This window comes from Emydura macquarii, unplaced genomic scaffold, assembly GCF_026122565.2.
Source record: "Emydura macquarii macquarii isolate MOO-44397 ecotype Brisbane River unplaced genomic scaffold, CSIRO-AGI_Emac_v2 contig_3485, whole genome shotgun sequence".
NCBI classification, from domain to species: domain Eukaryota; kingdom Metazoa; phylum Chordata; order Testudines; family Chelidae; genus Emydura; species Emydura macquarii.
This window is the reverse complement of record NW_027133622.1, coordinates 1-68467: the sequence shown is the minus strand read 5'-3', so window position 1 is coordinate 68467 and position 68467 is coordinate 1. Positions and strand designations below refer to the sequence as shown.

The 68467-nt window shown below is 49.2% G+C and overlaps 6 protein-coding genes and 2 long non-coding RNA genes across 12 annotated transcripts in view; 4 read left to right on the top strand and 4 right to left on the bottom strand.

The window, feature by feature from the left end:
* Positions 1 to 12949, bottom strand: part of LOC137144767 (zinc finger and SCAN domain-containing protein 23-like) — a 20529-nt gene extending 7580 nt beyond the window's left edge. Inside the window, exons 1-3 of the mRNA XM_067535247.1 lie at positions 12792 to 12949; positions 10563 to 11495; positions 9233 to 9455 (exon numbers count right to left, since the gene is read on the bottom strand). Coding sequence (XP_067391348.1) covers positions 9233 to 9455; positions 10563 to 11387 — 1048 coding nt within the window. The 5' untranslated portion in view covers positions 11388 to 11495; positions 12792 to 12949. The remainder of the gene's footprint in view (positions 1 to 9232; positions 9456 to 10562; positions 11496 to 12791) is intronic.
* A 6646-nt stretch (positions 12950 to 19595) lies between these two features.
* LOC137144773 (zinc finger and SCAN domain-containing protein 2-like) lies at positions 19596 to 21038 on the top strand. Its single transcript, XM_067535257.1, has 2 exons — positions 19596 to 20317; positions 20405 to 21038. The coding sequence occupies exons 1-2, from the start codon at positions 19596 to 19598 to the stop codon at positions 20958 to 20960; spliced, it is 1278 nt and encodes a 425-aa protein (XP_067391358.1). The 3' UTR covers positions 20961 to 21038.
* Positions 21039 to 23633: 2595 nt separating this feature from the next.
* Positions 23634 to 27014, top strand: TBRG1 (transforming growth factor beta regulator 1). 2 transcript variants are annotated; one of them, XM_067535265.1, is made up of 2 exons: positions 23634 to 23755; positions 25333 to 27014. In XM_067535265.1, exon 2 carries the CDS (start codon positions 25373 to 25375, stop codon positions 26456 to 26458), a length of 1086 nt encoding a protein of 361 aa, XP_067391366.1. In that variant the 5' UTR covers positions 23634 to 23755; positions 25333 to 25372; the 3' UTR covers positions 26459 to 27014. The 2 variants fall into 2 exon arrangements, with proteins under 2 accessions (XP_067391366.1, XP_067391365.1); XM_067535264.1 differs by having other exon boundaries at positions 23641 to 23755; positions 25330 to 27014.
* A 789-nt stretch (positions 27015 to 27803) lies between these two features.
* On the top strand, positions 27804 to 49803 carry LOC137144764 (zinc finger protein 11-like). 2 transcript variants are annotated; one of them, XM_067535241.1, is made up of 4 exons: positions 27804 to 28159; positions 29345 to 29464; positions 30054 to 31177; positions 46027 to 49803. In XM_067535241.1, the coding sequence occupies exons 2-4, from the start codon at positions 29377 to 29379 to the stop codon at positions 47059 to 47061; spliced, it is 2247 nt and encodes a 748-aa protein (XP_067391342.1). In that variant the 5' UTR covers positions 27804 to 28159; positions 29345 to 29376; the 3' UTR covers positions 47062 to 49803. The 2 variants fall into 2 exon arrangements, with proteins under 2 accessions (XP_067391342.1, XP_067391343.1); XM_067535242.1 differs by lacking the exons at positions 27804 to 28159; positions 29345 to 29464; positions 30054 to 31177 and adding an exon at positions 44934 to 45171 and having other exon boundaries at positions 45797 to 49803.
* On the bottom strand, positions 33727 to 36119 carry LOC137144784 (uncharacterized). Its single transcript, XR_010917483.1, has 2 exons — positions 34428 to 36119; positions 33727 to 34377 (listed from the first exon to the last, which is right to left on the bottom strand). It is a non-coding gene; the product is annotated as an uncharacterized lncRNA (long non-coding RNA).
* On the bottom strand, positions 37312 to 41242 carry LOC137144771 (zinc finger protein 135-like). 2 transcript variants are annotated; one of them, XM_067535252.1, is made up of 3 exons: positions 40930 to 41242; positions 40000 to 40117; positions 37312 to 39043 (listed from the first exon to the last, which is right to left on the bottom strand). In XM_067535252.1, the coding sequence occupies exons 2-3, from the start codon at positions 40076 to 40078 to the stop codon at positions 37707 to 37709; spliced, it is 1416 nt and encodes a 471-aa protein (XP_067391353.1). In that variant the 5' UTR covers positions 40079 to 40117; positions 40930 to 41242; the 3' UTR covers positions 37312 to 37706. The 2 variants fall into 2 exon arrangements, with proteins under 2 accessions (XP_067391353.1, XP_067391351.1); XM_067535250.1 differs by having other exon boundaries at positions 41046 to 41242.
* Positions 49804 to 50149: 346 nt separating the features above from the next.
* Positions 50150 to 52949, top strand: LOC137144785 (uncharacterized). The gene is made up of 3 exons (XR_010917484.1): positions 50150 to 50677; positions 51158 to 51393; positions 52431 to 52949. It is a non-coding gene; the product is annotated as an uncharacterized lncRNA (long non-coding RNA).
* A 2718-nt stretch (positions 52950 to 55667) lies between these two features.
* TACO1 (translational activator of cytochrome c oxidase I) lies at positions 55668 to 65954 on the bottom strand. 2 transcript variants are annotated; one of them, XR_010917480.1, is made up of 7 exons: positions 65819 to 65954; positions 65068 to 65348; positions 64320 to 64426; positions 61943 to 62076; positions 58627 to 58804; positions 57507 to 57760; positions 55668 to 56956 (listed from the first exon to the last, which is right to left on the bottom strand). XR_010917480.1 is itself a non-coding variant. In XM_067535228.1 (6 exons), the coding sequence occupies exons 2-6, from the start codon at positions 65327 to 65329 to the stop codon at positions 57560 to 57562; spliced, it is 882 nt and encodes a 293-aa protein (XP_067391329.1). In that variant the 5' UTR covers positions 65330 to 65348; positions 65819 to 65954; the 3' UTR covers positions 55668 to 57559. The 2 variants fall into 2 exon arrangements, 1 of the variants encoding a protein (XP_067391329.1); XM_067535228.1 differs by having other exon boundaries at positions 55668 to 57760.
* Between the last annotated feature and the right edge of the window lie 2513 nt (positions 65955 to 68467).

Below are 68467 nucleotides of genomic sequence, written 5' to 3'. Positions count from 1 at the left end.
TCTAGTGGCACATCCACATAAAACATAGTATCCTTCTACTACTACCAGTTACTCCATTAGCTCAAGTGCTAAAGGACAGCGCTGACGACTGGGGTGGGGATGTGGTAAATATAGTTCCCCATGATGGAATTTCAATTTTTAAGTTTCTAAAAAACATAAGAAATTATATCCCCAAAACTATATTTAAAGAATATTAAGATTGCAAAATCAAGCACTCAAATATTAGGAAATGCCAGAATGAAGGCTGGTCATGCAAGTTTAAACCACCCCTTTTGTGCCTATGAATTATGATTAGGCTTGGAAGGATTAGATTTTTATTGGTAAATGTCAGTAAATGTCGATTTCACCATATATACACATGCCAACTAAAAAATATGTTCATTGATAATAATCAAAATTTACAGATAGGTAAAGAAAAATGATGCTTCAGAACTTACTAGTGTTTGACTTAAGAACATTTACTTTATATATTTTGACGTGTTGACAATTTGTGTTTTAACGGTTATAAAGCTTTAACTTTTTTAATCTTAGTGTCTATTGTCATTTAATAATTATTGCTTGCTGCCCCAGTTGTCTGACTCCCCCATAGTTTCCTGCAACTGTGAAACTTTATATTAATAAAAATAAAAAATGCTTAAAAATAAACATTGATATTATCTGTCGACATTTATTTAAAAAATGAAAATAAAATTCTGCCAAGCCTAATTATGATACAGTCTTTAATTAAATGATCACATGCACTTTTTCCTACATGACCCCTGCCTTCTTTAGTGCACAGAATGGTCTATGCTGTGGTGATGAGTCAGAGCTGTGTAATGAAAGAGCTGTAGGACACGTGGCTCATTTGTTGCAGAAGTCAGAAAGTGTACAGTGAATGAGGCAAGTGATTGAAGGAAGAGAAAGGATGGCCTCCTGACTGAGGCAGTTAAATGCTGCCCTAGAGAAATGGATTCTGTTCTTGCCTCTGCCACAGAGTTTCTATGTGATGCCAGGCACGTCATTTAAACCTTTCACAGGTGTGTTCCTCATTTTCTGGGTGCCCAACCTGAGTCACCAGGGGTCTGAGTTGCAGTTGTGCTAAGCGCTCAGCTGTAACCGAGTTCAATAGCTGTGCTTTGATCATATCAAATGCTATAAAAGTGCTAAGGCTTGGATATCTCAAATTGGGAACCCAAAATTGGTGGAAACATTTTGACAACTTTGGCCTTCATTCCTTAGGTGTAAAGTGGGGATAATACCATTTCCCCTCACAGGGGTGTAGTGAAGAGAAATTAATTAATGTTTGTAAAGAACTAAGTTATATGATGAAAGCAGTACAGAAAAGCCCATGAGGAAATTATTAATTCTGTATTCTGTGATTCTGTATTCAGTGCAAGGTTTGGATGGTGTGCAGTGAGTGAATAATGCCTGGATCCACATGATGAAGGAGGAGGATAAAAAGAAATATTAAATTGCCTACCCATCCTATGATCACCATCCATCACATGCTCTGAATGAGGTATAGGGCCTGTGGAAAAAAACAGTATGTAATAATGTAATTAAAGACTGTATCATAATGCATATGCACGAGGACAAATTAGAGGTTAATCGATTTTAAGCCTTGGAGGGACTGTTATGATTATCTAGTCTGTCCTCCTGCATAACCCAGGCCACAGAATTTCACCCAGTGATTTCTGCATTGAATCTCTGCATGTGAATCTCTGGTCAGCATATTAGGGGCTTAACTTCCTATGTCAGATGCTGCTGCTGCCTCCATTGTAATCTGGGAGCTTGGCTTGAGACAACTGCTGATCACTTGGGTTTTATCCTTTTCCTCTCTAATTTTTTAACATTGATATAAATCCCCCACACTTTGATGTTTTTTCCACATAAAGAAATATTGATCCTAACATTCCCTCAAATTTCCCTCATTGTCTCTCTAATTATTAAATATTGATAGAAAATCTCAAAATTCACTTTTCCCTCTCTAATTAGTGAAGGTCCATTCTTGAGGGTAACTGTTGCCCTGATTTAATTATCCCAAATTGAGGGCAGGGGGGCTTAAAATCCCCAAGGATCAACTTTTTCACAGGAGGAGAAAGAGAAAGCAAGTGTCCCTGAGGATGGATTGGCTACACAAGGAGTTATTCCAGAATACTTTCATATGTGGACACTCTTATTCCCGAACAAGAGTGCCTTGTATAGCTTAATCCACCTTTGAACAAGGAACAGGAACAAGGCAGTCTTCTCTGGCATAACCGTGTCCACACAAAGAGTTAATGCAGAATAGATGTGGTGCTTTCAAGTCACACCCTGCCTTAATACGAATGAGCTTTACAGTGTAGAGAAGTCCTGATGAGTCTGCCCAGCCACAGTTTACCCCATTCTGGCTGATGCCCCCACTTCAACAACCCAACCCAGCTCCCCACCCCAACTGCCATTGACTTGCCCATCCCCCTGTGATGCCTCCTCCCAACTGCCCCAGAACCCTCCAGAACTTTTTAGGTCCCTTCCAGCCCTATGTTTCTAGGATTCTATGATCCATTTACCACCACCCCCTAAAAATAAACCTTTCTCAAAGCACAGGGCTCCTTGTTGCCCATATCAATGGCAGGGCTAAGGTATGGTGGCAGGAGGTGGGGTAGGAGCCGTCTAGCTATTGACTGAAATCTCCACAGGGAGATGGGGGAGCAAGAGGAGACTGATTTCATCCATTTTTCCTCTAATTATCAATTATTGATGGAAAATATTAATTTTCCCCTCAGATTTTGCCATTTCTCTCTATTTTTTAATATTGATAGAAAAAATCCCTCAGACTTTAAGGTCAGAAGGGACCATTGTGATCATCTAGTCCTCCTGCACATTGCGGACACAGAACCTCACCCGCCCACTCCTTAATAGACCCCTAACCTCTGGTTGAGTTACTGAAGTCCTCAAATCATGGTTTAAAGACTTCAAGTTACAGAGAATCCACCATTTACACTAGTTTAAATCTGCAAATGACCTGTGCCCCACGCTGCAGATAAAGCTGAAAAAAACCCAGAGTGTCTGCCAATCTGATCCAGGGAAAAATTCCTTCCCAACCCCAAATATGGCGATCAGTTAGACCCTGAGCATATGGGTAAGACACACCAGGCAGACACCTGGGAAAGAATTCTTTGTAGTAACTGAGAGCCCTGCCCATCTAGTGTCCCATCACTGGGCATTGGGGATATTTGCTGCTAGCAGTCACAGATCAGCCATATGCCATTGTAGGAAGTCTCATCATACCATCCTCTCCATAAACTTATCAAGCTCAGTATTGAAATCAATAACCAGTTAGGTTTTTTTGTCCCCACTACTCCTCTTGGAAGGCTGTTCCAGAACTTCACTTCTCTGATGGTTAGAAACCTACATCTAATTTCAAGCCTAAACTTGTTGATGGCCAGCTTATATGCATTTGTTTTTGTGTCCACATTAGGGCTTAACTTAAATAACTTCTCTCCTTCCTTTGTATTTATCCCTCTGATGTATTTATACATAGCAATCATATCTCCCTTCAGCCTCCTTTTGGTTAGACTAAACAAGCCAAGCTCTTTGAGTCACTCTCATAAGGTAGGTTTTCATTCCTCAGATCATCCTAGTAGCCCTTCTCTGCACCTGCTCCAGTTTGAATTGATCTTTCTTAAACATGAGAGATCAAAATTTCACACAGTATTCCAGATGAGGTCTCACCAATACCTTGTATAATGGTACTAACTCCACCTATCTCTACTGGAAATACCTTGCCTGGTGCACCCTAGCACTGAATAAGCCTGTTTCATGGCCACATAACATTGGTGGTTCATAATCATCCTGTGATCAACCTACACACTCAGGTCTTTCTCCTCCTCTGTCACTTCCAACTGATATGTTTCCGCTTATAGTAAAAATTCTTGTTGTTAGTACCTAAATGCATGACCTTGCACTTTGTGCTATTAAATTTCATCCCATTTCTATTACTCCCATTTTCAACATCATCCAAATCTTCTTGTATGTCCTCCTCCATATTGGTAATACCGCCCAATTTTGTGTCATCCGCAAATTTTATTAGTGCACACCCAATTTTTGTGCTAAGATCAGTAATAAAAAAGTTAAATAAAATTGGTCCCAAGACCGATCCCTGAGGAACTCCACACCAGCCTGACAATTCACCTTTCAGTATGACCCGTTGTAGTTTCCCCTTTAACCAGTTTCTTATCCACCTTTCAGTTCTCATTAATCCCCATCTTCTCCAATTTAACTAATAATTTCCCGTGTGGAACTGTATCAGATGCCTTATTGAAATCCAGGTAGATGAGATCTACTGCATTTCCTTTGTCTAAAAAATCAGTTATCTTCTCAAAGAAAGAGAACAGGTTGGTCTGGCATGATCTACCCTTTGTAAACCATGTGGTATTTTATCCTAATTACCATTAACCTCTATGTGCTTAACTACTTTATCTTTCAAAATTTGTTCCAAGACCTTTCAATTGAGGTCAAACTAACAGGCCTGCAGTTTCCCAGATCACCTTTTTCCTCTTCCTTAAAAATAGGAATTATATTAGCAATTCTCCAGTCATCCGGTACAACCCCCTAGTTTACAGATTAATTAAAAATCCTTGCTATTGGGCTTGTAATTTAATGTGCCAGTTCCTTTAATATTCTTGGACGGTTTTTATCTGGGTCCCCTGATTTAGTCCCATTAAACTACCCTCTTCCAACTGTCACAGGACCTTCCAACCTCATCACCCAACTGCCAAACAACGGCCCTTCCCCCACTGCTGCCCTCTCCCAACTGCCAAACAATGGACCTTTCCCTGCTGCTGTCCCCTCTCAACTGCCTTCCAGATCCACTCTCCCCACCCTTCTCCTATTGAAGCTGCATTGCCCAGGGCTCCCTGCTGCTCGTGCAAATGGTTGGTGGGGAGTAAATCATCACTTTCTCTAATGATCAAACTGATGTAAAGTCTCCTCATGCCCCTTTTCTATCTCCGGTTTAACTTCCGGTTTTAGAGGGAAACAGTTGCCTTAGTTGCCATATCTTTTAGCCTACCAAGGTCCAAATACAAGATGCACTACGTGACAAAAGGCCCAAAAGTATTAATAGAAATATATTAATTTAAATGAATAAATTAATATAAATCCCCTTGGATTTTACCCCTTCCCCCCCCCAATTCTCAAATATTGATGGGAAAATTTTAATTTTCCCCTCAGATTTTGCTATTTCTAATTCTCAAATATTGGTAGAAAATCTCAATGTGATTTTCTTTTAGTAATTTCCAAACATTGATCAAATCCCTCAGATCCCCCCAATGACTGAATATTGATATAAAGTCCCCTCAGATTGCGTCCCTTCACTCTACATATCAGTCATGTCACATCTCCTCAGGCTTTGCCATTTTCTGTTTAATTATCCAAGATTTGAATAGCAAAATCCCCTCAGATTTGAGGGTTTCCCACCCTTTTTAAGAGCCAAAAATTCTCCTTGTTTTGGAGAGAAAATGTTGGTTGAGTCATTACCTCAGCTCCTCCCTAACTACCCACTTCCCTAGATTGGTGGAGTCACCTGACACCCTTGAACAGGCAACCTTAATTTCAGCAATTCCTAACTTTGGCTGCCTAGTTTTTTATGTTGTTGACTAATATATGCTGGCTAGCATATAAATATATAGCATAGTAACGATATGTATTATCTGTACCATATATTAGTATGCATTAAGCACCAGTAACATTAAGCACAAATATTGTAACAGTGATATAGCCTAAACCAGTGGTTCTTAACCTTTCCAAACTACTGTACCCCTGAAGCCTGAGTCCCACCCCCACGGGGCTGAGGCATGTAACTTAGTTTCATGGCGCCCCTGTGGCTCCAGGCAATTGCCTTTCTTGCCACCCCCAATACCAGCTCTGCACTTGCGACCCCTTTAAACCCCCAGGTTGAGAAACACTGGCCTAAACTGACCTATACCACAATCCTGTCCACTTATGCTAAGTATCTGATAACACCTTACATTAGCTGAAGTAAGCCTTGGCTTGACTAGATAAAAAACTGTCAGTATCTGGACAGATGATTATGTCTTCATGGCAACAGGAAAGAAGTTGCCCACATAAATCTAGGAGATGCCTTCATGCCTCTTAGTACTTGGATTCCATGTGCTCAGAACAAAGATAACAGTGCATCACGGCCTGAAAGGCATGGATGCAGAACAAAAGATAAAGGGATAAGTCATGGTACCAAAAACAAAAAAGGTAAAATGCTGATTAATGAAATCCAGTTTCAGATGACATATATGGTTACTGGTAAAAAAGTAGAGTGTAAAATAATGGCTTTAGGGATGTAACTTTAGGGAGCACACCTGCGTAGGATGAATGTAACATCACTGCATGGGACTGCTCTTCAGAAAGTGGTGTCATATAGAACCTTTTTCCTGCACCATATTGATAAACCTCACTGACTTTGATTATTGGTCTCTTGAGTACATTTCATAACAAAATAATGAACCAAAAAGTGTGATCAAGCAATTAACTATATAATTTATCAATACTAATAAAAAAAGATTGAGCTTCTTGAACCTCTCACTTTAAGACATTTTCCAAACCCCAAATAATTCTTACAATATTGTATTCCTTTTTCTTACACTCATTCTTGTAGTTCTTTACTGAACCCTTTCCAGTTTGTCAAAGTCCTGTATGAAGCATGGACACCAGAACTGACACACTGTATCCAATAAAGGTCTCACTAAGGCCATACACAGAAGTAACATCCCTTTCCTGGCTCCTACTGCATATTCCCCTGATTATACATATGAAGGTCATATTCACTCTCTTAGCTACATTATCACATTGGGAGCTCATGTTCAGTTATTTACCTGCCATGACCCCTAAGTCCTTTTCAATGTCATGGCATTCCAGGGTACTGCCCCCCATTCACTCAATTTAACCTATATTTTTCATTCCTAGATGTGTGATCATGCATTTGGCTGTATAAACCAAATCTAGATTGCTTTGTATAATTGACTTGTCCCCATTGTTATTTACCACTCCACCCAATTTGTGTGTCATCTGCAAATTTTACTATAAATGATTTTGTATTTCTTTCCAGATCACAGATAAAAATATTGAATAGCCCTGGGTGAAGAACAGACCTCTGCAGGACCCCACAAAAAACACACACACACATGTAAATGAGGAATCCTAATTTACAATTACTTTTTGAGATCTAACAACTAGCTAGTTTTCACTCCCTTTAATACGGATGCCCTGATTTTGTGTGGCGCTAAGTGTTTAATCAGAATGCTGTGCAGTGCTTAGTCAAATGCCTTATAGAAGTCTCAGTACATCATGTCAAGAGAGTTACCTTCATCAACTAAACTTGTGATCTCATCAAAAAGTGACACGGGGGTTGTTTGACAAGATCTATTTTCCATAAAACCATACTGACTGGCATCAATTATGCTACCATCCTTTAATTCTTTATTGACTGCATCCCATATCAGCCATATGATCTTCCCCAGTATCAATGTCAGGCTAACTGACCTAGAGATACTCATGTTTACACTTTTGACATTGGGAACTTCCAGAAGACTGGAAAAAAGCTCAGTGTGCCAGAATTTCTTAAAAATCAATAATTATTATAAATCTAGAGGACTGAAGAACAGGGGGGTAGGGGGCAGAGATGAATGGCAGGGAATATAAGCCTGGGGCTTGGGGAAAGTAGATGATGAAGCAGGAGCCAGGAGAGAGGAAGAGAGAAAGAAGCAGAGGAGATGCAGAGGATAAGAGCATTGATCTTGGTTAATGTGTATGTGGCTTTCCAGGGACTTCCATATTACATCCCAAAACCCTATGTAAACAGAATGTTAAGGTTGCAAAGGCAAATATTCAAAGGTTAGGAATGCCAGAATTAATCTTGCCTATGCAACCTTATTTCAGCTTTCTTGTGTATATGCATTATTAGATTGTGATCATGTAATTAAAGACTAACTGTTTTTTCCACAGAACCCCTGCTTCATTCAGAGCACAGGATGGACTGTGTTCATTGAATGGGTAGCTATTCAATAATTCTTTTTATCCTCCTCATTCAGCGTGTGGTGCCAGGCATTATTCATTGCACACCATTCAAACCGTGCAGTGAATACAGAATTATTGATTCCTCATGGGCTTTTCAATGCTGCTGTCATTATAGTATCTTAGTACTTTACCAACATTAATGAATTTATCTTCACAACAACCCTGTGGGATTTGGAGTTACCCCATTTATGCACGGGGAACTTAAACACAGATGAAAACCAACATTGTCAGAAATGTCTGCTAATTTTGCATGCCCAATCAGAGGTGCCTAAGACCTGATTTTTCAGACTACTTAGTATGTTCATATATGCGCCATACATGTTCAAAGCACAGTTCCCACTGACCTCAGTTGCATTTGTGAGTGCTCAGCACTGCTGCAAATCAGATTTCAGGATTTCAATAGGGCATCCAAAAATGAGGAACACACAGGGTATGTCTACATTGCAATGTAAATCAAGGGTTAGTGGGACTTGAGTCAGTTGACCCGTGTTAGGGAACCCTGTGAAAAGTTTGATTTAAGTGGCTTGCCCAGCATCATATAGAAACTGCATGGCAGAGGCAGAGATAGAATCAAATTCCCACACAGTTGTCAGAGAAAACTCCCCATACAGAATCATAGAAATATAGGACTGGAAGGGACCTCAAGAGATCATCTAGTCCATCCCCATGCACTGAGGCAGGATTAAGCATCCTAAATGATCCCTGATGGGTCTTTAATTAACTTGTTCTTAAAAACCTCCATATATCTTTGCCACAACTGTCATCTAATAATGTATGAATGCAGCTGGTCAAAAATTTGGGAAGGGGATATGTGAAAAAATGTTGAAAGAAAATTAATAGTTTCAGTTTCATTCAAAACTTTTCACTTTCCTCTTCATTTTTTATGAAAAAAACCACAAGTGAAATTTTTCAATTAGAAATACTTTGTTTATATTTTTTTCATTAAAAAATGGGAGAGAAAAAGGCAAGTCATTCTGTTTTGAAAATTTTATTTCTATAAATTTCAGTTTGTATTCTGCGTACCCCATGTATTTCTCTCCAGCACTGGACATGGCAGGGGAATTTCATATATTCCATCGCTCCCCATCTCCAAGGAAGTCAGTACTCCCCAATCCTCCCAAATGTTCAGCCCTGGGTGCTCCCCTCTCTGTTTCCCCCCTCAGCTCCCAACCCTGCACCATACCTGGCTTATTACCCATTTCCTGGAGGGTCTGGGGCTCCTGTTTGGGGACACAGAGTGGCTCATACTGGGGTCCTGGGGTCTCAGCTTGTCCCGCCTCCTCATGGGATACACATTCGGGATGGGGTTGTGGCTGCTCTAGCTGGGAGCCGGGCGCATCCCATAATGCCCCAGGGGAAGCCATCTTCTCCGAGGTCACTTCCTCAACCTTCACACGCACCGTGACCTGAGAATGAGCCAAACACATCACAGTGGAGCTGGTCCCTGGAACCCACTGGGAAGAGTGGGGTCTGAGAGGGGAGACTGTAGGGAACATCCTCAAGAGATACAGAGATGGGGGAAGGGAGCACAGATCCACGCTAGATTTCCAGGGCCAGGAGGTGGCAACTGTGAAGGGCAAGTAACAAAATAGAAACCCTTATAATAACACAGGAACATAAGGAAGATGATGCCCATTGCACACACTCTGTGCAGAGCCCGAGGCACCACGTCAAATAGCCAATAAATAATAGTAATAATAAGCTAAACAAAGTGATGCCCACACAATCAGGTTCTGCCAGGACTGAAAAACATATTTTAAGAGGCTTGTTCAATTAGGAACCCAGGAACTGCCAGACTGGATCAGACCAATGGTCCATCTAGCCCAGTATCTCATCTCTGACAGTGGCCAGCACCAGATGCTTGAAAAACGGTGCAAGAACCCCATCATTATGGGGAAACTTTCGCCCCAGGAAAGATCTCTCCTGATCCCCAGTATCTAGAGGTCAGGTGAGGTAGGTGAAGTTGGATATATACTAGTATAATCCTGGAAAGTCTTTTTATCCATAAATATATCCAATCCATTTGTTGTACCCTGCTACATTCTAGGCCTCAAATGACATGTTGTGTTGGGTGGAAATGGACTTGAATTGACTTACTGTTCAAGTTTTACATTTGCTTTTATGCCTAGTGGCTTGCTATCTCCTTATTCATGTAATAGAAGACAGGGTGAATAAAAGATCCCAGTTCAATTCCTCTATGATATCCTTTCTTATTCTTTTCCTTTCAAAGGTCTGACTGATCCCTTTCTTCCTCTAGCTCTGATTATGAACCAAAGAGAATCTTGCAGCCCTGATTCCATTCAGTACCAGCTGCTACATCCAGCCATCCAAACAGGAACAGCCTTTGCTCTCTGCTGGCTCTAGGGAAGAGGATTGGATGCCATGGACTGAGTTTACAGCAAAGCATCTGGTCTGTGACCATCCAGTCCCATCTGGAGCCTGTCTATATATTTGGCCTCTTCTTTCCCTCCCCACCTGTCTCCACTGGGATTATCAAGTTAAAATGTTCTTACTTGCTGTTCCCATAATCCAGCCTCTGGCTGCCCCAGCTGGAACCCCTCTGCCAGGGCCACCGCTTGAGCACAGGTCTCCGGGCCACGTTCCCAGACCCAGTTCTGCATTTCCTCCGGCAGGATGGTCAGGAACTGCTCTAGGATCAGCAGTTCCATGATCTGTTCCTTAGTGCGGCTCTGTGGTTCCAGCCAGCGATGGCAGAGCTCCTGTAGATGACTGTAAACCTCCCGCGGCCCCTTAGCCTCCTGGTAGCGGAATTGCCTGAAATGCCGGCGCCGGGTCTCCAGGCGGGTGTCCTCCCCTTGCAGGATGGCAGCCTTCACCTTCCCATAGTCTCTGCTGTCTCTGGCCTCCAGGCTGCTATAGGCCTGTTGGGCTTTTCCACTGAGTGCAGGCACGAGTCGCGTTACCCACTCTCCTCTAGGCCACTGGCAGGCATTAGCCACGTGCTCGAAGTTGGCCAGATAGGCCTCGATATTGTCCCCCGGTGCCAGCTCAGGCAGCTGTAGTGTCACTGGGGCTGGCACAACTTCAGGAGGGGTCCATAGGGCCTGCAGCACCTCCTGCCACTGGACTTCCCAGCGCTGGGGCAGCTCGTCCTGCCTCTCAGGCCTGGACTGTTGTGGAGCCGCCCATCTCAGTAACTCCCCGATGGTCCCAGAACAGACAACAAAGGGAAGGTTCTCTCCTTGCTCCACTCCCTGCGCTGGCTCGAGGTCCGGTGGGTCATGTTCCTCCCTTTTCACTGGAGGCTGCACTCCCTGCTCTAGAGGCACCTGGAACTGGAGACCCAAATCCGCACTTGCACCCAGTTCAGTGGCCATTGTCCGTCCCAAGAATGCCTGTAATTCTGGCTGGGGCCTGCACTCTCAGTCTCCAGCCTCAGTACTTTACAAATGGGACCTGTAGGGAGCGTCCAGCCTCTGTGCAGCCTGCAGCAAAAGATCCATATGAAACACTACATTAAAAGTACGTTATTTAGTTTGTAAAGCCATGTTAGGAAATTGAATGTTAGGAAATTCCACGATTTATGGCTTCTCATTCAACATTAACTCTGCCCACTTGTGCATCCACCTGGTGCCCTGAGTGTGTCCTGTGGAAAAAAATAGTATGTGACGATATAATTTAAGACTCTTTCATTATGCATATGCACAAAGCAGGCACCTGTGAATCTGGCTTTTCCTAACTTGTGAGTGCTTGACTTTACTACCTAAATAATGTTCTTTTAACAGTTTTTTTTTAAATGCAAATGTAACAAGCAGAGTTCAAACCTGAACCTCTAGCACCACAACACAGATTATCACTGCATGAATTACAGGCCATATTGTGTTAACTAGCAGCTGGAGAAAGCTGCTATCCCAGAATGGGGACTGAACCATGAGGTTCTGAAAGGGAATGGGAGCCATGCAAGGCCTGATGTTCTTCCCCCCACCAAGAGATGAGAAGCTCATACCCCTTGTGATACACCCAGAGATTGATATGGGCCATGTGCCACCCAGATCCAGGGAATAGGGGAGGGGCAGCAGAGCTGAGCCCAGTCCAGTCCAGCCCAGCCCTATGCCTCCTCTGCTACTCCAGCAGCTCCAATAATCCCAGTACAGTACCTGCTGCTATTGGGTCATCGCGAGCCCAGCCTTATAATGTCTGAGTTCAGTTATTATTTTTGCAAGCTGCCGACATTTTCCTGTGGAACAAACTCAAGAGAAGGGGAATGGCAATTTTTAGCAGTTTATAACTCAGCTAAACCTGAACAGAATTTCAGGGGACAAAGAAGAGGCACTTCTCCAGCCTGTTGCAGAGAACAGAGAAATGGGAGTTTCTCAAAGAAAAAGTTGCAAGAATTTTTTGTAACAGAAAGTGGTTGGTGATCTAAAAAGAAGTGACTACTATAGCCTCCTGTAATAACTGTACTGAGAGCAAGAACCACCAACTGTACCTCCAGCTCACTGCCCACACAGCCCAGAAATGTCCCTCCCTACCCATTCCCCCATCCATGCGCCCAGTTCCCTGCCCCCACTCAGCACAGACATGCCCCTTCTTGATCATTACCCTCCCCCTGCCTATCTCTTGTCGTGGGAGCTGTTCCTCCTCAGATCTCAGAGAGAGCTGCAAAGAGAACCCTCCTTCCCCCCCACACACATTTGGGAGACATGTCTTGAAAAGGGGTGTCCGCCCGAGCATCAGAGATGATGGAGGAATCCCTATACAGCAGGGCAGTGGGGATTTACCTGGGGCTGGGGGCTCCTGCTCTTCTGATCCAGCGTCTCCGTCTGCCCTGTTCTCTCAATGTGTTCAGCAAATGCTGAATCCCCCTCCCCTGTGTCTGAGGTTCCTCTGGAGCTCAGAGCTGCCGGGGAGCGGGTACATTGGGGGTCCCTGAGTGGGGGTGCCCTAGATGATGCTGAGGGGCTGGTCCTACCTAGGAAGTGACAAGGATCTTGGAGAAGGGTTAATCCCACCTCTGCAAAACCAAGACTGGCTGGGTTTGCTGTCAATCCAGGCCAATCCCGCCCATGCCTTGACGGCCAGCCCCTAAATGGGATTGGATCATGTGGGACTATTGAATTTCCAGCGCTCTCTGCTCTCCGCTGGGTTTTTCAAATCCCCCATGGCAACAGCTGCAGCCTCTTGTGAAGAAGCCTGACAGACCATCCCCTCACACAGACGCTTCAGTGGTGAGCGCAGTCTAAGAACCTATATGGAACAGAAAAGAATCGAATTGCCTGTTACTGTAATGCTGCAGCACCAGTCAGTCTGGCATGGAGAGATTTAACTTCAAATCGTTATCTGCACATTCTGTGCAGTAACTGAGATTGCAATGCTGCACAGACACATACTGAGAGACAGTCCCAGTGTTGAAGTGTTTTATATTCTAAATCAGAGGTTCCCAACCTTTTTCACTCAAGGGCCAAGGATATCATTTGTACAACCGTGAAGGGCCACCAGTCTCTGCCAGCAGTGCCCACCCCCCTGCCCACCAACTGCAGCCAGACAGAAGGAGTTCAGCAAGGAGGCTGCCTCCCTCCTCATTGATCTCCCGTCCCCCTGGCTGCAGCAGGGACCCCAGCACCTAGGGACCCAGGGACCCCAGCACCTGTGAACCCAGGCAGAGTGCTTTTCCACGCTCCCTGCTACAGCCAGGGGGAGGGGAGCGCTGATCTCGCATTCCCTTGGCTGTAGCAAGGAGCCTGCACCGGTCTTGTAGCCCCACGGCAACACATTCCACCTAGGTCCTTAGGCAGCGGCTCTCTTCTGCAGCCAGCGGGAGAGGAGAAGTGGACCACTTTGAAAGACCCTGTGGTCCACTTTTGGCCCAAGGGTCACAGGTTGGGAACCACTGTTCTAAATAGACAACAGAGGCAAAGGATGGGAGAAAGTACATATTGCCCCTGTTTTACAGATTTATGGATTCTAAAGATAGGAGTGATCACTGGATTATCTAAGCGAGCCTGCATAATCTAAAACACATAATGGAGAACTGAGGCACAGAGAGATTGAGTGATTTGTCTGAAATGAAGAGAAGCAGAAGAGGAAATTGGGCAGAGGCAGAGTGGCTTGGTGGGAAATGGTGCTAGATTAAGATCCAAGAAAACTGGCTTCTGTTCGCAGCTCTGTAACCAAGTTCCTCACTTCCTCTCTCTGTGCCTCTGTTTCCCCTCGCATCATTTATCTATGATCTATTTAATGTGTAAGATCTTCAGGGAAGGGATATTCTCTCACAGGATGTCTGTACAGGATGTCACTGTATGTCTGTGCAGCACCTGGCACAATGAGACACTGATTTTTGTCACTGTGTGCCTATGCAGTGCCTGGCACAATGGGGCACTGATCTTGGTTGCTCTGTATGTGGATTTCCAGGCATTTCTATATTACATCCAAAAAACCTATGTTAAAAGAATGTTAAAGTTGCAAAATTAAACACTCAAAAGATAGGAAATACTAGAACTAAAGTTGTCCAGGCAATTTTATTTCAATTCTCTAGTGTGTATGCATTATGCTACATTCTGTAACTACATAATCACATAATATTTTTCCACAGGGCTCCTGTCTCATTTAGAGCACTGCTCACTGAATGGTTAGCTATTCAATAATATCCTCATCATTCAGTGTGTGACCCTAGGACTTATTTACTGCACACCATTCAATCACTGCTCTGCATACACAATTATTGATTCCGCATGGACTTTTCTATGATGTTGTCCTGTTACTTCTTTACAGACATTATGAGTTTATCTTCACAAACCCTCTGTGAATGTAAGGAATAATTGTTTCCCCTATTTTATACATGGGGAACTGAGGTAACACAATTAAAGCTAAAATTCTTAAAAGTGTCCAGAAATTTTGGCTGCCCAATTTGAGATGCCCAGGGCTGGATTTTTCATAGCACTGAGCATTTTTATAGCGCTTCATATATTCAAGCACAGCTCCCATTGACCTTAGTTGCAGTTGTGACTGCTCAGCACTTCTGCAAATCAGATCCAGCTGTCTAAAGTTGAGCACTTAGAAAATGAAGAACATACAAGGAATAACTTTAAATGTTTAGAACTTCATAAGGGAAAACATCAAAATTGTACCAGGAGCATCAATACTATAGAACATTACCAAAGACTTACTACTTCTAATAATAAACTATAGGTTACCAAATCATTAACCTTTGTGAGCTTGTACGTGCTGTGCAGTTAGTTCCAAATGCATTGTTATTAACAAAAATAAGAGTTTACAATATATTGTGTCACTTGGGAGAAGAATCAACTTTTCCTCTCCTTGGCTGCAAGTCCAGCTCCCCTCTTGCTGTCCTTGTTCTTTGCTTCTCTTCAGCTTGAAGTGCTCCTTAGATTCGATGTTCCTGTGGCTGTACCTCTTTTCACTAAGTTTATCCACTAGTGAGGTTTCTTCACCTATTGGGCCCTCACTTGTCCTTGAGGCACCTTTGAACTGTATTCCATCAATAGATGTTCACACCACCATTCTCTCTGCTCATGTACTTTAGGTCCTTTGTGAATGAGCTTCTCCTTTACTGTTTTCAGGATCGATTTGCACCTGACATAGCTTTTTGATCAATTCCCTTTTTCACTAGCTGTATTTCCTTCCAGTTTTTTCCCTTGATTCTCTCTCTCTGGTAAGTCTGTAAATTTTATTTCCCTCCACTTCCCTTCTCTCATAGTGTCTGCTACTTACCCAGCTCTATTTTTTTCTGCTTCTCCTGACCCCACACCTTTCCTATTTTCCATCTTTCCTCCTTGTAACTTACAAGTCCCCTACTTTTATTCTCCTGTTTTTTGTTTTTTTTTAATCACCTCCCCTTCTACCCAGGGTCCATCCAGTTCATAATCTAGCTCAGTATCTTGATTCTTCTCATTCTCTAACAGCTTTTCCCAGCTGCTCCTTTGAGTGGATTCCAAGCCTCCTTCCCCAGCTTGATCTGCCCCCTCACTGGCCGTGTCTCTCCCCAGGACAGCATTCTGTGCTGCCACATTGCAGCTGCAGTAGTGCTGGTGCCCGGGTGCGGGTTACTACACTGTAAGCATGGGCACGTACCTGGTGCAGTTCACAAACTCTCCTGACACTTGTCCTTTCTGCAGTGAGAAGGAGACCCAGGCGCACATCTATGTAGGGTGCGTCAGGTTGTAGCCATTCTTCCAGTTCTTCCAGAACTTTTTATTGTACTTCTGGCTGCACTTTTCCCCACCCCTCCTCATTTATGTACACCCTGTCCATGGCCCCACAAAGTTGCGAAACCTTCTTGTCAAGCTTCCCCAGATGCTGGCCAAGATGGCCATCCTTCATACCAGGAAGAGGAAGCTGGATAGGGGAGTGTCCTGCAACTGTGGGGCCTATTTCTGGTCCCTTATCTGATCACACTTCTGGGTAGAGTTCCTCTGGGCAGTGCTCACTGACTCCTTTGAAGAGCAGTGGGCACTGCCAGGGGTTCTTTGCTCAGTGTCCCCCTCTGAATCCCTGATTTTCAGGCTTTCACTTCACTCTGTCCCTGTTTTTTCATTGGTTGTCCCTGCATATTCAGTTGTGGCCTGGGTCCAATGGTTCCTGCCCCTCAGTTTAGGGGTGGGCCTCTGGCTTTGAGCAAGCCTAGACCCACCTGTCCTAGCACCCATAAAAAGTACATACCTTCTCTGACTCTGCAACAAATGAAGCAAGAGTCTTATAGACAACTTTCACTATACAACCCTGATTCATCCCAGAACAGATCCATCTTGTGCACTGAATGAGGCAGGGCTTCTCTGGAAAAAAAAGTATGTGAACATGTAATGAAAGACCTTATTATAATGCATATGCAAAGGGGGGGGAGTGAATTATGGTTGTACAGGCAAACTTCATTCTGGAATTTCCTAACGCTTGAATGCTTAGTTTTATAACAGTGCAACCTTAATAATGTTATTTTAATGTAGGTTTTCATGTGTATGAGTTCCAGAGGGGTAGCCATGTTAGTTTGTTTTTAGCAAAACAGTGAGAGTTCTGTGGCACCTTAAAGACTAACAAATTTATTTGGGCATAAGCTTTTGTGGGCAGAAACCCACTTCATCGGATGCACGAAGTGGAATTTCAGTTTGGTAGGTATATATACACATGCAAGGATGGGTGAGTTACATCACAGTGAGGAGGGCAAGTGTTAATGAGGTAAATTCAATCAGGGTGGATGAGGCCATTCACAACACTCCAGAGAGTAGGAGTGGCTAGCCCACTACAAAAAATAATGTTCCCTCTTTTGACATTCACACCTTCTCATCAACTGTTTTGAATGGCCTCATCCACCCTGATTGAATTTACCTCTCCGTAGACCGAAGAATAACATTGTCCAATATTTGTTCCCCATGGAAGTACTTATAGACCCCTTAAATTTACACCCCTTAAATTTCTCTTTGTTAAACTAAATAGATTGAGCTCCTTGAGTCTATCACTATAAAGCTTGTATTCTAGTCCTTAAATCTCTGGAGCTCTGTTTCTGGTGTTACAAAGAAGGGAAGGATTCTGGCTAGATCTGTCCTGTACCATGTATGTGTCTGTCCTAGGGGTGCTGCTGGACCTGGTGGGGGGAAAGGTTCAGTAGCTACTGCCACTAGAGGGCTCTGGTTATGGCTAAGGGACAGGACTCTGCTGCTCTCTCTGCTCATCATCTTACCAGGGCTGAGTGAGCTTCCGGAATAGAGACGCTGCTGCATCCGGACTGGAGCTGGGCTGATGTGATGACTGACTGGCTGCCAGCTGCTCCCAAACGGGGTCTGATCCCAGCTGCCCAGCTACGGTGGGGACCATCTCTGGCTGGAACTAGCCCCCCAGGGCTGTGCTGGGCTCTGACGACATTAGCTCCTGAGATTCCAGGTGATAGAAAGAGCAGGGGATGGGGCTCTCTCCTCTTTGTGCAAAGTGCACAACTCTGCACCCAGCGCATCTGGGAGACTCAGAGCAGCTGCCCTTAGCAGGACCTGGTTGAGGCAGAGCTAATGGCCCTGGGGACAGGAGGATCCCTGCTGAAGGGGCAGGGCAGGGAGAGAGAGACTGAAAGGAGAGAAACAAGTGGAGAGAGGGAATCTGCTACCACCATTTCCCCCAGCATCCCCCACCACTGGCACACATGCACACACCGACACTCGACACGTGTACACTGACATGCTCACAAGTGATGCACACAGTTCAGCACATGCTGACACACACACACTCACACACACATACTGAAATGCAGACACTGGCACACTCACCCTAACACCAACACATGCCGAGCTGCTGATGTGCCTTAGCACACTCACATGCTGACACTTGTGCATCATGATGCACACATGCTCATGCACACATATGTAGGCTGACACATTCACACAGATGCACACTTATACATATGCACTGTCTGACACACACACACAAATTCGTACAATCACTCTCAGGCACTCACATTCACACACACACACACACAGAAAAAGATCAGTTTCCCGTCCATTCCCAGGGCTCCCTCCATTAGCTCTGTCTGTTGGACAGATGGTTGGAGTTTGCAGAACAGCACATATTTCCTAGATGTGAAGTCCAACCGGGCCCATTGTGCCCATCCAGTCTGGCCTCCCAGGCCAGATAATCTCCCCCAGCAATTCCTGCATTTGGCCCAGTCACTCCTGGCTTAGCTAAATGTTATATTATGCTCGGGGGTCATTCAATCTCTTATTCTGTATAGATCCATGTACCTCCTACAGACAGCGTACCTAACTCTAATTCCCCATTTGGATTTCATGTCCCTGGCACATTCCCCAAAACACCTAACAAGCCCTGAGCTCACCTTTATTCTTGCCCTCACCTGGAGCAGGATTCCCAACAATAAATCTGACCTGATCTCCCAGATGGAGGGAGGGAAAGAACCGCATGTCCTGGATTCCCAGGGCTGTGGGGATGGGGTGGATTCTCCATCACTGGGACTCTGTCAGTGGAGATGGGGCTTCTCTTTCTCAAAGCTATGCTCTAGCTCAACCAGAGGCAGAAATTGCTGGAGGAGGTTCTCTGGCCTGAGTAGGCGGCCAGGCTTGAAGGGCAAAATGGACCTTCTAGTCTAGATATCTATCTCTCTAGAGGCAGTAGCACATCTGAGAAGTACATAAAACCAGCTCAAAGTATTTGTGAGTGCAGTGAAGCAGCTGGGATCCCACAGAGCTGCTGTGAACTTTCCCAGCTCGGCCCCATCTCAGCCAGTCTGGGACTGTATTCAGCAACTGTGGCAGACATCACTAGAATTCTAGAAACTGCTCCGCTGCTCAGCTACCTTTTCCCTGGGTGTTCAGAGGGGATGTGGAGTCAGAAGTGTCATCTTCCCCTTTCCCCCCTGGGAACTTCAGGGGTATCCAACTGCAGATTTTTTAATCTAGCCAAGTTATTCATTTCACTTCCTTGGTCACTTCTCATTCCAAGGATCTCCATTGTCACCCCCATTGCCCAACAGAGGGAATGACTCACATTACAGATTCTTTTCTCATCCCAGCAGGTGCTGAGATTTAAGAGCGAGGACGAAGGGGAATTGGCAGCAGGGAGGTGATGAGACAATGGATCCGGATGTGACTGCCTCAGGAATCTCTGAAGCTGATGAAGACCAGAGTCCTGGGAAGATAGAAGCCTGTGGGGATCATAGGGGCTTGGAAGGGCAGGTAGAGGATGATCCTGACACTGTTAGGGGAAGTTTAAATGCCCACGATGGCACCCAGCCAGGGGAAGATCCAGCCATGTGGGCTGAGCCAGGAGGAGGCCCTAGTGGGAGCTCAGAATATAGGGCCCAGCAAAAAACCCAACTGCAACAGAAACCCCATTGCTGCCCTGACTGTGGGAAGGCATTCAGCTGGAGCTCCCACCTCACTCAGCACCAGCGCGTCCACACAGGGCAGAAGCCCTACAAATGCCCTGACTGCGGGAAGGGCTTCACCCAGAGCTCCGATCTCATTACCCACCAGAGAACCCACACAGGGGAAAAACCCCATCGCTGCCACCAGTGTGGAAAGGGCTTCAGTGTCAGCTCGGGGCTGGCCCGGCACCGGCGGGTCCACACTGGGGAGCGTCCTTACAAATGCCGTGAGTGTGGGAAGAGCTTTGGACACAGCTCCAACCTGATGACCCACCAGCGCACACACACAGGGGAGCGCCCCTACCAGTGTGGGGAATGTGGGCAGTGCTTCAGCCTCAGCTCCACCCTGGCCAAGCACCGGCGGCTGCACACGGGGGAACGCCCCTACACCTGTGCCGATTGCGGGCAGTGCTTCAGCCTAGGCTCCACCCTGGCACTGCACCGGCGCAGTCTGCACACGGGTGAGCGCCCCTACCAGTGCAATGACTGCGGCAAGTACTTCAGCCGTGGCTCCAACCTGGCCACACACCGCCGCAGCTTGCACACAAATGACCGGCCCTACAGCTGTACTGAGTGCGGCAAAGGATTTGGTCGCAGCTCAGACTTGCTGGCCCACCAGCGCAGCCACTCTGAGGAGCGGCCCTACCGCTGTGCCCAGTGTGGCAAGGGATTCGCCCGCCGCTCCAACCTCCTGGCGCATCAGCGCAGCCACACTGGGGAGCGGCCCTACCCATGCGGGGAGTGTGGGAGATGCTTTAGCCGGCGCTCTGACCTTGTCAGCCATCGCAGGACTCACACTGGGGAGCGGCCCTACCTGTGCACCCAGTGCCCCAAAAGCTTTGGGCAGAGCACCGACCTGCTGACCCACCAGCGCACCCACACCGGGGAACGACCCTACCACTGCAACCAATGTGGCCAAACCTTCAGCCTCAGCTCCAACCTCCTGGCCCACGGCAGGATCCACACCGGGGAGCGGCCATACCACTGTGCCCAGTGTGGGAGGGGATTCACCCGCAGCGCCAACCTCTTGGCACATCAGCGGCGGCAGCATGCAGTGGTAGAGACCACCTGATGGCACAGAATACGCTCAGGAAGAGAGAGACTATCTTATGGCACAGTTCGTGTGTGAGGAGAGAGAGTCCACCTGCCCGTACAGAACATGCACAGTGAGAGAGAAAGAGAGAGAGATCACCTGAGGGCAAAGAACATCCATGGGGGGAGAGAGAGGGAGAAAGAAACTGGTCGCCTAATGGCACAGAACATGGCTTGCAAGAAAATGATCTTGAATGCTTATTTCTAATGTCCTAAAAGATAAAGCAAAAGATGGGGTATTAGTTGGCGTTTGCTACGGACTACCAGGGAACAGGGTGACCAGCTGCTTATACATCTATATAACATGTAGAGAAACAAGTTGTGTGATCCTGGGGGACTTCAATGTGAGTGACATATGCTGGAGGTTTCATGATGCCAGTACTTAAAACATCCTTGGAATTTCTAAATATTTTAGATAATAATATCCTAATTCACAAAGTGTTGAATCCAATATGGGGGAATTTATATTAGACCTCATCTTGACAGAAATAATCACAGAACTAAAAATTAATGGTAACTTAGGTACAAGTGATCATGAAATGATCAGATTTATAATATGCAAACAGAATAAAGTCCAGACCAGTGATATATATATATCACACACTTGGTGCTCTAAAAAGGCCAATTTCACAAAGCTTAGTGTGCAGAGGATGTCATTTATGCTCTGCACAGTGTGCCCTTGCATGAACGGTACATGAGAGGTCACGATGCATGTACGAGGTCATACTTTGTGGAGCAAAATAGCGTCCTCCAAAAGAATGGGTTCTTTGAATGACAATTGACTATGATCAAAATTTTTCACAGAAAATGTTGCTGAAGAATAGCCTTTTTTCCAAAAATAAAATCTTTCACATAAAAATGATTGATATTTTGCACATCATTTTTTAAAAACATTGTGACATTTCTTAATTGAATGCTTTTATCAAAAATATAATGTGATAGATGACATTATTGAAATGATAATAGAGAATTATTGTTTAAAATGAAACATTTCTATAATAATTTTTGTAATGTTTTCGATTAATTTTATGAAAAGTGTTTCCCCCATTGCTCCTCTTGGAAGGCTAGTTCAGAACTTCACTCCTCTGATGGTTAGAATCCTACATCTAATTTCAAGTCTAAACTTCCTGATGGCCAGTTTATATCCATTAGTTCTTGTGTCCACATTGACGCTGAATTAAAATAATTCCTCTTCCTTCCTGGTATTTAACTCTCTGATATATTTATAGAGAGCAATCATATCTCCGCTCAGCCTTCTTTTGGTTAGGTTAGTCTAAAAAAGCCAAGCTCGAGTCTCCTCTCGTAAGGCAGGTTTTCCATTCCACGGATCATCCTCGTAGCCCTTCTCTGCACCTGTTCCAGTTTGAATTCATCTTTCTTAAACATGGGGGACCAGAACTGCAAACAGTATTCCAAATGAGGTCTCATGAGAGCCTTGTATAATGGTACTAACACCTCCCTATCTCTACTGGAAATAGCTCATCTGATGCATCCAAGGACCACATGAGCTTTTTTCACTGCCACATCACATTGGCAGCTCATAGTCACCCTGTGATGAACCAATACATTCAGGTCATTCTCCTCTGTCACTTCCAACTGATGCATCCCCAATTTATGCTAGATATTCTTGTTATTAGTTCCTAAATGCATGACCTTGCACTTTCCACTATTTTCCACCCTGCATAACCTGAACCCTATCCTTATGCTGCACAGCCCTAACTCCAAACCTATTCTGAACAATGCTAAACCCAGCTCCCTAATTTGCATCACCCTAGTTTACATAACTCCAACCCAAGACATAATTTGCCTACTACAGATCTAATCCACACAGCCCCAACCCTAATCTGCACCATCCTAATCCCCACATTTAATCCTGATATGCATAACCCTAACTTTATATCCCTAACTGCAGCTCTTAACTCCAGATGTTATCCCCCCTCCCCTGCCCCGCAGATCATCCCCAAATACTCCCAGTCTCAATGAATGTGATGGGATCAGGTGGTATTGCACAGACTTTAACATATCCCCACTCATATGAGGCTATTTAGCCTTGGCCATGGCTGTTGACCATTTTAAAATGAACATTGGGTGCTTTTCTAAAAGAACAGCTCCAGGAATTATTTTGGGGCAGGTTCTCTGGCCTGTGTTATTCATGGGGTCAGACTAGATCAGTGTTTCTCAATTGGGGTTCCACGGAAACACTGTTAGGGTTCTGCGAGCAGCTGTTCTCTGCGCCGCCGAGAGCAGCTGTTCTCTGCGCCGCCGAAAAAGGGAAGATGTCCCAGATTTTTCGGCGGAGGGTATCGAGTGTAAGTGTAAAAAATACTGTTAAGAGTTTTGGGGGTTCCGCAACTATTTATCGAGTTAAAATGGGTTCCGTGGCCAAATTTAATTGAGAAACACTGGACTAGATGATCACACTGGGCCTTGGGATCTATGAATTATCAGGGCAAATTCCTCACCCAGCAACTTCCCAAATACAGAAAAGAAACAATTACTGAATGCCATTGCCTTATCTGCATCATGATTGACAATGGTACCACCCTGGCTGAAGTGAGAAAGAAAAAAGGTCTCGCTCTCGAGTCCGGGAGAAAAGGGTTAAAAACTGATGAGTTAAATCCTCCACTTAACAGAGCAGGCAGGGCTGGGAGGGACCAGAATAACAGAGGGACCTTCCTGTGCCAGCCCCGCACCGGCCCAGACACACACCTGGTTGGGGTGGGGGCCCACACTATTGACTCCGTCCTGGCAGCTGCTGGCCCGTGTGTGCGCAGGGTGAGTCCCTCCCTGGCTGCAGCCCCGGCTGGGCAGTGGGGTGTGAGCGAGGCGCAGGGGAGACGCAGAATCGCGGCTCCGGGGAGGGAGGGAGCGAGCGAGCGAGAGAAACAGCAGCGCAGAGGCAGGAAATCGCTGTCTGGAGGAAGTGAGGCGGGGATCGGAGCCGAAGGGGAGCTGGAAAGACGCCCCCCCCTTCCCCTCCCAGCCAGCTCGGGGGCATCGCAGGCGGGTGGAGTCTGTGCCGCGGAGATCCCCCAACCCAACCACGTTAGCGCCCCCGTGAGCCTGCCAGTCCCCTGCTCCCTGGGACTGGATCAGAGCTGCCCTGCTTCCCCGGGAAAGGCCTCGCGTCCCATTCCCCACACCCTGAGCCAGCCTCCTACTCAGGCAGGATCAATAATGGTTTGTGACTGAAGGGGCCCAGCCAGTAGCCACACGTCTTCCTCCTCAGCGATTTTTAAGGCCAGCAGCAGAGCCCACTGTGCCCATCCAGCGCTGCCTCCTGCATAACCCAGGCCAGAGAATCTCCCCCAGCGTTTCCTGCCTCTGACCCACTAGCTTGGTAAATAGTGTTAGGGGCAGGTCAGTTATACAGAGCAACCCAGCGCAGTCTATTGAGTTTGTGTTTTAATATGGCCAAATGCATGGTGGATGTAGCCTACACTTAATAAATAAGGGGCTGTGTCTTGGGAAGGGCTCAGAGGTCATGGTGGAAACAGGGCCCCCACATGGGGGAGGGAAAGGGTACACTTTACTGGGGCCCTGGTCCCAGGCTGCAACCCCTATGGATATGTGTGTGGGAGGAAGCTCTTGTTAGAAGTTTGTACTGGGCCTGAAAAAATTATGCTTGAGCCCTGGGTGGAAATCTACTGAACATGAGCAGCTGGTGTAATGGAGTAACTGAGAGAGGCTAACAGGATCGCTGGCTGGCTGAGTAGTGGGATATGGAGTAGGAGGAGTGTGTGTGTGTTATCTCTGTATATATGGCATTTGGGAGACTGTTACTGGATACTGTGTCTGGTTCTGGTGTGCACACTTCAAACAGGATGTTGCCAAATTGCTAAGGGTTCAAAGGAAAGTTACAAGAATGATCTGAGGTCTGGAAAACCTGCCTTATAGCAAAAGACTAAGGGCTTGTATACCAGTAAATTTCCCTGTGTAGAACAGTGTAACTATACAGCTGTAGTTATACTGGTACTACACTTAGCCACTTTGCACCAAGTCTAGCACCTTAATGTTCTTTTATTTAATCATAGAGTATGAGAACATGGATCATACAAAGCAATAAACATCTGAAATTGTAATGTCGGTAACTCAGCCAGGATGCAGCAATTGTTAGGGGAGGCTGGGTTGGATGGGCACAAAGGGCCCTTCTTCTTGTCTTAATATTTATGAAATGTGCTGTTTTGCAGAGTCCAGTGGCCTTTGCAGGGTCAGAGCTAAGGGAGGGAGCTCGGGGAGTGGATGGGAAACAGTTATCTTTGTGTGAGTGTCCATGTGAGAATGAATCACATGTGAGTGTGTGTCTGTGTGTGCCATAGTGATGATGGTGCCCTGACTATCTGCTTCAGTAGGTGTGAACGTGGCTATCAGTCCAGGTGTGGTGAGCCGAGGATGAAGAAGGTGTCAAGGAAGAACCAGAATGAGAAGTACCGGCTGAAGTACAGCCGGCTGCGCCGAGCAGCCAAGGCCATGGTGTTCGAGAATGCAGCACTGTGTGATGAGATTGCCCGGCTGGAGGAGAAATTCCTCCGGGCGAGAGAGGAGCGCCGATTCCTCTTCACCAAACTGCTGCAGCTGCAGGCACTGGCAGCCGAGGAGGAGAGCACAGCGGTGCCGTTGGGGGGCATCTCAGCAGGGTACGGCGTGGCACCGGTGCCTGGCCCAGAAGAGCCCATGCCTGTGGGGAGGCGGCCCAAGAAGGGCAAGGAGAATGGGCGTGCGGCCAAGCGGCGGGCAGCGCCAGACAGGGGGGTGCGGCGGCTGGTGCAGCCAGTGCCTCTGGACCCCTCGGGTCGGCCTGTCTTTCCCATCGCACTGGGTGGGTTGACGGTTTACAGCCTGGGTGAGATCGTGGCTGACCGTCCCGGCTTCCACGATGAGGGAGCCATCTACCCAGTGGGCTTCTGCAGCACACGGGTCTACGCCAGCATGCGGCGCCCTGACCAGCACTGCCTGTACACCTGCCAAATCAAAGATGGCGGGGCGGGCCCCCGCTTCGAGATCGTGCCTGAGGATGAGCCAGGCAGTGCCTTGGCGGGCCCCACAGCTGACACCTGCCATGCCCAGCTGCTGGCGGCCATCAGTGCTGCCCGGGGACGGCCCTACCCTGAGCTGGAGCCAGCTGGTGCTGATTTCTTTGGCTTCTCGCACCCGGCTGTGCACAACCTGATCCAGAGCTGCCCTGGGGCCCGCAAGTGTGGGGCCTACCGCTGGGTGCGCTTTGAGGTGTGTCGTCCCGGGGATGGGCAGGTGCCCCAGGGGCTGCCTGATAATTGCGCCGCCACCGACTTCCAGTCCTTCCGCCGCCGTGCCCAGGAGGAGGAGGAACGGGACCGCGGAGGGGGCAGTGCAGGAGGGCGTGCACTGGGGCTGACTCCTACCCAGGCTTTCACTTCCCCCCGCTCCTATGGGGATGTGTTCCTGAGCCGCCCTCCTGCGTCCCCTGGCCATGGCAGCCCCAATGGTTCTGATGACTGAGACCCTATCTCCCCCTCTGCCCTGGCATGGTCTCCACCGAGCCCCCGTCCCAGCTCCCCAGAATGGCCTCCACAGCTCTTCTCATGGAGCCCCCCCTGCCCTGGCCTGCACAGAGTTCCCCCTTGCCCCCCAACCTAGTGTGGCCCCCACAGCTCCTCCCAAAGAGCCCCCTCTCCCCACCATGGCTCTTCCCACTGAGCCCCTACCTGGGGCAGCCGTGATGAGTGAGATCACCATCCCTCACCAGCACACCATGGCCCCACAGCTTCTCGCACTGACCCTTCCCCTCCAGGGTGGGGCTTACAGCTCCTCCCACTGAACTCTCTCCTCATCAGCATGTTTCCCCCCAGTACTGCTAGCTTTGATTGGGGTGCTCTCTGTGGGAACCCGTGCAGCTGACTCCAAGTGGGGCCTGTCCCCTCTCTGTATGAACCCTCTACTCAATAATAAAGATGATGGTGGAAACCACGTGCCCGGCTCTGTCTGCTCCCTTTCCTGGGCATGGGAGGGAATGGGACAGAGTGGGAGCCAGACAGGTGAGCTCCCACTGCCCTCTTGTGGTTCTTCCCTGGCCTATCCAGCGCTAGCTGGGGGATCCAAAACTGGCTCCCCAACCCAATAAACTCAGCCATGTGGGGTGTGAGCCCAAGAGGTCACCTCGTGCTGGGCAGGGGGGTTTGGACAGACACACACTCCTGGATGGGGCAACCTGTCCTGTCCCGTCCCCCAGTGGCATCCTGGGGCTATCCCCTCCCTCCAAACTAGACTCAGCCACTCCTTTCCAATCTAGGCGCAAACAGTTCCTGCCTCACTGAATGGGGCTCAGACCCAGATCTCACCCACAAACACCCACTGCTGTTCAGAGTAAATGTGCCAGAGCTATATGCTAGCCGGACCCACACCCCTTCCTCCAGATCTAGCTCCCCACCTGTCAGTAACTGGGTGTCTCCCTGGGAGATCAAAGCCCCCCACTCACTCTTCCCTTCCCATCAGAACCCCCGTGTCAAGGCTGACCCTGTCTCAGCTGACTCGGCTATTCCTAGCTCTTCGAGGGAAATAGGGTCTAGGGGGTTAGAATCGAGGGAGCTGGGTGACAGGACTCCTGGGCTCTAACCCCAGTGCTGGAAGGGGAGTGGGGTCTATTCCCAGAGGTGGCTGCCAAAACCCATGGGCTGCCTCTAAGTTACAATTTTGCACCGCTTCTGTGCCCCCTGCCCCTGGTCTAAATCCCCTCACCAAGAAGGGAATCTTCTAGTTTACACCTCCGTTCCCCAGGGAGCCGGGGCATCAATAGGTTAAAAACAGCATGATCGTGGAGTGGAGCCTGGAACAAGGAGGGGGACGGGATAGTGGAGGGAACTTCCTGTGCCAGCCCCGGACATTTGCCTGGGACCCGGGTGGATCCCGACTCTCTCCCGGCTCTAGAGGCCAGTGTGTGCTTGTAGGGCGAGGAGCCAGCACCTCCCAGTCTGTAGCCCGAGGGATCGCCCCGGCCTGGTGGTGAGCGAACGCCCGGCGCAGGGGAAACGCAGCGAGAGGCGGCTCCGTGGAGGGAGAGAAACAGCAGCAGAGGCAGGAAATCGCTGGCAGAAGGAAGCGGCCGCAGGGCCGAGGGCACTGGAGCGGCAGCTGGGACCAGAGAGACGCCCCCAGCGAGCTCCGGGACAGCCCAGGGGTCTGGGCTGGTAGCTCCACAGGCAGGCGAGTCCCTACCCAGAGGGGAGTAGCTGTGCCAGTGATGATCCTGGGTGTGGGCTGACCTGGGCTGTGAGGAGGAAGACTAGGGGCAGCTGGGCTGAGGGGAAGGCATGAAGGGGGGGTTGGTTTCTGGTGGAGAAATGATTCCCTCTCCAGGGGAGCAGAGTCGCCTGTTTTCTGCTTATGCCACTGGCCAAGGGTGAGTTTGTGTTGTGGGAGCTGTAACTCACCCAACTCTTCTAGATGCCCACATAGTCAGAACAACTGCTGGACTGGGCTGGCACTGGGGGCCCTCAGTGACCTCTTGGTGGGGCTTCTGCTTTTGGGGTTAATTAACTTCATTTTTCTGGAGTTATTTTTAGCAATTTTTGAGTTTTAGGCAGATAAAAAAATCTGGGATTCTCTCTGTATATACTGTACTGAGTAATCTCTGCTATGTTTCCTTGTGTGTTTTTACCTAGCACTGTTTCAAACAGCACTATGTTAGAGCACACTAGGGAGCTTCTAGTGCACACCAGTAGGGTCCACATGGACCAATTAATATGCAGCACATTGGTTCAGTTGAGAAATCACACTCCTGTAATGCACATTACCTCTCCATCTAGTCCTTGTAACCATTTCCAGTGTTTGATTTATTTTCTTTGTATTGGGGTGTTTTGTCAGCTTTTATCAGTTAAAACCTAAAATCGTATGCCTTCCCATTAGCAACACCCTGGGGCATCCTGTGCCCAAGTAATGCCAACTTAGGAGGACATCATGTCTCTTGTGTTATGCAGTGTAGCTGTCTGTATCTGTATTGGTCCTAGGATATTAGAGAGACAAGGTTGGTGAGGTAATATCTTTTATTGGACCAAACTTGTGGCACAGGCCCCAACTGAATGCTGAGCAAGAACTCTGAACCCCTGGGTTCAATTCCTGATTCTGCTTCCGACCGTGAACTAATCACTTTCCCTTTTTGGGCCTCAGTTTACACTCCCACACTTGGCCTATTTAGAGTAGACAGTAAGCTGTTCAGGGCAGGGAGTGTCTTTCACTGCGTGTCCGTGCGGCGTCTGGGGTGATGGGGCCCCAAGCTCAGTCGCTGGGTGCCTGATCTCTGCTGGAGTTTCTAGGTGCTATTGTTGCTAATGACAGTAAGAAGTTCTCAGTGCTGTGATAATCACCGATCCCTCCTCTCTGCTGTTCCAGGGGCAGGAATCTCCGTCCCCAAGGTCGACCTCATGTCGCATATGGAGCAATGGGAAGAGCTGCAAGTCCCAAATTCCCAGGGCTCCAAGGAGCCGGAGACGCCAAGAGATGCCCAAGAAGGTGAGGGTACTCGAGGACCATCTGTGAGGGATCATCCTTTGATTTAACTCCTGGCAGGTGAATAGGGGATAGAGGATAGCTAACTCCTTCCTTTTCTATGCTAGGCAGGGTTAGCTTCCTTGAGACACCCCCAGCTCTGCAGGTTTGGGGAGGCAGTTTCTCCCCCTTAACTGTCATGCGAAACCAGTCCCTCAGGGAGTGTGTGTCTTTTTAACTCTCACCACCCTTCATTGGGAAGGGCAGGGGGGAGGGGGAGGGTGTGGTTCAGGCACAGAACCTCAAAGGTTCCTATTGATTTCAGTGGTAGTTAGGAGTTTGAGGATCTGGACCTTAGCCCTAAGAAGGTGAGTCTGGCCCACCAAAGGCGGGAGTCCTGGGTGTGTGTCTCAATAACTCTTACCTGGGCTATTGTCCATCTATGGTTCTTGAGTGCCAGGCTATTGAATTAATCCGATAGATGCTGCAGTAACCCTCTGCACAACAAGCAGACAAACATAGAGAGCGGCCATTGATTATTACAGGCCATTCCTGATCTGCCCCAGGGCACCTCCTCAGTGCAGCAATGACTCTCATCTGGCTCCTCTTATAGGTGCCAGGATCCCGAGTAGAAGCAAGGAAAAGGCTTTGCAGTGTGAAGGGGAAGCAGCTGGATGCAAAGGGAACATGTCCTGTAGACCCAAGGGGAGCAATGGCTGGGTGGAAGGACAGCAAGATCCCGCAGCGCTGGGCTCCATTTGCGCGAAGAGTGGCATGAGCGACGTGTCAGTGGGTGGTGCCCCAAGCCCCGTCGCCTGCCCCATGTGTGGGAAGGGCTTCAGCCGCAGGTCGAACCTCGTGAAGCACCAGCGGGTTCACACAGGGGAGCGTCCCTTCTGCTGCACCCAGTGTGGGAAATGCTTCACTCAGAGCTCCAACCTCTGCCGGCACCAGAGCCTCCACGCTGTGGGTGAGGGGCCCTGGCACTGCCCTGACTGCGGGGAGAGCTTCACAGGAACCATGGGGCTGGCCAGGCACCGAAGAACACATGCTATGGGGGAGAGATCCCACATTTGCCACCAGTGTGGAAAAGGCTTTGCCAGCCGCTCACTTCTGACCATCCACCAGCGCAGCCACACAGGGGAGCGGCCGTTCTCCTGTGCGCAATGTGGGCACAGCTTTGACCGCAGCTCCCTGCTGGTGGAGCATCAGCGCACCCACACCGGGGAGCGCCCCTACCGCTGCCACCAATGTGGCCAGGCCTTCACCCGTGCCACCCACCTCAGCCGGCACCAGCTGATCCACCGTGATGAGCGACCCCACGGCTGCCCCGAGTGTGGCAGGTGCTTCCGGCTCCGGGCCACACTAGTCAAGCACCTGCGGAGCCACACAGGGGAGCGACCCTACAAATGTGCTGAGTGTGGGACGGTCTTCGCCAGTGTCTCCTCCCTCGCCCGGCATCGCCGGAGCCACACCGGTGAGAAGCCCCACCATTGCCCTGACTGTGACAAGAGGTTTGGGCAGAGCGCTGCCTTTGCTGAGCACCGCCGCACCCACACAGGGGAGCGCCCCTACCTTTGCCTGGAGTGTGGCCGCGCCTTCGCCAGCAGCTCCAATTTCATCCGGCACCAGAGAATCCACACTGGGGAGCAGCCCTACCAGTGCCAGGACTGCGGCCGTGCCTTCCGGGTCAGCTCCAACCTGGCCAGGCACCAGAGGACTCACCACCAAAGGCTGGTGGCCACAGAGTGTGGAGATACTCCCTTGCTGGAACAGGCAGGACAGAGGTAGAGGCATGGGCCGAGATGAAGCCGAAGGTCAGGGAGGGCTGGACAAGGCTGGGCCATTGCAGGCGTAGCCAAGGTAGAGCCAAGGGCTGGGTTGGGGGTGTTGGTTGGGACAGAGGCCATGGTGGGGGCCACAAGGCAGGAGCAAAGCAAAACCCCATGGAGCAGGTTCCAGTGGCCTCAGGGAAGGTGGCTCCTGCATCTTGCCGCACTAGCCCTTTCTTCCCTGCCATGGTGCTAAACTCTCCTGGTATTTGGGTTCCTGTCCCATTGGGGCGCCACCTCCTAAATGCTCCTCCCACCAGCATCGCCAACTTAGGCCAGGCCTGCCAGGGCAGAGCCCTCTCCTTTCATCATCCCAAGGAAGATCAGGCCAATGTTGGCCTCTGGCTCCGGTCTGCCCCTCTCCTGTCTCCATGGCGACAAGGCTCAGAGGTGCCCTGCGGGCAATCCTACTCCAGGATAGCTGCTCTTCTTTGCTCTATAGACCAGTCTCAAGCAGGCTGGACCTGCCTTCACTGTTGCAGTTCGCCCTGGGGGTCTGTGCTACCTCCTCCCCCTCCCCCCTCCGTTCTCTGGAGCAGGTGCCCCTGGAGGCTGATTATGTGGCAGTTATGTTTATATTAAAAACAAAATCCCCATATCCTGTTGTCATGTTTTTGTTGTTACCTGGTAAAACGTGTGGTTGGCCGACACGTTGAGACAGGAGCTGCGTGCTGAGCCATGCTCATCCAAATTGCCCCTCATTTCATGCTGTCCTAAACTTCACTCCCCTTGGAGTCGCTGTGGCTCATGGCACTGCTGGTGGATTCAGCAGACGTTGGCTTTCTCAAGGGTTAGCTCTGAAATCTGGAAGGACCCTGTGCTCCAAACCAAAGCTCTCAATCCCAGAGCCCCAGGCTGGCTGCTCTCTAAACAGCCCTGGGATGCCCGTGCCTGAGCCCCTGCCCTCAGACAGCTGTCCCTCTGTAACAAAAGAATCACAAACTGGCTGAAAGCAACAGAACTCAACTGGGAATGGAGCCAAGAAGAGCTTCCTTGAGTGAAGGGTCACTTCTCACTGCCTGTGGGCAGCTCCCTTTAGACTCTTGGAAATAAAGAGCCCGATCCCCCACTGTGGTAAATCAGCTGTCATTCTCTTGATTTCAGTGTAACTGCTGACTTACGCCAGCTGCCAGTCCAGCCTATTGAATAGTTTGTTTATTTGTTAGTGTTTTAGAGGAAGTGGTGATGTGGGGGTCCCTGGCTGTCAGCAGTGAGGGGGAGTTAGGCTCAGATCCTCAAAGGTTTGTGGGTTTCTAACTTCTTTTGAAATCAGTGGGAGTTGGGTGCATAGATACCTTGGAAGATCAGGCTACAGTGACTTGCCCAAAGACACTCAAGATGATTGGGAGGGCCAGGAATAAAATTGGTCTTCTGAGTGCCAATCCACTGCACTAACTGCTAGGCCACATTGTCTTCCTCCCCGCCTCCCAGCATTCTGAAGAACATGTGGTTTAATATAGTTAAATGCAAGTCCATTCATCTGGGGACAAAGAAGGTAAGTCATGATGTAGGACGTTGCACTGTGTCCTGTAAAGCAGGGTCTCTGAAAAGGAGCCAGAAATCATGGTAGATGTGCTCCCAGTGCAGTGCTGTGGCTAAGAGGGTAATGCAGTCTCTGGGCACATCAGTAAACAAAAGCTGCCAGGAGGAGTAAAGAGTATGGCAGGTTGCACCTTGCCACCCCACAACCTTAAAAACATGGAAATAAGCAGGTAAGGGGAAACTTTGTGCATGGGGAGGCGGGGTCAGGCTGGATGGTTGTGGTGGTCCCTTCTGAGCCCCTTTCCAACTCCTTTCATGGATCCTGGGGACAGCAGGGTCACCTTATTGCCCTCAGCATGCTCATAACACGTCTGCACAAAAGCAATGGGTATAATGCAATCTCATGCTTCAGCCAGTGGCCTGCAGGAGTCAGGAAGGATTTTTTCCCCTTAGATGCACAATTGGGCAGGTGAATTCTGGGTTGTTTTTTTCACCTTTGTAGCATAAGGGCTTGGCCACACCTGGAGATAGGACATTGGAGGGTGGACTAGTGCTCAGCGCTCTGTCATAGATGCCTAGCTTATGGTCACATGCTCAGGATATAACTGCTTGTCAAATTTGAGGTCAGGAAGGAATTTTCCCCCAGGTCAGACTGGGGGGAACCTTGGGTTTTTTCACCTTTCTCTACAACATGGGACATGGATTGCCTGCTGCAATCATTTACGCATCTCTCACCTACTCAATTCCCTACCACTATAGAAGCCTCAGGCATTGGTGGCACACACATTGGTGTCTTCTGTTCTAATAGCTTAGTCTCCTGAGGACTGCACTACATCCCATGCTATTTTGGAGAGCACACCCCCATGACCCGGCTGGGGTGACAGGTCATGCCAGCAGGGCAGGCCCACGCCATTCCTGGAAGTACCAGAGTATCCAGTATTCTGTGGGGTACATGAATGACCACCCCAACCCTCCTGCTGCTTTAATCCACTAGACCCCACTCTTTTTGCAGAGCTGGGGATAGAATTCAGGAGTCCTGGATCCCAGCCCCCCTACTTAACACACTAGACCCCAGTCCCTTTATAGAGCTGGGGATAGAACCTAGGAGTCCTGACACCTCCTTCTCCATTCCCCATCTAACTCACTAGACCCCATTCCCTTACCAGAGCTGGGGATAACTGGGTCAATGGAGCTGGGATCTGCCCCTGAAATGGGGGCTTTGGTGGGGAGCATTGGTGGGGAGTTGCTCTTCCAGGGAGAAACAGTGTCAACATCTTAGGAAGGCATAGTGTTATAGATGGGGCAGGAAGCTGGCTCTGAGGGTACCCAGGGTGTGTGTGGGGGGGTCTGGCTGGCACATAGTTCTGACACATTCGCTCTGAACAGTAGCAGGTGTATGAATGAGATCTGGGTCTGACCCCCATTCCAGTGGCGGAGGGATCTGTTTGTGCTGAGGTTGGAAGGGAGCTGTTGAATCCAGTCAAGATAGATGCCAGCATGCTGCTAGGGGAAGGCGACAACTGTCATACCCAGGAGACAAGTTATGATGTGATGTGAACCTGAACTGGGGATGTCTGAGAGTTCACAGCATCTCACAGCTAGCTCACTGTATGAACCACACACCTGTACCTCACTCCCATTCCACACACTGATCTGCCCTTAACTCCACACACCTGCCCACTCTCTCCCAGCAGTTGTGCTACCGTGGTCTAGCAGCAAGAACACTGGCCTGGGAGTGACCTGAGCTGCGCGTTGAAGGGATTGTTAATCAGACAGTTTGCACCTTTTTGCTTTTTTGGTAAATCAAATGACTGAGTGATGTTTTGGAGAAAAGAAGTCTGTGTTAAAGATTTTTTTTTTTTTAAATAACAAAAAGCACCAAAGAAACAAACACCGCACCTGACCCAGAACCAGGGCTCCCTGCTTACTGAAATGGCAAGTCTTATCAATGGAATAAAGAGAAAAACAGTCACACAAGTAACTGAACCAGAGAGGATTTATGTCAAGGTGCAAATGAAAGAGAGACTGAAGAAGATATTACAAAGGAAAAAAGTTTGGAAGAGGGTTTGACAAGTAGAACATAATAAGGCCCCTAAATGTGTCTTGGTAACATCCAAGTCCCACATCCTCATAATACGCCAGCTGTTGTTGCTAAACCCACAGACAAAAATAACCTATGATGGCATAGGTAAGGTTAGTAACAAATAACCCTTTAATTTGCTGCATCATTATTAGAATTCTTGAGTTAAAAGCAAAATTAGTCCGCCAGAGTAGAGTTAGGGTCATGAACGCACATCCCTCCATTTCTAATGTCATTGTTATACTCCTGTAGCTAGAAGCAAACAAATACTCCAAATATTTGGGAGTTTGGACTTAATCCCTTCTGCCAAGATTCTCAGAAGTGACTAGAGATTTTGAGGTTTTGTGTACCCCAGATCGATACCTTACAGGGGGCCTGATTTTGGGAAGAAAGGTACTCAACACTTTATTCAGAATCAGGGCCTTTTAAAGATGTTCCAAATTGGGTCACCTTTTAGGCCACAGAAGTCCAGTCCTGACAGGATCATAGCAATTATGACTTCTATAAACACCTCACAAGAAGCAGCCAGGTCCTGGATGCATCTGAAAAGTGATTAGTAGGTGCCTCTAAAGTGATGCCTAATAAATATTGTTATGGATGATTCAGGAAAGAAGAGGTTAATTCAAACATTGTCTAAATTGGGATTTGTGCTGATTCCAGCTGTCCTTCATGTATCTGTCCCAATGTAACCCCATAAGAAAGACTATGGAGGTCACTATTTCCACTGGTGCAGCTGATGTCTTGAATCAGGGCAGATTTCCAGCATACAAATGATGCTTGGAATCCCCTCAGGAAATCAGATCTAGAACTGGTTAAAGAAATGAAATGTTTCACCATGAAAAATTTCAATTTTTTTGACAAAGAAAGAAAGACAGAAAGAAAGAAAGAAAGAAAAACAAAGAAAAGATTTTATTTTCAAATCACAATTTTGGTTTGGATTTTCAAAAAATAAATTTTCAATTTGGGGATTTTTGGGTTACTTCCTCTCTCTTCTTTTTTCCTCACTGCAAATGATGGGGGAGTAGAAGTGGGAAAGAAAGTGTTTGATGGGGGTTGCAAAGGGAGAGCCAAGCAAACAATCCAATTTGAAATTGAACAGAAATGTGCATTTTGTAATCACCAGTCAAAATTTTTTGTTGAAAATATTTTCATGAGAAAAACTCCATTATTTTTTGCCAGGAAAATGTTTTGCTTACAAAATGCCAATTAGCTCTAATTAATTTAATCCCATTGAATTTAGAAACCAAATTCTCTTCAACTCCTTTGAAAAATCTCAGCTGGGAAGTCTAACATCCAAATCCAAGTAGTAGAGTCCTAACAACAATAGCTCAGTCTTAAACAAAACACTTCCTGAAAGGTGGACTTAAGGTTATTAATGGATATCCCTTAATTTGTGACACTGTTGTTAGAATCCAGTAGTTAACCAAGTTTTTTGCCTGGGGGGAAAAAAACTTGCCTCGTTTTTTGTTTTGTTTTTTTAACAAAGAAAACAAAAAGTGTAGGTTATTATTTCTAATCTTCCCTAAATCCTATTTTTAAATGTTAGTTTTCTAAACAAAATTTAAAAAAAGATAAAAGTTTTGGGAAAAGAATGGAGGAAAATGATGTTAATTTTCATATATATATAACCAGGGAGGTTTCAATCAAGTAGGAGCAATAGGTGACCCTCACCAAAAGGCTTGAAAAGCAAGTAGCCAAGTCCATTGTGATGTGTTGTTTTTTCTCGTATATCCAACCCATGGGACCACAGCCACTAAAGTTGATTGTTACAGGATCTGAAGGAATTTGGGCATATGGCTTGCTTCCAAAGCTGATAAAAAACGTGCCACCCAAAGGCTATTTTCCCCTTCTTTTGACAAAACAGGTTTTTCCCCCAGAAATTTCCATTCCATGGAAAAGTTGGTGGGGTTCATTGAAAAAACCCTGAAAACTGTTTAGTTTCTGGGAACCAAACTTTTCTGTTTTAAAGGGTTTTTTAACAAAAACACTGAACATTTTCCACAAAACATTTTAGATGAAAATTTTCAAGGAAAAAACATTTCCCCCCATCATTAAACATTTCCATGGGGACAAACAAATCATTTCCTCACCAGGTCTTGTCCGTTAGACCCAATCCTGGCCCAGACGCATGATCCCATGCTTCCCTGAGCTAAAGGGGTAACTCCCTCAACTATGAGTGAGCAGTGGGATGTTGTAATAGCTAGGGCCATGCACTAAAGGAAGACATGTATTAAGTCAATTAATTACACCTGAACCTTAGAATCCTGGCTATAAATTTCAGCCTCTGATGGATTCCTAAACCCTTCACAAATGTGAGACACATGAACAAATTACACCAACTCCATTGGGATTGGAGTGGATTCACAAATGCCTCCAAAATTTAATCCCAGCAGCATGGCCACCCTAAGCATTCAAAAATCACAAGTCAGCCCCCAGAATAATCATGGCTTAAAAAATCATGAGATGTTTGAAAATCATAAATTAAAGTCTTTTTAATCACCTTATGGATTCTGAGCCATTTGAAGTAATGTTTTCCAGCTTTTCTCCCCAACCACAAGGATCTGAAAATGACTTGACAAAAAACAAAACAAAAAAACACTGGAATTTTCCTATAATCACATCACTTTTTTCAGAAAAATATCACCAACAATTTTAATTAAAAGAAAAAGAAGTGTCTCGTTCCAGAACCAAATTGACTTAGTGAAATTGTCTCTCTGTCCCTTGGTCAGCTCCAATACTAAGCCTGCTCCCTGTCTCCCTCTAGTGGCTGGATAAAGAACTAAAAGTCTATCACCCACTTGGTCCTGTAGCTCAAAGAGAAGAGGAGTCCTGGCTTCAATCCCCACCTAAGGCAGCCTGGGCATGGAGTGGCTTAGCTGGCAGGTGGGGAGGGGGGTTCATTAGTATCATCGTCTACCACAACAATGGTGGCATGGAGCTTCCGGTGCTGTGCCAGCTGTGAGGGAAAGCAGAACCTTTTGCCACACTGGTGGCAGCGGTGGGGCCGCTCCCCAGTGTGGATGGCCTGGTGCTGCACCAGGTTGGAACTCTGGGCAAAGGCACGTCCGCACTGCCCACAGGCAAAGGGCCGCTCACCACTATGGGTCAGCTGGTGCTTGCGCAGCACCTTGCCATCAGCGAAGCCCTTGCCGCATTGGTGGCAGAGGTAGGGCCGCTCCCCACTGTGCAGCCGCTGGTGCCGCAGGAAACCAGAGCTGTCACTGAAGGCCCGGCCACATTTGGGACATTTGTACGGGCGCTCCCCAGTGTGGGTGCGCAGGTGCTGTGTCAGATTGGAGCTCTGGGCAAAGGCCTTGCCACACTGGTGACAGCGGTGAGGTTTCTCACCAGTGTGGACTCGCTGGTGCTGTGTGAGATGCGAGCTCATACTGAAGGCCTTGCCACATTCAGTGCAGTGGAAGGGCCGCTCCCCAGTGTGGATCCTCAGGTGCTTGAGGAGTGGCGAGCGGTCCACGAAACACTTGTGGCACTGGGGACAGCGGTGAGGGTTATCAGGACTGTGTAGCTGCTGGTGCTTGACCAGCTGAGAGCGCAGACAGAAGCCCTTCCCACACTGTGGGCAGATGTAAGGCTTCTCCGCCAAGTGGGTCTTCTGGTGCTGTGTCAGGTTGGAGCTCTGGCTGAACCCTTTGCCACACTGGTGGCAGCGGTGGGGTTTCTCACCAGTGTGGATGTACCGGTGCTCGATCAGGTGTGCCCGGCGGCTGAACGCCCTTCCACAGTCGGGACAGCAGTAAGGCCGTTCCCCGGCATGGGTACGTCGGTGCTGGGCCAGCCGGGAGCTGTCGGCAAAGCCACGCCCGCAGTTCGGACAACAGTAGGGGCGCTCACCTGTGTGAGTACGGGCATGCTTGGTGAGCGATGAGCTGTCCACAAAGCCCTTGCCACACTGGGAGCAGGTGTAGGGGCGCTCGCCTGTGTGGGTCCGGCCGTGTTTAACTAGGGAGGAGCTGTCGGCGAAGCCTTTGCCGCAGTCAGCGCAGCGGTAGGGACGCTCTCCCGTGTGCATGCGCCGGTGCTGCGCCAGGTGCGAGGGCCAGGTGAAGGCTTTGCCGCACTCAGAACAGTTGTAGGGCTTCCCTGAGTTGGCAGTGGGGAGGAACAACTCCCACTTGGACCCTCCTGACAGCACCCTGTCCTCCGGGTCAGGACTCCCTTCCTCGTCCCCGCTCAGCGCCCCGTCACCAGCTGGAATGACATGGAAACAGATCATCACTCACTGGGCTGAAAAACAGTCTCCCAACCCACCCTCTAGAGATGGAGCTGGCTGGAAGCCAGTGACCCAGCATAACACGCAGCCTAGGAGATGGATCATGGGCTGAAATCCAAGATGTGCTGGAGTTCAGAGCACAGTTCCCATAGAGCTTATGTTATGAGACATGCATGTTTAACAGAGAGAGTAATCAACCACAGGGACAACGTACCAAGGGTTGTGTCGGATTCTCCATCACTGACAATTTTTAAAACAAGTTTGTCTGTTTTTCTAAAAGATCTGGCCTAGTTCAAACAGGAATTAACTCAGGGAAGTTCTCTGGCCTGTGTTATATAGGAGCTTAGACTAGATGATCACTACATGTGTCTATTTACTCGCAGGAATTTGAGAAGCATTTTGTTCAACAAATCTGAGAATTCACAAAGCAGAAATAATTGGTTCCACTTTACAATAAGGCTCCATTTATAAATGACTCCTAGATGTCTTAATGAATGTGGATTGAACAGTTATAGTGTCCAACAGCTCAGTAAGATGGTTATAACCATAGTGTATAATTATTATTACTACTAGTGTTGTTTATATGTATTACTGTAGCATTTAGGAGCCCAAGTCATGGACAAGGACCACATTGTGCTAGGGACTGTACAAACACAGAACAAAATCATCTACACATTTTCTAGTGTTTATAATCATCCACAACACGTCTATTTCACACTTAAAACATTGTGCTTGTTGATTAACCCTTTGCATGACATTTAAAAACGGAACCTCTATATCAAGTGTTTCTGAAAAAACAAATCCATCCAACATGTCTCAGATTATTTATCCAGCTGGAGTCACAGCTGACACCTGTCGCACTGAGAGGGCTGCTGCTGGTTCCAGTGCCGAACTGGATGCGATGAAGTAGGACTGGACGGGAAGTGTCCCTCACCTGCAGGGGTGCCTGTAGGGATGCGGCTGTCACTGGAACACCGGGCATCCAGCACGCATGGCTCTACCTCTGGCTCCATGCAGGACTTGCTGCTGGTTTGGGGGTGGGAAATCGAGCCCTGAGGACAGAAAAGATGGGAGATTAGGACTGGGTTAAAAAGCTGTTACAAAGGACACACTGTGAATTTGAACTTCTTGCCTGGAGGAACATATGATCACAGTACATGGCAAAAGGGGCCCGGAGACCCATGGGCACAGCATGGGCGGGGGGGGGGGGGGGGTCGCAAAACGCAAAACATCTAGGTGGAAGAAGTGCTAATGTGACAGGCAATGGGGCTAAAAGGAAGGATCTTTGGGCCACAGGTACCAGCCTCCACAGGTTGGGACCTGGTCTATCCCTAAAAATTAGATCGACCTAGGTACATGGCTCAGGGCCGTAGTTAGGTCCATATAACCCCCAGTACAGATGTGGAGTGGTAGATGGGAGAATTCTTCCCTACTGCCTCTCGGAGAGGTACATTAACTACATCGATGGCAAAACACCTTCTGCTGCCCTCGGAAGCGCCTCTGCTATGGCACTACAGTGACAGAACGGTAGCTGTGCTCCTGTAGAGTAGACACGCCACAAGCTACACTGGCAAGCAGACTTTGCAGCAGAGCGCTGGAACAGAGATCCTGCCCACCGCCCCAGGGGAAAAACAGAGAACCAAGGGGAGGTGGGAGGTAACATCTTTTAGAGGACCAGCTTGGTCCTAGGTTGGTGAGAAAGAAGCAGTTTCCAGCTACACAGAGCCACCTCCACTGGGAGAGACTAGGATTGCCCTCCTGGGCAAGGGATGGTAAAACCAAGACCTAGCCCCTCCACCATCATCAGCTAATCCCAAACCCCTTCCCGCCAGGAAGGGATCCCGCTGGGCTCAGCCACACAGACCCCCAGTGCCGTCCCGGAGCTGGCTGGGGAGGAGAGGGTGTCCCCCTGGTTCCTGCCACAGGTCAGCTCCGATTCTCCCCACCCCGCGGCTGCTTCTCCAGGCTGCGATTTCCTGCCTCTGCTGCTGTTTCTCTCCCTGCGGGAGGCCGCCTCTCTCGCCTCGATTCCTTGCGTCTCCCCTGCCCGGCGCCCCGCTCACCGCCCGGCCAGAGCGATCCCCCAGGGCTGCAGACAGGGACTTGTCTTGCGCACCCACACACAGGGCGTGAGCGCTGGGCTGGGGACCCAAAATGACCGGGTGCTGGCACAGGAAGGTCCCTCCCTCTAGTTATTACGTCCCCATCTCGGCCTCTCCTGCTCTGGGATGAGGAACTCGCTGGGTTTAACCCATCGCTCCCCAGACGTCGAGGGAGCGTTTTCTTTCCCTCTCAGGCCGCCCTCTGGCTGAGGGAGTGAGGCTGGGTCCACACGGATCATGCCAGCTTTTATCACCCAGGGACACACAAGCTGTCTGGAGTTCGTGGCACATCAACATGGGTGCCAACCTCAGGGCAGACTGGAACAAACCAGGCCCAAACCCCAGACTGGTCGTGTGTCCTATAATTAGATTTCACCAACCAAATATCAAGTGCAGGGCTTAAATTCTCAGTGGTTCCCAAACTGTGGTATGCATACCACTAGTCCAGTGTTTCTCAATTAAATTTGGCCACGGAACCCTTTTGAACTCGATAAATAATTGCAGAACCCCCCAAACTCTTAACAGTATTTTTACATATGGGCCCAAAAAGAATGTCGAAATAAGCAAATTATATACAAACAACTAGGTCAGCGTTTCTCAATTAAATTTCCCCGCGGAACCTAAATTACACTTATACTCGATACCCTCCACCGAAAAATCCAGGACATCTTCCCTTTTTCGGCGGCGTGGAGAACAGCTGCTCTCGGCGGCGTGATGTCACTTTCTCGCGGAACCCTAACAGTGGTCCCGCGGAACCCTCCAATTGAGAAACACTGCACTAGTGGTACGTGGGCCACCTCCCAATGGTATGCATCCACTGACTAACTAAGGCCTGGTCTACACTTATCGCGAAATTCGGCGGCAGTCCTAAATTCTAATGAGCGCGGCTTCCCCACTATGCTGCACTGACAAGAAAGTCCCTCCTGTTGACGCAACATTACTTATTTTCTGGGGGTGGATTTATTAAGTCGATTTTCAGATCGATTGAGCGGGTCTCCACTTCCGCTCAATGGCTCCCAAAGAATCAATCTCTGACATCAGTGAAGACATACCCTAGGACTGCAGAATTCTTTTAAAAAATCTTTTCACTCCACCATCTCAGATGGGGTAAGTTTATAATGCATTTATTAATATTTTGCAAGACTACAGCTTTTTATATACATAGCTGTGCTATTGATACAATGTGTTTTAACCACACTTAGGTTTTAAGACAGTTTTCATACAGTCAGTTTATTAAAAAATTGGTGGTGGTACTACAGGTGGTGGCGTTTTATATTGGTGGTGCACAGCATGGTAGATTTTGGGATCCACTGTCATAGAGTATTTCCTGAAGCCTCAGGGCTTCTGACCTACAGGAAGCACTGGGGTTTGGGGCTTCTGCTCTGCCCTATGGGTTTGAAAATATTTACTGGAGCTCTGCTCTGGACAGCTTTGGCTGAATTTAAGCCTTGACCAAGTGTGAACTCTTCAAGAACTATAATAACCTTAATATGGACTCACTGACAGTCCCCTTGTGCACTACGGTCTATCTTACCACCCAGGCAAGCCTGCTTTTGCGATAGAAGGTCCCTTACAATAATATTCAGGTTGCTCCCAGTCCAAAAGGACCAGTCACTTAAATCAGCTCAGTTGCACTTTAGATCTTACACCAAAGACAACACTCGTAGCCAATCCTCTAATAAACTAACTAAAGATTTATTGACTAAAAGAAGATAACAAGAGGGTTATTTACAAGGTTAAAGCAGGTAATGCACACACCCCAATGACTTACAGTCTTAGGTTCCAAAAAGTCAGAAAAGTTGCTGTAATGTGCAAGCTCTATAAATCTTCTAGGGCTAAATCAAGCTAAACAACTTGGGGATCCCTTGCTTAGAGTCAGTCATATTACCCTTTCCAAATCCCAGGCAACATAGTGATGACAATTTCTTCTTGACACTGACAGGGATTTTTATTCTCTTCCCCTAGAGTTCAAACCATGATGGGACAGATGAGCATTTGTGCATGTCCCCTCTTCATGGGAAAACAATCAGCAGAGTCTTTTGTTCACTGGCTTTCCACTCCACAATGGTTTGTCTCCTGTCTATGGGCCTTCTTTTGTTGGGCAGGAAATGACACCTTTTGTGGTAAACCAAACTGAAGTTATCCATCAAAATCATTTTTTTAAAAAAAATCCTGCCAAGCCAACTGTTAGTGAGGGACCAAAGGAGCTCAATGGATTTAGTTTATTCAAAAGAAGGTTAAGAGCTGATGTGATCCTGGTCTATAAGCACTGACATGGGAAGGGGATTGCTGAGAACAGAGGGCTCTTTAATCTCCAGACAAAGGCAGAGCCAGATCCACTCACTGGCTGGGAGCTGAAGGGAGACAAATTCAGGCTGGGAATAAGGCACCAGGATATACCAGGGAGGGAATGAACCATTGGAACAGCTCCCCTAGGGAATGAGTGGATCTGGGAGTCTGTCGGTGGAGATGGGGCATCCCTTTCTCAAAACTCCACTTAGCTCAGCCAGGAATTATTGGGCCAGAGGCAGGAATCGCCCAGGGAGATTTTCTGGCCTGGGTTAAGCAGAAGGCGGGGCAGGATGGACACAATGGGCCCTTCTGGCTTTGATCTCCATGACTCTAAATCTAAGATGTTAAAAACCACTGTAGAGTTTGGGGGGGGGAGTTTGCTCACAGAATGTGCCAGGAGTATAAGAGGGAGTCTAGCCTCTCTGGTGTTGAGGGAGAAGTTTGCAGTCCAAGTGTGTTGAGGTTGCTATGAGATTTGGCCAGAGGTATAGTAGAAGGACAGACAACAGGCAGAAAGGCCAGGAGAGAAGGAGTGAAAGGGGGGCAAGATAATTCTGGGGAGCTTTTGCCCAAAGATATCCCTGGGTTAAATCCTTAGCTGGTGTAAATCAGTGTAACCTCAATGGAGTGATGCCCATCGACACCAGCTGGGGATCTACCCCCATTGACAGCAGTGGAAATGGGGCCAATTTACACTAGTGGGGGGGGGGGGGGGAAGGTCTGCCACATTTGCCACAATGTACTTAGTGGCTCATGCAGCATCATGTCTGGGGTGTGAAGGGTTAAGCCCAGTGAATCCTGAGTCTGCCCCTTAACAGAGCAGACAGTTGGGACGGGGACAGGATAACGGAGGGACCTTCCTGTGACAGAGCCCGGCACTGGGCACCCTGGGTCCCGAGCCCGGTCAGCACAGCAGCAGTGAGGTCTGCGGCCCCCGGATGCGGGGGGATTGCCCCGGCCGGGCGGTGAGCGGGGCGCCGGGGAGACGCAGCGAGTAGCAGCCAGAGGCAGCTCCGGGGAGAGAGAGAAACAGCAGCAGAGGCAGGAAACCGCTGCCTGGGGGTGGTGGATCGGAGCCGAACTGCGCTGGGACCGGAGAGACCCTCCCATCGCCCCCCCCCCCCAGCCAGCTCCGGAGAGGCATGAATTGGGAACAGGGCTGGGATAGTGTGTGGGGGAGGGCCTGTGCATCAGGAGTGGGCCATTGACAGAGCTGGGTCTGGGGGAAGCTCCCACAGACCCAATCTGGCTGTAGCCAGGGCGATTGACCTCCCTCTCTCCCAAGTCCCCGCAGTGCCCCATGCTGGCCCTGGGCAATGTGTGTGGGTCTGTGCTCCCTTCCCCCTTCTCTGGGGCACATTCCCTGCAGTCTCCCCTCTCAGACCCCACTCTCCCCAGTGGGGCCCAGGCCCCGGCTCCAGCGTGATGTGTTCGGCTCTTCCCCAGGTCACAGTGCATGCGTGTGAAGGTTGAATACGTGACCGCGGAGAAGATGGCATTCCCTGGGGCGTTACGGGAATCTCCCGGTTCCCAGCTGGACCGGCCACAACCCCATCCCGAGCACGTATCCCAGGAGGAGGCAGGAAAGGAAGAACCCCCAAGACCCCACTATGAGCTGCTCTGTGTCCCCAAAGAAGATCCCCAGCCTCTCCAGGAAGCAGGACACCAGCCTGGGCTTCTCTGTGATATAAAAGAGGAGCCCCTTGAAATGGGTAACAAATCACTTCTCCATCCCCCTCCCTTACTGCATATCTGTGCATGGCCTGGCCCGACGGGGCCCTGATCTCAGTCAGTGTGTCTGTGCAGCAACTGGCCTGCTGATCTTGTTCCCTGGGCCTCACCTACCACACCGATCTCAGTCCCTCCGTGTCTGCACAGTGCCCAGCATCCCAGTCGCACTTCCCATGTGCCTCTGCACCACGCAGCGTGACAGGGCCCCACCCTCTGTCACTCTGTCTGTGCAGTGTCCTGCCCAGTGGGGCCCTGCTCTTATTAGGCACCGGTATCTATCCGGGTTATTTATCTGGCCTCATCAGTGCAGGGTCTGAGCACCTCACAGTCATTTATGAGTTTACCCGCACAATCCTCCTGTGGGGCAGGGAAGGATCATTATCCCCAGGCTATAGGTGGGGAACTGAGGCACAGAGAGGCTCACCCAATGTCACTCAGGAAGTCAGGTGCAGAGCAGGAAACTGAACCCAATTCTCCTGACCCAGTTCCCTAAGTCCTGCGCCATCCCCATTCATAGGTGCCTCTGCAGTAGATGTTACAATAAGATGTAGTAACAACAGACCGACTCAGGAAATGACTTACATCTGGATTGTCTCTTCATTCCAGCTGTTGACAGAACACTGAGAAAGGAAGGGGATGACACTGTAGGAACATTCCATTCTGCCCCCTCTGCCCATGGCTTCCCGTGCCCATTCCCCCTCTGGGACAGCCTAGCAGGCTCCATTGGCCATGGGGACGAGGTACTCAGGGATCCCACTGCTAACCCCCAGCAGGACAAGAAGCCATTCTGGTGCAACAAAGAAGAGGTGCTTGGAGATCCCACCTCTGCCCCCCAGCCAGCCGAGAAGCCATTCCGGTGCAGCGAGTGCGACAAGACCTTTGGGCAGAGCTCCCACCTGCTGCAGCACCAGATCACGCACACTGGGGACCGCCCCTACCAATGCCCTGATTGCGGCAAGCGCTTCAGCTGGAGCTCAGCCCTGTGCCAGCACCAGCGCATTCACCGCGGGGAACGCCCCTACCAGTGCCCTGACTGCGGCAAGCGCTTTGCTCAAAGCTCCAACCTGACCACGCACCGGCGCACCCACACGGGTGAGAAGCCTTACCGCTGCTCCCAGTGCGGCCGCAGCTTCAGCCAGAATGCCAACCTGTTAACCCACCAGCGGGTGCACGCAGGGGTCAAACACCATGAGTGCCCTCAGTGCGGACGGGTCTTTGTGGAGCGCTCATCCCTACTCAAGCACCAAGGCGTGCACCTGACAGAGAAGCCTTACCAGTGCCCTGAGTGCGGACGCAGCTTCACACAGGGCTCCACACTGGCCCAGCACCTTCGCCTCCACACCGGTGAGAAACCATACCGGTGTGGTGAGTGCGGGAAGTGCTTTGGGCAGAGTTCGGCCCTGGCCCAGCACCGGCGGGCCCACACAGGCGAGAGATCCTACCACTGCCACCAATGCGGCAAGGCCTTCAGTCAGAGCTCCAACCTCATCACTCACCAGGCCTCACATACCGGTGAGCGCCCCTACAAATGCCCGGACTGCGGGCGCGCCTTTGGGCGCAGCGCCCATCTGGTTACCCACCAGCGCACGCACACAGGGGAGCGACCCTACCGCTGCCACCAATGCGGCAAGGGCTTCAGCCAGAGCTCCACCTACATCCAGCACCAGACCACCCACACCGGTGAGCGCCCCTACAAGTGCACACAGTGTGGCAAGGCCTTCAGCCAAAACTCCAACCTGCACACCCACCAGCGCATCCACACCGGTGAAAAACCTTACCACTGCCACCAATGTGGCAAGAGCTTCCGGCAAAGTTCAGGTTTCCTGCAGCACCAGAGGACCCACACAGTCTTGCAGCCCTCCACATCATGAGTCTCTAATGTTTGTGCTAACTCAGGGACGATTGGAATTACAAACTGCTATATATTACCCGGCCAACAGGGGGCAGCTGAGAGCCTGAAGTTACACACAGTTGGACGTGCACCTGTCTCTCCTGCTAGGATTAAGTCAGAGGCAGGATGGAGTCATAGATAGACCTGGGTCGTAGGGAAATTCTGTGATTTCGGGGGGCAGAACATTCCAAAACAGACTGAAAAGAAACACATTCAGAACTTCCCCTAAAACAAAATCCTGAGAGAGGGAATCATCTAGTGTTGACCAAAACAATTTGTTCTGTGTTGAACTTTTAAGATTGTTTTATTATGTAACATAATATACAATTTTTGAAAATATATGTAATATGCAATTTTAAAAAATTGAAAGGAAACATGGTTTAGAAGTGGGAAATCGAAATGTGCCACTAAAGGTCAAAACAATTTTTTCTGATTTTTTTTCTAAATGAAATTTCATTGAAATTGATGCATTTCCATAAATGAAATTTCAGTTTCAATGAAATGGCATTTTCCAACAGAAACAGATTCCATCAGAAAATTTCAGCCAGCTCTTTTCTGTAATGGCGATACATTGCCTAACCAACACAACCTTTGGCTGCAGCCAATCAGATGTGACTTGGAATTTCAAAGAACTGTTCCTGTGCTGTATTGTACCACAATCCACTCAGAACTCACTGGTCAACTAGATTCATCTCTCTCGATTTTTGAGGGCTCTTCAATCTCACAAAGACTATGTCTACACTTTGCTGCCAAATTCGGCGGCAGTTGACGGGAGATACACAAGCTATGTAGAGTAGCTTGTGTATCTTCTGTCGACTTCCTAACTTCTACTTATCGCGGTGTCTTCAGTTTGCTTCGCCAATGGGAAATGCCTTCCAGTTGACGCAGCGTTACTCCATTTGGTGGAGATAGATTAATAGCATCAATTTTCAGGTCGATTGAACAAGTCTCCACTTCCGCTCAATTGATCCAGATAAATCGATCTGACAGTGGCGAATTTGCCACCGTCAGTCTAGACACAGCCAAAGGCTGAATGAGACCCGTTGGCTGGGAGCTTCCCTGATTAGAATTGTATTGGAAGAGCAAAAAGTTTTCATCCAGTGGAAGGTTAAAAGGCTTGAATCAAAACATTTAAACTGTTCGGTCATCGAGTTTGGGTCACTAGTAACAGCCTCTGTCTCTGAGATCCCAGCTTGCAGATGTAACAAAACAAGGAGCATAGTCTACTAAACCAGATTCCCAGCTGGCATAAATCGAGTGTAGCTTCATCAGAGTCAATGGGGCCAGATCCCCAACTGGTGTCAATTGTCTGTAGCTATTTTGGAGTCAAAGGGCCAGGTCCCAGCTGGAGTAAATTGGCCATAGCTCTACTGGGGAGATCTTGCTAGGCTGTTGACAATTTGAACTCTCACTGGGATGTGAAGGAGGCTGTGAATTAGAGTCACTCATCCCTTATTTGAGTTGCGGATAACACAGTGGTTAACCTCTACAGCTGCAGAGGCTATATGGAGATGACTGATTGTGATGGAAATGTTGTGTTCCCAATATGTGTACTTTAAACATTTTGTTTTGTGAGGTTTTTTGTTTTGTTTTGTTTTTCCTGGAACTTTCAAATAAATGGAGGGAAAGACTCAAAACAAAATGCCAGTTTTCCCATAGCATTGGCATGTTTTGAGTCATCGTAGTCAAGTTCTCAGCTTTGTAAAGTGCCCTGGGTCAAGGAACATTGACATAAAATGAAATCCCAAATGTGTATATGTTTTATTAACTAAAACACAGTGGTAAAAACACAGAAAATTAAGTTAAAGCCCAATAAATTCCCATCTATGACCAATAACCCACATGTCCAATGGCTGAAAAAGTGGGCTTTATTGTTTGTCTTCAGATAAAAGTATGATGCAGAAGTCAATTCAATTCAAACTCTTTGATCAAAAAAGGATCAATGTGTAATGGAATAATAGCTCCCAGTTTAATCCATGAAGGGTTAAACAATAGCCTCAAAGCAATTTAATCAGTCTTAATTTGCAAAAGGTAACATTTTCCACACATTTATTCACCAAAAAATGCAGTTGTGCTCATCCCAAAACTAGCTGAGAATTTGACAGAAATTCACTGAAGAACTGTAGTGAATTTTTTTTCCCAAGTTGCATTCATAGGGGAACTTAGATGCCATTCGCAAAACAGGGGTTGGGAGGTGGGGAAAAGGAGGTTGAAGCTGTCCCACTTTGTAAATAATGAAATAGTCTTTGGAGTAGGGATATGAATTTGGGATTCCCGCTTCCCAGTAAAGCACCCCGACCACTAGCTTAAGCTACTCAGGGCAGGTTATGCTCAGTCTCTTCTGTTGATGTTGTTTCACTTTGTATAAGATACCTGAATGGTCTTTGGGCTAGAGAGAGAGGGTGAATGACTCTATAGCCAGCTGCACCTACCTGGGAGCGGGCCCCTGCTCCAAAAAACAGCTCCATCAGGAAATACCTGGAGCAGAATAGCCCATAGCCCAGTGGTTAGGCCAGTTGCCTGCAATATAGGAGACCCAAGACTCAAATTCCTCCACTACAGCAGGACTACAGGGGAATTGAACACAGGTGATTGTGCTACCCATTGGGCTGAAGATTATGGGGAGCACGTGTAGCTGTTAATCTAGTTTTTCTCAAGAAAATGCACATTTCTCTCTTCCCCCCCTTCGCACCCCCATGAACGGCAACGTAGTTTCATAGCTTCCAAGGCCAAAAGAAACCATTGTGGTCATCTAGTCTTATCTGCTATAGAACACAGGCCAGAGATGTCACTTTTTCAGCAAACTGAGCTCCAGATGCAACCATAGTTTTGTGGTGAAAAATGCACATGAGCATGTGGGCAGCTGAAGGCAACTCCTAGCTGACAAAACCAAAGATGCTTGGATGGACTTTTTAACCATGCGGCACTTCTCCAGTCTTGGCAGAATATCGCATAGGTGGTTGTCTTCGCTAGCTAGTCAATCTCCTGGATGCCCATTAGGGAGCAGGTCTTAAGTGTTCCTACTTACATCTTCTATAATGCTTTTTACTAGTAGTTCTCAAAGCACTTGGTAATCTTCAATGTATTTATCATCCCAGCACCCCTAGGAGTTAGGGCAGTGCTGTTGTTCCCATTTTACAGATGGGGAACAGAGGCAAAATAGGGTAAATGATTTGCTCAAGATCACATAGGGAGCTTTTGGCAGAGAAGGGAATTGAATGTAGGTTCCGCAATGGCAGCAAGTGCCCTAATCACTGGACTATCCTTCCTCTCCTTACCTCACCATAGCCTGTATTGAGGTCACATGCACTGAGCATGTGAAATATCGGCTCCATCAAAGTCAATGGGATTTTTGCCTTTGACTTCAGTGTGTCCAGGATTTCACTCACGGATTTTAATGCTAGAAGGTGCATTTATGCCTATCCACCCAGCTTCCTGTCTAACCCTGGTCAGAGAATCTCCCCCCAGCTGTTTCTGCCTAATAATTCCTGGCTGAGCTAGAGCGGAGCTTTGAGAAAGAGATGCCCCATCTCCACTGACAGACTACTAGAGATGGAGAATCCACCCCGTCCCAGGAGCAGCTGACTGTTCCAGTGGTGAGTTCCCCTGCCTGGTAAATATCATCCCCTCATCTCTTCACAAAAAATTGAGTGAACAAATTCAAAGGAGTCAGAAAATAAACACCAACATAAAATGAACAGAAAATGTCAGTTCATGGAAAAATTCCATGGAAAAATTTGAAAGAAACTGGAGAAAAAAATCCCTTCAAACGGGAAAAATTAACTGCAAATATTTGTTTTATTGAAAAATCACATGGAAAAAATTTGAATAAGGGGGGGACCCCAAACTGACAGAAAAACGTTGGTTTTGTTGAAAAATCCCATGAGTATTCTGAAATGCAATGAAAAATGTTTGCTTCGTTGTAGTATTTTTGGTGCAAAGTGTTGGTGCTTGCAATCTGGCTTTGCCTCCCAGTCTCTGGGCCCCATCCAGTCCAGACCCTGAGCCCCCCTGCTCTGGACCACCTCCTCTTCACAATGCTAACCCATTCTCCCTCTTTGTTCCCTGTCCCTGAGGCATCTCTGCAGCACCACATCCCTGCAGAGCTGGCGTGCATCCTGGTGCAGAGGGAGGCAGCACTGCTGTGACAGCCAGAAGTTGCTTGACTGAAATATCCCACAAAGTACAAATTCAGCTTGCTTCATGCAGTGAATGGTGATTTCTGTACCAGACCAGGCTGCAAGAGAGACATCTAGGCATGCAGCTGGGAGAACAGAATAGGTGACTGGGGCGTACTGCAGGCTGCTAAGTGGTAATGGGAGATGGATGGCAGGCTGGGTGTGTGGGAGATAAAGCAATGAAAGGGGGCAGGTGAGGAGTGAGAGGGGGCAGTGGGAGGGTGGGAAATGGGGATAATGGGTGATGGGTTAGGGTGGGGCTGAGCAATGGGGGCACATAATAGCTGGCTGGAGAGTACTGCAGGAACCTGGGGGTCAGGTTGGGAGATGAGATGTGTGACCGGCTGGGGTGGTAGTGGAGGCTGGGTGATGGCGGGCAGGAAGAGCTGGGCAGTAAAAGGGGGCAGTGGAAGATGGGGGTAGGTTGGGTGACAGAGGCAGGGCAATGGAGTGGTGGGAGACAGGGCAGTTTAGAGGAACAGGCAATAGAGAGTTGGCACTGCAGCTGGTCAGGGGGGTCAGGCAGATATAAGGGACAGCCCCACAGTACGCTCAGCCCCTACAGCAGGGGAGTGAGATAGAGTTCAGGGAGAGGTATGGGGCAGCCCTGCAGTGCACCCTACAGCAGCGGGGGCAGGATACGCAGGGGGCAGGGTTACGCTGGGGTAGAAGAGGGCATGCGGTAGCTCGGGAAAGGCCCCGGCGAGGGTGCACAGATGGGCCAGGCGTGCGTCATCATACAAGAAGACCCCATCTTCCCACATAGTCTGCATAGATGTTCCCAGTGTGGCCCTTGGGGCTTGGGGCACGAGGACACAGCCAGGAACCGACTCTCCCATGCCAGCAACCAGCAGGCATCACAGACTGAGGGCACCAGGAGGCCCTTGCTCTCCAAGGACTCACAGGCTACACCTAGCACCCACTTAGCCTAATCGCCCACTTCCATCTTCCATCAGCAACACCCCGCAGCCAGCCAGCCAGCCATTTCTCCCCAGCCAGCCCCAGCGCTCATCTCTCCTGCATAAGTGCTCCTCCCTCCCACCCAACCCAGCCCTGTATTTGGGGCAAGGAGGTGGGAAAAGTGAAAATATAACATGGGCTTTTTTACGGCTTTTCTTTTTTTTCTTAATTTCTTTCTCCCCTTTTTTATTTTATTTCCATGTTTTTCTAGTGGCGAAAAGGAGGGGCTAGAAGAAAAAGGAGCAAGAAATAAATGAATCCCAAACCAAAATTGGTTAGGCTTTTGAAAAGTGAAAAGGAAAATTCAGGGTGAGAGAAAAGGAAAAATGTCGTTTTGACTTGAATTTTCCCAGTGAAAAATGGTATTTCCCTTCTGTAACTCGCCCCTGTAGGTGTCACAGCCAGACGGAGCTTTGGGGCAGGAACTGCAGATGAATCCTGCAGAGGAGCCATAGGAATCAGAGAATTCCCAGAGTTTGGAAAGGGCAAGAGGACCCTGCCCGGCTCCTTGCAGCACGCTGCTCACTACAGAGTCCCCCAACCTGCTTCCTGCAGCACAGCATCCCTTACTGAACCACCACCCCACTCCCAGGGTGGGCTCTGTGCTACTCCTTGCCCTCATCTCTATAGTGAATGGGGGAGAGAAATTGTGGGAAGGGAATGTGGGAGATGAGGAAGCCTCGGTGCCAACTGTTCCACCCAGGAGGGGACAGTGGGAGGGGATCCTGCCCCAGTCCCTTGGCAAGGGTAACATCTATCTGTCTGTCTGGGAGCCCCCAGACATTGGGCTGGAATTGGGCATTCTGGACTCTGGCTCAAAGTGGGGCAGAATGGGTGGAGGGGGCTCTAACTAGCCAACAGGGCTGGGGTGTGTGGGGAGAGTGTTGGGGTTTTGGTGTATAAGGCACCACGCGCGCCCCCCCTCCCCCCCCCCCCAAACAATACTCACATGTCCAAGAGGTGTCATATCCCCTGCAGACAGAAACAGGCAATCAGACAGTATGGAGGTGAGAGGACCCTGGAGTCTGGGCCCTGAAAACCCTGCCTAAAATGCCCCTGATGCAGTGATGGGGTTTCCATATATCCCCAAAAATGGGATTGAGAGAGAGGGTGAGAATATGCAGATGCAACTAAGCATGGCTGGGTGTGGATGTGGGTGTGTGTGAACAACGAAGAGAGAGTGTGTGCATCTACAACCATGAGTGTGCATGTGTGTGTGAGTGTTTCCATGAACAGGAAGGCTCATGAAAATGTCTGTGGATGCGTGTAGGTGCACATTAGGGGGTGTCAGTATGTGTGGGAGTGTGCTGGAGCCCGTCACTGCATGCGTCGCTCACTGGTAGGAAGGTGCTGGAATCCGGCTCCATCAGCAGGGCCAGGATGTTACTCTGAGCCTCCTGGGTGGTTCATCTCCACCCCAGCACGTGGTCCAGTGTATGTCCCTGCTCACCACCTCCTCCCGCTGCACTGCTGTCACATTGTGTGTTCATGAAGGATTAAAGCATTGGGTGCCTGCTGTGTCGCTCCAAGCCCCCATGCTGTTTGACCGGATGTTCTGTCAAGTACCTGCATTTGGTGGATTAATCTGGGAACAAAGCACTAATAGCTCTTGGGAAGAGGGTGGCTTTGGGTCCTAAACTTAATTAGAAATTGCCTTGCTGTATTTAAATACAGCTCAAGGGTTTGCTGAGGAAGACGCAATGGGTGCTGTGTGATTCAACAATATGGAGTGAAGAACATTTGTCAATGGTGCTGGTGTGCAGTTTGGCTCAATTATACATCCTTGTTATAGGGGAATCTCGAGTAGCAGCAGGGAGGCTACATTACCTGTGTATTTAGCAGTGTGTCCAGTTCTGGTGCCCACAGTTCAAGAAGGATGGTTATAAATTGGAGAGGATTCAGAGAAGAGTCACAAGAATGATTAAAGGATTAGAAAAGCTGCCTTGTAGTGATAGACTCAACGAGCTCAATCTATTTAGCTTCACAGAGAGAAAGTTAAGGGGTGACTTGATCATAGTTTGTAAATATGTGTATGGGAAACATATTTAATAATGGGCTCTTAAATCAAGCAAAGAAAGGCCTAATGCGATCCAATGGCTGGAAGTTGAAGCTAGACAAATTCAGACTGGCAAAAAAGGTGTACACTTTTAACACTGAGAGAAATTAACAATTGGAACAATTTACCATGGGTTAGGGTGGATTCTCCTGACTGGCAATTTTAAAATCAGGATTGGATGTTTCTCTAAAAGAGCTGCTCTAGCATTATGTTGGGGGAAGTTCTCTGTCTTGTGTTGTACAGGAGGCTAGACAAAAGATCACAATAGTCCCTTCTGGCTTTGGAATCTATCGATATTATACCAGGTTGCCAACTCTTGTGATTTTATCATAGTCTTGTGTCATTCTTAAACCCTCACAGGAGTCCAAGAGCTGGAAATAGAGCTGAATTTCCCTTCCTTTTGTTAAAAAGCAGGTTTGTCATAGGGGAGAAAAGCTTGGAAAAGTGACCCCGAATGGTTCAAAACCCAGAAAGCAAATATAAAGACACTAATTATTATTATTTTTAAAAATATCATGCTTTTAAGCCCAATCTCAAGATTTCGGGGGGTCTGACACATGATTTTTTAAACATTTGGAGGCAACATTGAACATTCCCTTCCCTGCCCCCCACATATCTTGGGAGCAGATTGTTAAGTGCTCAACACCAGGTCTGGTCAAAAAATGGTAAGTGTTTGGGGAGGGTTCGGGATCTTTTTTAAACACAATTTTTCATTTTCCAAAAAATTTCAATGGAAGAAAAAACCCTCCTCTTCCCACTCTCCGCCCAATTTAAAAAGCATTTTTCTTGTCAAAAACAGAAGGGGGGGGGGGGAAAAAGTTTCGCTAAGCAACCCACTTGGTGCCACAAGCAGTTTTTGTGCAGAAAGTTGGGACAAACTCTCTTGAATACCCACAGTCAGGGGCAGACTTTCAAACCAGGAAGTCAGAGGGGATGGTTATTATTATTTATTTATATTACTGTAGTGCTTAGGAGCTGCATCTGTGGATTAGGATCCCGTGGTGCTTGGTGCTGTACAAACACAGAACAAAGAGACGGTCCCTGCCCCAAACAGCTACAATCTACAACTGTCCCTTCTAGTCTTAAAATCTATTTAGCTGGTCCAGAAGATGGTTCATCAATTCCAAGCCAGGAAAGGCCCATTGTGCCCATCCAGCCTGGTCTCCTGCATAGTCCTGGCCAGAGAATCTCCCCCAGTGATTCCTGCTTCTGTTACCCCCCAAAACTGGTTTTGGGGTGCTCCTAGAATAACCTGCCTATATCCCTCTTAATCTGTCCTTCCCAGGGTATATGTCTCCAAGGTAGTTAGGGAAACATTTGGAGGACACGGATACAACCTTGTGATAAAATGACTGGCAGACATTATTCTTTCTGAAACAAGTCACCTTTTCATTGGTGAAAATAATAAACCCTAATACACTAATAATCTAAAGGCACAAATCCCTTATTAACACAAGTTAAAGAGCATTTAAACTGCAGTAGCATACAGTTTAAATGATCTGCTGATTTTGCTGTGTTGTCTCTGCTGCTGCTGATTTTTCACATTGCTCCACTCAGTTTTGCTCCACTATTTCTGGTCAGCTCTCTGCTGAATCTCTTCATCCACTCTGCTCGTAACTGTTTTAACTGTCTGCCTTTTATTCTATCCTGTCAGCTATCAGATCTTTGCTGCAGGTGCTTCTCACTAGTTGTTTACCGAGTTATGCTGCACCTGTTTGACTTTCTGCCAATTCTATTCCCCCTGCCCCCCCAGCTGCACTTTCCACCTTTTGGCCTACTTTCAGCAGTGAAGTAACATGTAACCTGCAGCTTCTATTGGTGCAGTGACTTGCCCATTCAAAAGGGACTCTAGGGACACAAAATGGAGTCTGGGGAGGCCTTCCGGTATCACCTCCGGCCCAAAAACTCCTGGATGAGCTACAGCGCAGTTTTGAGAAAGATGCCCCATCTCCGCTGAGAGATACCCAGTGATGGAGAATCCGCCCCCTTCTAGGGGGCTCTCCCAATGGTTCATTCCCTTCCCTGGAAAACACAGGCCCCTTATTCCCAGGATGAATGTGTCTCCCTTCAGCTCACAAGCAGTGGATCTTGCTCTGCTTTTGCCTAGGGTTAAAGAGCCCTCTGCTCCCAGGAACCCCTCTTCATTTAGGTGCTTACAAACCGGGATCACATCACCTCTTAACCCTCTCTTCGCTAAACAGATCACACTCCTTCACTTTCACTCTATAGCCAATTTTCCAGACCTCAAATCGCTTTTGCAGCTCTTTATTGAACCATCAACTATTTGTCACTGTCCCTTTTAGCTGCCAGACAGCTGCTCCAAAATCCGTGACGCTCGAAAAGTCCCTTCCCCAAATGCTGCACCTGCTACCCTTCCTGGTGCGTTTGCATTTGGAGGGACATAGCAACCCAGAGCCAAGAGCCAAGTTATGTACAGAGCCTTGCCAGCACTGTCAAGCATACCATTTATTGAGCAGTGGAAGAGGAAGGCAGCCCTCCCCAGGCAGTTACACTTGGAGGGTGAGCTGCACTCCCTATTGCTCTCCTGCTGCGGGTGCTGAATTGGGTCACCCGACAGGGAGAGATTAACTCTGTAGGTTGTCATCGCCTAGGCCTGGTGTTGCTCTTTATCCACAAGGTGCTCGGTGCTGTACGGGGGCAGAGGAAGCGTCCCCAATCCACTGCATTGGGAGAGAGGTGGTCGGGGTGTGTGCCAGAGCATCACACAGAGTGGCCTTACTGCAGAAGGCCCGCTGGATCAGATTCAAGAGGAGAGCTGAGGCGTTCAGGTCACAAATCCCAGGGGACGGAGTTAGGAGCCAAGAGATGCTTCAGAGACCATGCCCCATCTCCAGAAACAGGGGCTCCCGCACCAGAGAGTGCTGCCAGATCCCACCCAGTGCAGGGCGCCTGGAGAGCTGCACCTGTTACTAATGGCCCAACTGCAACGGGGATGGTCCAACTTGGAAATTAACCTCAAATTAAGCCCGATCCTGGGCCGAGCCCCGAACCGCCTGGGGTTCAGGGGTCCAATCCCAGACCAGAATGAAGCAGAGTCCTGAACTGGTTGCCCCATAGAGTCCTATTCCAAAGGACGAGGCCAAGCTGTGAACCACACGCCAGTGGCCATCCCTGTGGCAGGATCTGAGGCCGAGCTGTCAACTGTGCAATCATTTCCCTCCACGTGAGCCGATCGTAGGTTGGGACCAGGCCACACTGGGAACCACATACCTCATCACCGTCCATCTGGGCTGATCCCCTCTGCCACTCCCCTGTGCTGGCCCCTACTCAATGTTGTCATAGACCCGGATCACCTCCTGGCAGTCGCCCAGTGTGGCCAGCAGCTGAGATGCCCGCTCCATTTCCTCATCGGACAGCTGCACCCTGGCATTGGGGATGAACTCCAGGGCAGCGGAGAGCGTCTGTAGCCCCAGCGAATCCAGCTTCTCCCGCACCTGGTGCAGCGATGGTACTTCACACATAAACTGAGGGGAGAGGACAGGACAGGAGTTGTGAGGGGGTGTAAACCTGCCCTCTGGCCCCCATCATGGCAGCCTGAGTGTCCCCTGAACAGCCAGTGTGGGTCATGCCATCCCCACTGGGCCTGATCTGCAGAGCCTGCCTCTTCAGCTCAAGACATCGCTGGTTTAATGCCTGGTGCTGGTCACCATCTAGCTCGCTGTCTGACCTCCTTTCTCCCTGTCCCTGCGCTGGGGCTTCCGAGGATTTAACCCCTCACCCCAGGAATAACAACAGCAAAAGGGGGTCCATGTAGTCACTCTGGTGTGACAGGGAGTGCAGGATGAGCCCCCAGGTGCATGCTACAGCAGCCTCAGGGCAGCTCTCACTCATGCACTGTGTCCCCTTGGGGAAACAGGGAATGGGCCAGAGGGGAGAGTGCGATGCCCACGCAAGCCAGGATGGACCCTGAGAGGGGCGTTTCCAACTTCCTTATGCTCCAATAGCGTGCTAAAGGGTAAATGCAAATGATGCCCTCCCAATGCCTCCCATGCACCCTGTGTATAGCCCCCCTGGGCTGAAGCATCACCAGCCAGACCCCTGTGTATCCCCCCTCCTGGGCCAGATCAGCACCAGCTAGACTCTCACGTACCCCCCCCCCCACATATCTCCACCCCGGTCCCTTGAGCCAGATCAACCCCAGGGGGGTCCCAATTGGTGCCTGAGCAATTACATCAACCAGCTGCTGCCCCCCCCCCCCCCCCCCCCCACATCGGCTGATGGTATCGCCTGCCTCACAGTCCCAGTGTGCCCTGCAGCAGCGGGAGGGTCCTGTGGCAAGGGCCCCAATGGACTTGCCGCTCTGTGAGCCAAGGAGCCTGTCAATGCCCACCTTCAGAACTGCCCGCTCCTCCTCATCCTCTTCCTCCCACACGTCCTGGGCCCCAGCCTCAATCGCCAGTTCGAGAGCCTGCTCCAGGGCCACTGGCCTCTGCTGCCTATCCTGTCCGCTGATTGTGATCACCCCCTTCTTGTCAAAGCTGTGCCGGGCCCCGTCAGAGATCTGTGCCCTGCACGAGGGAGAGGGGACATTGAGGGACAGGAGGTCACTTCTACACAGCATGAGAGAGACTATTCCTGGAATCTGGTCCAGGGGATCCGTGCTTCACATAGGAGGGAGACGAGCTAGGAAGGGTTCAGTGAAGAGCTACAAGAACGATTCACCTGCCTCTCAGTGACAGCTTGAAGGAGCTCAGTATATTGAGTTTATCCTAGACACATTAAGAGCCTATTGTGCCCATCCAGCCTGGCCTCCTGCCTCACCCGGCCAAAGCATCTTCCCCAGCGATTCCTGCCTCCGGCCCAGTAACTCCTGGCAGAGCTAGAGTGGAGCTTTGGGAAAGAGATGCCCCATCTCCACTGACAGATTCCCAGCGATGGAGAATCCACCCTGTTCCTAGGGAAGCTGTTCTAGTGATTTTCCCTCATGCATAAACCTGGGCTCCTTATTTCCAGCCTGAATTGGTCTCCTTTCAGCTCCCAGCCAGCAGATCTTGTTCTGCCTTTGCCTGGTGGTTAAAGAGCCCCCTACTTTCATAGCATCATAGAAGATTAGGATTGGAAGGGACCTCAGGAGGTCATCTAGTTCAACCCCCTGCTCAAAGCAGGGCCAACCCCAACTAAATCATCCCACCCAGGGCTTTGTCAAGCTGCATCTTAAACCCCTCTAAGGGTGGAGATGCCACTACCCCGCTAGGTAACCCATTCCAGTGCTTCACCACCCTCCTAGTGAAAAAGTTTTTCCTAATATCCAACCTAGACCTCCCCCATTGCAACTTGAGACCATTGTTCCTTGTTCTGTCATCTGCCACCAAAACAGCCCAGCTCCATCCTCTCTGGAACCCCCTTTCAGGTAGTTGAAGGCTGCTATCAAATCCCCCCTCATTATTCTCTTCTGTAGACTAAGGAAGCCCAGTTCCCTCAGCCTCTCCTCATAAGTCTTGTGCTCCAGCCCCCAAATAATTTTTGTTGCCCTCCGCTGGACTCTCTCCAATTTGTCCACATCCTTCCTGTAGTGGGGGGCCCAAAATTGGACACAATACTCCAAATGTGGCCTCACCAGTGCCGAATAGAGGGGAATAATCACTTCCCTCCATCTGCTGGCAATGCTCCTACTAACGCAGCCCAATATGCCATTAGACTTCTTTGGCAACCAGGGCACACTGCTGACTCATATCCAGCTTCTTATCCACTGTAACCCCCAGGTCCTTTTGTGCAGAACTGCTGCCTAACCCGTCGGTCCCCAGTCTATAGCTGTGCATGGGATTCTTCTGTCCTATGTGCAACAATTCCCTCCCCATATTGGTACTTATAGCCTGAATCAAGTCACCTCTTAACCTTCTCTGGGATATACTATGCTGATTGAGCTCCTTTGGTCCATCGCTATGAGGCAGGTTTTCCATCCCCCAGATTGCTCTTGTTGCTTTTCTCTGAATCTGTAACAATTTAAATTGTTTGGGAAGAGGTTTAGGCTACCTCCAATTAAGCCCCTCTTGCACTGATATAAGTGAGTCCACACTGGTGTGTTTTGTGATAACTGGGCTGGCAAATTTACCCTAATTGTGAGCTCAACTGTAAAAAGAATGTAAAAGTTCATGAGATATCACAGTACCCTATATTAACAAATGCTGATGGGAAAGGGTATGAAGGAGAGAAAGAAAGACTGCATTAGTCTAAACAAAAAGGCTGATGGGTATAACGCAAGGACTTTGTTGAAATCATCCTTGGTAAAAACCGAAGATGTGGAACTAGAAATGAATGAACCAAAAGTGATGTGTCAGAAATTAGGCCTGACAGCTAATTCCACCCATCACCCCATTCTGAGATCCTTAAAGAAAGAAATTTAGGGGGAAATGTGGGAAGAATAAATGGAGGCTACTGGAGCGAGTTGCACCATCACAGCTGCCACTGTCTCCTGGGACCCCAGATCCTTTCCATACTAATCCTGAGGGATGTTGTGACCAGACCATGCCAGAGAGAAGGACCCAGGTGACATCGCCAACTCCAGCTGAATCCCAGGGTATGTCTACACTGCAGTTAGATACTTGCAGCTGGCCCATGCTAATGGGCTGTTTCACTATGGTGTAGACATTAGAGACAGCTCTGGGACCTTCCCCCTGCACGGGATTCCAGAGCTCAGGCTCCATCATACACCATCAACACCACAGTAAAACAGCCCTCCATAGCTTGAGTCGGCTGGCACGGGCCAGCCAGGGGTGTTTCTTTGCAGTGCAGACATACCCCCCCCCAACAGGAGATAAAATGGACTCTAATGGCAGCAGCAGCAACAGCAGCTCCTTGCAACAAACTTCTCTTTTAGCCCAAAGGACAGGCATCACCATCTTTGTTATCACCAAAGAGATTGGAAAACCCCTTGTTTGACTTCTAAAAACTCTCTCCAGCTGGAAGGAAAGGGAAGAAGGGATGTTGTTAAAATGAAAGCCTTACTCAATACTTTATATCTCACAGGCTTGAACTGTTTCTCCTTCTCTTCTGAATCTTTAATAAAAGGATTTTTAGTGATGTCTTTGCCATGCTGCTCAGCGACCTGAGGTCTCTGTATACCAAACCCTGAACTGCGTTTAACACCTTTTAATGTTGTATAGGGATGATGTTATGTTAACACCTTTGGCCCATTTATTCCATCTAAATCAATGCAACAGGTGCGCATCAGTTTAACTAAACCCATTTAAGTTAATCCAGTGTGGCTATCCCAGTTAAACAGCGGTAACATTTTCCAAAGCACCTAAATTACTTAGGAGCCAAAATCCCATTTGACTTTCTATAAGAATTGGGCACCGAAAGGCCTAAAGTCACTTCTGAAAATGGGACTTTGGCTCCTAAACCACTTAGGTGCTTTGGACAATTCAACCGAATGCCTTGCTTATTATAATCTCATGTATAGACAAGCCCTGACCCCCGTGTCGACTGCATGTTATATGGTTCCCCCTTGTGGCCAGGCTATAGAGAGAGCATTATCACTCAGACACTGCCCTTGAGCTCATGCATTGTGTTTATCTCAACCACTAGACACCTGTGCTTTAAGACCCAGAACCAGATGTGTCAGGTTCAGTCATTGCAGGAGGCACAGGAGGGGCCTTTGTGCAATGAAATGCAGGACTGTCAGGGCGTGGCTGGGAAGGACTGACCCATTGCGGCTCAGGATGAGCCGGATCAGCTGCAAGGCTCGCTTTGCATTGTCCGTCAGCACCTCAATGAGCAGCGCAGATCCTCCAGGGCCTCTGGCTTCGTAGAGCAGGTACGAGGAGTTCTTCACTTTGTCCTGCAGCGAGAATGGGCAGATTCAGCTCTGCATCTGGGCTCATGGCTTGGGAGGGCCTGGGGACGGGGGTTAAACAACAAAGGCCAAGTCTCTATTCATCACCAGGCCCCAGATGTATGTTACTGGCGGCTCCTAAGAGCTAGTTAACTCCTGCACTTCCCAAGAATTGCTCCTTTTTCCCCTCTGGACACACATGCAGCAACATGCGCAGGAGGGCCACAAAGGCAAACTGGAGCCATGGAAACACGTTGAAGTATTATGGTATGGAATAGAACACCAGTTAGATCTGGAAATTGGGGCAAAGAAGGGGGGCCGCTGGAGCAACAGATCGTAGGCACTGCCACATGACAGCACCCAGAGCCTGGGCTCCAGAACAAGCCCAAACATCTACATGGCAATTTGACAGCCCTGCAGCTCAAGCCCCACGAGCCCGAGTCAGCAGACCCGGGCCGGCCACAGTTATTAATTGCTGTGTAGACATACCCATGGTGAACAAGTCTGGGGCCCCACAGGGCTGGACCCGGCACAGACACACCGTGATTGAGACTGTGGCCCTGTCACACCGGGCACTGCAGAGACACACAGTGACCGAGATTCAGTCCCCATTGCGCTGGGTGCGGCACATACAGACGGCGACCAAGATCAGGTCCCCCATCACCTCAGGTGCTGCACAGACTCACCAAGTAGTTGATGACAGTCCCTGCCTCAAGAATGTATAATCTTCTACATAGACAGGACACAGGGTGGAGAAAATGGGCATCACAGACTATTCCTATGCAATATTACTCGAGTTTTCACTAAATTTTTCAAAATTATTTTTGCTCCATTTTTTCTGTGATACAAGCCTTTTTTCCTTCTCTCTCTGATACATTTTTTGAACCAAGACATTTTCAAAAATGAATTTACAAGAGAAAAATATTATATTCACATTCCCCCTCCCCCTCCGAAAAACATATAACTGTACTGTGTGACCCAACTAACCAATCAAAAGTTACCAGTAACAAAACTTGAGGAGTGGGGGAATTTTTCCATTTGTTGTAATTCATTTTGTTGTTTTCACCATTGTGCATGTGTGTGTGTGTTTTGCAACTGGGTGACTTGATTTGGCAAATATGAAGGGGTTTTTCATCTCAAACCCTATTTACAGGTGGGGAAATTGAGGCACAGACAAACCAATGCCAAATTTATTACACATTCGCTGTTTGGGTTGCCTTGGGTCCCTGACAGACATGTTTTAACCCCCTGGGGCCTTGGCTCTGATAGACTCAGAAGTCAAATCAAGGGGAAATGTTCATTTCAATAATATAAAAAAAATTGTTTTGCTAAGGTTGCACTTCATTTTGACTGTATAGTTCCAGGTCATTCCAATTTTACATTATATTATGTTACTTTTAATGTAGATTTAATGTTTAATATTTTCTACTAAATTAGAAGGTTTTGACATTAGTGAAAGGAAACAATATGTTTCTGAATTGACTTTTTTTCTGAATTTTCTGTCCACTAAAAATTTTGAAATTTCAGTTTTTTTATTTGATTCAGAAGGAAAACAAATTTAGAAGAGTCAGAATTTCCCACAGGATGAACATTGTGTTTCCCATTCACCTCTACTCATAACCAGAGGATGTTCAGTGAAACAAAAGGTGGCAAATTCAAAACTGATCATAGAAAATACTTTTTCACACAATGGGTGATTATTCTGTGGAACTCACTGCCAGAGGATGTTACAGAGGGCAAGAATTTAGCACAATTCAAAGAGGGACTGGATATTTCTAGGGACCGCAAGAATATCCAGAGCTGGACTAGTTAATGCACACAACTTCTGGCAGGAATATTAAACCTCCTGTTTCAGAGCTTGAGGTGACTGTAATTATTACAGACCAAGATGAGATCTAACGTGGGATGATTATCCCCACATCTGCTACTGTGGGGCTCTAACACCAGCCTCTGGTGCTGGAAACAGGACACTGGAGTGGACAGACCTCCACACTGATCTGGTTTGACAATTCCTTATGACCCAAGGGATTTGCCCAAGGTCACAGAGAGAGCAAGTGGCAGAGCTAGGAATAGAACCCAGGAGTCCAATAGCCCAGCTAGCACCATAGCCACAAGCCCAGCCTCACTCCTTCATTCAGGGCTCCAAAATCCATTCGGCATGGTCTGGCCTGGCCCAGAGAATGCAGCAAAGCTGCAGCCCAGGAGCCCCCCTGCCCTGTGAGCTGGGCTGGTGGAATCTGGCTACGTACCCCTCCCTTGATGGCTGCCTCAATGGATGTTTTGGGCATGCTTTTGCTCCGGCACTGCTCAATGATGTTGGCCAGGTTGGTGTTGAGATCAGGATTGGGTCCCCCCTCTGCAATGGGACAGAGAGGGGGAGTCACAAGGGAGACACGGCTGGGATCCCATTCCAGGGCACTCCTGGCTCCTAGGCCCCCACTGCTTTAACCCACGAGCCTCCCTTTCCTTCCCCTCCCAGAGCTAAAGATAGAACCCAGGCATCCTGACTCTGACACCCCCCTATTCTAACCCACTATCCCTCTTCCAGAGCCGGGGATGAAACCCAGGAGTCCTGAGGCCCCTGGTAACCCTCCCTGCCCCTAACCACCTGTCCCAAAGCCCTTCCCCTCTTCAGTCACCGTTAAGTATTATGTCAGGCTGCCTGAACCACAGGATCTGGGCTGCTCCCTACTTATGTGAAGCAGCTGCAAGAGAGGGGCAGAGCCCCAGTCACTTTAGGGGAGGTGCTGTAGGACAGTGGAAAGGTCCAGCTGAGGGAGGATGAGAATGGGAGAGACACTACCCCACAGACCAGCATCCCCTTCTCCCAGCAGCCAGGGGGGATTCTGGCCTTGGGCTAACACAGGTTAAGGGGTGCTGGGGTTAGGGGCAGCAGGGTCAGTGCTAGTGGTCAAGGCTGGGCAGGCAGGGTTCTGTAACACCCCCTTTGGCTGGGGCTATGTTACCCACAGGATCCATCCCCTCTGACCCAGGTACCTTTGACGGCGAGGCGCAGCATCATGGCGAATTTCTGGAAAAGCCGGCTGCGCTCGGCATCCCGCGGGCCTTTGATGTGTTTGACCTTGGACCATTTGTTGTGGCCAGCGGGGGTGGCACCCGTGGTGTGCAGGGGCTGGCCCGATGGACGGGGGCCAGGGGCAGCCAGCCAGGGTGTCAGCTCCTGCAGAGCCAGCACTGAGGCCAGAACACGGCATCTGTATGGGGCAGCTGCCCTCCCCATGGCACCAGGCAGGGCCATGGACACTGGGTGTGAGGTCCTAAAACACACACACGTTACACAGCTGGGTGAGAGTTCCTGTAACACACACGTTACACACACATACACACTGCACAGCTCTCCTGAAACACACACTACAGCCATGTATGAGTTCCTGTAATGCACAGATAACACATAAATACACACACACATACACACTATACAGCTAGGTGTAAAATACACACGGGAGATCACACCTGCCTGTAACAGTGTTTAAAACACACATCGCAGACCGCCTGGGGTGTGCTCTCCTGTAACACACACACCAACATCACACAGCCTAGCAACAAGCACACTGCACAGCCCGACTCGTCTCTTACTGTGAGTGACATTCACGCACTGCACAGCCTGGCCTGTGCCCCCTTGTACCCACTAGTCCCCACTCCCCTGCCAGAGCCGGGAGAGAACCCAGGAGTCCTGGCGCCCAGCCCTAGCCGGCTCCTCAAGGCACAGCGGCGGACCCCCACTCACAGTCCCGGAGCGGGTAGCTGGGTGACCTCTTAGGGGCTCCTTCCTCCCGGAGCCAGACGCAGAGAGCGCCCCCGGCTGCCGGGCCGGACTCGGCTTGGGACGAGAGAGACGCAGGTGTCCGGGGCGGCGGAACCGGAAGGTCCCTGCTCTGGGGCTTCGCCCGGCTGCTGGAGCTGGCAGCGCAGGCGCTGGGTCCTTTGACCTGGAGCAGCCGCCACGGCGGTGGCGGGCGGCCCGGGAGCGCAGCACGGTTGGAGCCGGCGAGTCCCCGGCCGCAGCCCCAGGGCGGGGAGCGGGCGCCGGGCGCGGCGAGAGGCGGCCCCGGGGCGGGAGAGAAATAGCGGCGGAGGCGGAGTCGCCCGGACGGAGCCCGGCGATGGCTGCAGCGGGGCCGGCGCAGGTGGGACGCGGGCCGGGGGCTGCCTGGGGGGCCGGGCCGGGCCGATCCCGGCGGGGGACGGCGGGGAGCCGGGACCCGGATCCCTCCGGCGCTGCTGACCCCGGTGCGGGCGGGCGGAGCAGCAGCTCCCGGGGTTGGCGCGGAGCCGGGCCAAGCGCTGCCCCAGGCCGGGAACGGCTCAGCTCTGCGCGGCCAGGCAGGGTCTGGGGGTCCCGCTTTGCACCAGCGCTGCCCGGCGAGGTCAGGGGTTGTCAGCAGCCGGAGCGCTGGGAGCGGCTCTGGGGCAAGGCTGGGACACCGCCCCCACAGCAGGGAGCGTCCCGGGCACTAGGGAGGGGAGGCCCCGGCCGTGCGGACACGCGGGGAGCGGCGCGTCCCCTTGGCGCCGGGGCGCAGCCTGGCAGAGCGGCCCTGAGGCGCCTGAGCTGGGGCGGGAGCTGGCGCTGAGGACAGGCCTGGGGCTGAGGTGGGGACTCGGGCCGGGCGCGGCGGAGGGGAGCCTGTTCCCTGTGTCCCTGCCCTGGGCTTCGGGCCCCTCCCTGCGCCCGAGCCCCCTGGGCAGCAAAGGGCGACTCCTGTCCTCTGCCAGCAGGGCCCCGAGGTCCTTGGGAGAGCTGTGCGGGGGGTTGAGGGGAGAGTGTCCCTGGCTCCCAGCTGCTGGGCTGGGTGTTATCCCTGTGAGCCGCCCCACAGAAACTGCGTCCCCCGCTGAGACTCAGGGCTGGGGGCTGGAGCGGAAGGTGCTGAATGTGTAACGCTTGTGATGGCAGCTCCTGGTGGCGTTTGAGGACGTCGCTCTGTATTTCACCCAGGAGCAGTGGGAGCTCTTATCCCAGCGAGAGAAGCATCTGTACCGGGACCAGATGCTGCGGAATTACTGGGCCCTCGTTTCCCTGGGTAAGGACCCGTTTCCGTTCTTTTAGTCACCGCTGTGAAATGTCTGGGTTCCCTCAAAGCCTTGGCTGCCCTGTGCCACCCAGCAGCCAAATAGTGGCAAATGTCAGCCTGTTTGAGTTGGGCTTCCTGTTGAAGGAGAAATCAGGGCTACAGAGCCTGGCACTAATCTCAGTGTAACTTGTTTACTTGAATTATGTACCTCAGTCCTGGCACAGAGGTGGTAGCAAACAGCACATGAGCAACAACCTCTTCCAGGAATCCCAGCCCAGACACTGATGGCAGCAACTCTGCCTCAAGTACTGATTCTAATTAGAGAAATAAGGCAGGGAGAAAACTCTCTTGCTGCTTGTAACACCTCCCCACCTCCCGCGAAAGCATGAACATTGTAAATTTAACAGCCAAACAGCTGAACTATGGTTGCTCCCTAAACAAAACAAGTGACAAGTCTGTGTAATGGTGCCACCTGTTGACACCTGTCATGGGTCAGCCCCTCTCTTTCTTCCGCTCCCCCCTTCAACCCCATTTCCAAATTGAGAAGGATCATAGACATTGCTGCTACAAAGTACAAAGTAAACTTGCCTGGTGGGAGATGGGAAGAAATCTCCTCTAAGGAAGGTTTATTTCATTATTCTCCTGCTTGGGATCTCTTACGCTTTCCTCTGAAACAATGATGGACATTGAGGCCCTATCATGCCAGGTGCTGCACAGACACACCCTGACTGAGATCGGGGCCCTGTTACACTGGGCTGCACAAACATATAAATGAGTCCCTGCCCCCAAAACGTCAGTAAAAAAAACTGGTTCTTTCCCCCAAACAGGCTATTCTGGTTCCACACCAGACATAATCCAGCGGATCGAGCGAAGGGAGGCAGAGCTCTGGATCCGGGATTCCCAGGACTCCAGGGAAAGCTCAGGGCCTGAGAGCCCCTCCTCCGGTGAGTCTTCATAATCCAGTTCCTTCTGATTTACACAGCTGCTAGCAGCGAGCTCCTTAATGTAGAAGGCAAAGGCAGAGCAAGATCCACTGGCTGGGAGCTGAAGGGAGACAAATTCAGGCTGGGAATTAGGGGTTATCTGGGAGGGGAATGAACCATTGGGAGAGCCTCCCTTCAGTCTTTTCCAGACTAAACAAACACAATTTTTCCATCTTTCCTTATAAGTCATGTTTTCTAGATCTTTAATCCTTCTTGTTGCTCTCCTCTGACGCTCTCTAATTTGTCCACATCCTTCCTGATGTGTGGGGCCCAGAACTGGAAACAATTCTCCAGATGAGGCCTTATCAGTGCTGAGTTTCCACTTCTTTTATGACTTTTTTTGACTTTCAAGTCATTGAAGATCTCCTAGGTAAGCCA

Excerpts from the sequence above, each read along its gene's own strand:
- LOC137144773 (XM_067535257.1), top strand. The coding sequence starts at position 19,596 with ATGGATCCGGATGTGACTGCCTCAGGAATCTCTGAAGCTGATGAAGAC. Across the intron at positions 20,318-20,404 it reads TGCTTCAGCCTAGGCTCCAC|CCTGGCCACACACCGCCGCA; the intron begins CCTGGCACTGCA and ends CCGTGGCTCCAA.
- TBRG1 (XM_067535265.1), top strand. The coding sequence starts at position 25,373 with ATGAAGAAGGTGTCAAGGAAGAACCAGAATGAGAAGTACCGGCTGAAG.
- LOC137144764 (XM_067535241.1), top strand. The coding sequence starts at position 29,377 with ATGTCGCATATGGAGCAATGGGAAGAGCTGCAAGTCCCAAATTCCCAG. Across the intron at positions 29,465-30,053 it reads GCCAAGAGATGCCCAAGAAG|GTGCCAGGATCCCGAGTAGA; the intron begins GTGAGGGTACTC and ends CTCCTCTTATAG. Across the intron at positions 31,178-46,026 it reads GGACTCACCACCAAAGGCTG|CCAGCCGAGAAGCCATTCCG; the intron begins GTGGCCACAGAG and ends TCTGCCCCCCAG.
- LOC137144771 (XM_067535252.1), bottom strand. The coding sequence starts at position 40,078 with ATGGAGCCAGAGGTAGAGCCATGCGTGCTGGATGCCCGGTGTTCCAGT. Across the intron at positions 39,044-39,999 it reads CCCTACAGGCACCCCTGCAG|CTGGTGACGGGGCGCTGAGC; the intron begins GTGAGGGACACT and ends ATGTCATTCCAG.
- TACO1 (XM_067535228.1), bottom strand. The coding sequence starts at position 65,329 with ATGGCCCTGCCTGGTGCCATGGGGAGGGCAGCTGCCCCATACAGATGC. Across the intron at positions 64,427-65,067 it reads GCTGCGCCTCGCCGTCAAAG|AGGGGGGACCCAATCCTGAT; the intron begins GTACCTGGGTCA and ends GTCCCATTGCAG. Across the intron at positions 57,761-58,626 it reads AGGAGCGGGCAGTTCTGAAG|TTTATGTGTGAAGTACCATC; the intron begins GTGGGCATTGAC and ends CTCTCCCCTCAG.